Source organism: Silurus aristotelis (genome assembly GCF_946808225.1).
Source record: "Silurus aristotelis genome assembly, chromosome: 12".
NCBI lineage: Eukaryota > Metazoa > Chordata > Actinopteri > Siluriformes > Siluridae > Silurus > Silurus aristotelis.
In genome coordinates this window covers 29,509,621-29,577,608 of record NC_139585.1, presented here as the reverse complement: position 1 = coordinate 29,577,608, position 67,988 = coordinate 29,509,621, and the positions used below count along the sequence as shown (strand labels likewise).

The 67,988-nt window shown below is 39.1% G+C and overlaps 4 protein-coding genes and 2 long non-coding RNA genes across 11 annotated transcripts in view; 3 read left to right on the top strand and 3 right to left on the bottom strand.

Moving 5' to 3' along the window:
• The window catches only part of LOC310734834, a 4,247-nt gene extending 1,233 nt beyond the window's left edge, over positions 1 to 3,014 (top strand). Inside the window, exons 2-4 of the long non-coding RNA XR_014536151.1 lie at positions 912 to 976; positions 1,897 to 1,941; positions 2,066 to 3,014. This is a non-coding gene — a long non-coding RNA (uncharacterized lncRNA). The remainder of the gene's footprint in view (positions 1 to 911; positions 977 to 1,896; positions 1,942 to 2,065) is intronic.
• Positions 3,015 to 7,319: 4,305 nt separating this feature from the next.
• LOC310734835 lies at positions 7,320 to 16,615 on the top strand. Its single transcript, XR_014536152.1, has 2 exons — positions 7,320 to 7,449; positions 16,365 to 16,615. It is a non-coding gene; the product is annotated as an uncharacterized lncRNA (long non-coding RNA).
• Positions 16,616 to 18,216: 1,601 nt separating this feature from the next.
• Positions 18,217 to 41,011, bottom strand: LOC310734830 (zinc finger protein 385D-like). 2 transcript variants are annotated; one of them, XM_083557257.1, is made up of 10 exons: positions 40,771 to 41,011; positions 27,892 to 28,092; positions 26,253 to 26,324; positions 24,589 to 24,707; positions 24,348 to 24,458; positions 22,212 to 22,365; positions 21,839 to 22,117; positions 20,757 to 20,944; positions 19,784 to 19,861; positions 18,217 to 18,938 (listed from the first exon to the last, which is right to left on the bottom strand). In XM_083557257.1, exons 1-10 carry the CDS (start codon positions 40,811 to 40,813, stop codon positions 18,708 to 18,710), a joined length of 1,476 nt encoding a protein of 491 aa, XP_083413383.1. In that variant the 5' UTR covers positions 40,814 to 41,011; the 3' UTR covers positions 18,217 to 18,707. The 2 variants fall into 2 exon arrangements, with proteins under 2 accessions (XP_083413383.1, XP_083413384.1); XM_083557258.1 differs by lacking the exon at positions 26,253 to 26,324 and having other exon boundaries at positions 40,771 to 41,007.
• Positions 41,012 to 46,830: 5,819 nt separating this feature from the next.
• LOC310734832 (alanine aminotransferase 2-like) lies at positions 46,831 to 57,670 on the bottom strand. Of its 4 annotated transcripts, XM_083557263.1 has the most exons (15): positions 56,557 to 57,670; positions 56,461 to 56,509; positions 56,162 to 56,392; positions 54,648 to 55,675; positions 51,562 to 51,710; positions 51,263 to 51,352; positions 51,035 to 51,143; positions 50,493 to 50,626; positions 50,111 to 50,354; positions 49,805 to 49,884; positions 49,547 to 49,683; positions 48,417 to 48,591; positions 48,096 to 48,251; positions 47,875 to 47,987; positions 46,831 to 47,252 (listed from the first exon to the last, which is right to left on the bottom strand). In XM_083557263.1, exons 5-15 carry the CDS (start codon positions 51,697 to 51,699, stop codon positions 47,162 to 47,164), a joined length of 1,467 nt encoding a protein of 488 aa, XP_083413389.1. In that variant the 5' UTR covers positions 51,700 to 51,710; positions 54,648 to 55,675; positions 56,162 to 56,392; positions 56,461 to 56,509; positions 56,557 to 57,670; the 3' UTR covers positions 46,831 to 47,161. The 4 variants fall into 4 exon arrangements, with proteins under 4 accessions (XP_083413389.1, XP_083413387.1, XP_083413386.1 ...); XM_083557261.1 differs by lacking the exons at positions 56,162 to 56,392; positions 56,461 to 56,509 and having other exon boundaries at positions 51,562 to 51,719; positions 54,648 to 54,768; positions 56,577 to 56,833; XM_083557260.1 differs by lacking the exons at positions 54,648 to 55,675; positions 56,162 to 56,392; positions 56,461 to 56,509 and having other exon boundaries at positions 51,562 to 51,719; positions 56,577 to 56,833.
• Positions 57,671 to 60,251: 2,581 nt separating this feature from the next.
• ppp1r16a (protein phosphatase 1, regulatory subunit 16A) overlaps positions 60,252 to 67,988 on the bottom strand; it is a 20,035-nt gene continuing 12,298 nt past the window's right edge. For both annotated transcript variants that reach the window (XM_083557253.1, XM_083557252.1), the window contains 4 exons: positions 62,726 to 62,801; positions 62,360 to 62,489; positions 62,052 to 62,208; positions 60,252 to 61,334 (listed from right to left, as the gene is read on the bottom strand). In XM_083557253.1, the coding sequence (XP_083413379.1) occupies positions 60,876 to 61,334; positions 62,052 to 62,208; positions 62,360 to 62,489; positions 62,726 to 62,801 (822 nt within the window). In that variant the 3' untranslated portion in view covers positions 60,252 to 60,875. The remainder of the gene's footprint in view (positions 61,335 to 62,051; positions 62,209 to 62,359; positions 62,490 to 62,725; positions 62,802 to 67,988) is intronic.
• LOC310734829 (uncharacterized protein) lies at positions 64,028 to 67,635 on the top strand. The gene is made up of 6 exons (XM_083557256.1): positions 64,028 to 64,248; positions 64,515 to 65,486; positions 66,375 to 66,517; positions 66,603 to 66,709; positions 66,882 to 67,019; positions 67,103 to 67,635. Coding segments are annotated over exons 1-6 (1,494 nt in total). The 5' UTR covers positions 64,028 to 64,115; the 3' UTR covers positions 67,104 to 67,635.

Sequence of the window (67,988 nt, the reverse complement as noted above, 5' to 3'; positions counted from 1 at the left end):
TTCCCAAGACCTGAAATGGGAATCAAACATAAACTCGATTCTGAAAAAGGCCCAGCAGAGGATGTACTTTCTACACCAGTTAAGGAAGTGCAGTCTGCCACAGGAGCTGTTGATGCAGTTCTACACTGCGGTCATTGAATCTGTCCTGTGCTCATCAATCACCATCTGGTTTGGAGCAGCAAAAAAACAGGACAGAAACAGACTGCAGCAAACAGTTAAAACAGCAGAAAAAAAATCATTGGTGCCCCCCTGCCCACTCTCCAGGACTTGTACCATACAAGAACCAGAAACCGGGCAGAAAAAATCATTAATGACCCTTCACACCCTGGACACAACATCTTTCAGCTCCTCCCTTCTGGCAGGTCCTACAGAACTCAAAACTACCTGTTCACTAAAGGTCCTGTTCACTAAAACTGCCAGACACAGGAACAGTTTCTTTCCCCAAGCAATCAGCCTCATTAACAACTGACCATAATTATATTCCCTGCTTCATATCTATAAGTACTGCACAGAACTCTCACTCATCACATTATCTGTATATGTTGCACACACTATGGCTGCTATTTACTGTACAAAGTTTTTATAGTAAACTCTCTAATCATACCTGACACACAATACTGTCATTTGCACAACCATGCACTCTCACACTTTATGTACATTACTGATCTGTATCCCTATTTAATACCCACACTGTCTATACTGTCTCACATTGTCTGTATTGTCTTGTATTGTCTTGTATAGTCTGTTTTTGTCTTGTCATGTCTGTTTTGCATGTATAGGTTTTTATTTATTCTGTACTTTTGAGAGTAACAAACAGCTGGAACCAAATTCCTTGTGTGTGTCAACACACTTGGGCAATAAACCTGATTCTGATTCTGAAATGAAAATATTTCATCTATTCTATTTCTTAGAATCCGACTACCGTAAAACGAAATTTTTTATTTTCTACACCACCAGAGGATGGTCCAACATCAGCGTAAGTTCTCCACAACACACACACACACACACACACACACACACACACACACACACACACACACACACACACACATCATCGTAAGTTCTCCACAATACACACACACAGGTTGTCCCCGACTTATGATGGACATGGACATCTGATGATTTCACTGGATCAGTACGGGGGTTGTATAATATCATTTGTTACTGATTTAACACATTACAGTACATCATTTAGAAAAACAGAGCAATTTACAGTACTGTACTGTATAAACTGTATGTACACAAAAAATACAATAAGAGAAAACTGAACTGTCGACTGCTGGCAAGAGTAAAGCGTCTCACAAGGCAGGAGACGTGTCCGTCCCGTAGCTCTCATAATCTCAACATCTCAAACATCATGACGAGTTAACGCAATTCTTTTTCAACAGCGCTAATTTTATTAACACGCGATTAATTCAGCGTACATTTCTGTTTCACCGTTTTGTAATAATAAAATATAAATAAATGTAAAAGAGGTGAAATTAAAACCTTCAACGCAACACACATTTATTCACGATGTTTTTTCTGTACTCATATATAAAAAAAGAAACTAAATACAATTTTTTATCATTAAACATTTGTTTTTCTGAGGCGCCGAGTCTCAAATCAGCACCAAAATCCGCCATGATGCACACATCCGGCAATTAAAACCGTCCGTGTGGAAACATAACAAAAGTTCCGTTTGGGGTCCTGATTATTTAGGTCATTTAAAACACCATCATTACTTTAAAACAGTTACAAGAATATTTAGTCTTCATTCTCCATGTTGAGTTTGGTTTCATTAAAAATAAATATACATTTGCATGAAGGATCTATATGGAGTATTAAAAACTAATTTAAAAACTTAAAAATTACAAATAATGATAAGATGATAAAGATGATGTTATTGATTTGCAGGAAAAGAAGAAATGACGGCCCTGAAAGTGCAGAAAGAAATGAGAGGTGAGTATTGATGGAAATAAATTGAATATACCAAAGAAAATAAGCAATGTTTTATTAGTAGTAGTAGAAGTATAACACTAAGAAAATAAAGAATAAAACTATTATTATTAATTTTTTTTTACAGAGAAGCTCCGTCTCCAGACGTGTGGAAATTTACCGTCATCAAGATCGATATGAATAATAATATCGTAGACTATGTGCATTTAAAAAATATTTTACTTTTTCTTGAAGATAATTATCTTAAAACTCTACAAAAAATATTTTCACGAAATGATGAAAATAGCATTTTTGTAAATGTAAAAAATAAATTTTTGAAAATGCTCGATAAGAAAACAGCAGGATATATAAATACATATGAAAATAGACAACATGCATTTGTTTTTTTTAAAAGAAAGGGTGTGTCAAAGAGCGAGTTTATGATAGACATAAAAGGTCCATATTACCCAAAGCGTAAGGGAAAAGTACACAGTGAGGATTTAATTATAGAAGAAATAGAAACATTGATAAAGGAGAATGATGATGTATCAGAAATATGGATCTATACACTGAATAATCCTTGTTTAGGAAGAAAAAATCACCTTCCCTGTATGTATAATTTAATTAAGTTTTCTGAAAGACATCCTGATATAAAAATGTATATCGGATTTTCAAAATATTTTATATTTATAAGTAAAATCAATCGTTTTTGTGAACAAGCAGGGAAACAAATCACGTTTGACTCACGATTCTGTTTTACATCAAAAAATTTAGATTCAGATTCAGTAGAAACCTGTAAAGTGCAGAATGAGAAAGGAGCAGAAACATCAGCGGAGCTTCTGTCCACACCGAGAGAGAAAATAAAGGGGAGAAATGAAGATATAGATGGGATTAAATCAGAGAATGACGAAAGTGTAGGCTTGAGTGTAGAAGAAGAACTGAACCGATATGTGGTTTTAACCTTCTTAAACAAATTACAGGGCCGTTATTCCAATCTGGAGTTTTTCCATCTTCCTTTTAACCAGTGTTTGAATTCGGCTAATTTGGCTAATGAGGAATAATTGTTATGCTTCTGCAATAAAACACGCTGATGCTTATTTGTCACTTGTATTTTTTTTATTGCTTCTTTAATGTTTACCACACAATGAACTGTCAAATACACACACACACACACACACACACACACACACACACAAACACACAAACACACACACATTTCCTTTTCACTACTCTCTTAGCATTTTTCTTAGAACATAAAAAAAGCTTCTACCCATTTAGAAAATCAATCCACTACTGGTAGATATTTCAACAGGTCTCTCGCAGGGATGTCAAATCAACCTGTTGTTGTTCAGAAGAGCCAGTAGGGGCCAGTAAAATTCATGTTTTTCAGGTCCTGATTGTGGGATGTTCTTTATGCTGATTAATCAGCGCTATAAAATGCTATAGACCACCGCCTTCAAATTAGCAATGCAGTCATTCGAGTTTGATTACAATGTGACACGGCATGAGATCAGAAATGGCAGGGGCAGACATGGGAAGACAAGGACGCAAAGTAGAATCATCCCATAATCCATCTGAACCAGGACAAGAATGGTGTTTTTGCCAAAAATCAATATCAGATGGTGTATCAAAATACAAGCATGCTGGCTAGATTAGAAAGTGAGTCGTGTACTAGCCGAGAGAACACAGGATCAGTAATCAGTAACAGGATCATTGTATTCACCTCAGAGTGAAGGTATAGTGGCTTCGAAGTGAAAAGTAAAAGATCTTTCTATAAACCCATTATATTACTGGTGTCATTATTTCAAATCATTTATGATTTCTGTTTTTGAACCTATTAGTTGAGTTTCTGTTTCCAGCCAAGTGAGTGAGTTTCCTTTTCTTGTAAATGTGAACGTGCAGAAAATCTGGACACTGAACACAGTATCTTACCCGTCTTACTGAAGTTCACAATGCTCACAATAGATTGACCACACAAGCAGGCAGCACTGAAGGGGCTGTCACACTCTATGAGGCTGTGTATTTTCACGCTTGTTAGATTAGAACGGGGGTCGTGTACTACCCGAGAGAACACAGCAGGTGAATCGAGATACTCCTGAGGCAGTCACGTCCAGGTGTACTGTCACCCACGGTGCCTGGAAACGAGTAACAGACGACTGCATTCATCTGCATTCATTTGAAATTTGAACCCATGACAATGACAGAAAAATGGGCATGTATGGAAGAAATTGCTCTTATAATCGCTGGAACATCAGGTGCAACAAAAGCGACTGGAAAAATGAGATAACTGACGGTCTGAATCACAAAACACTTTACCCCTGAAAAGACAATAAGAAATTAAGAGCAGACATAAGATCCATTTCCAACTTATTGAATAGGCATTCTGGCATAACCACAAAAGTGTGAGAATATTAAAGGGATTTAACAGGTAGAGAAGGAGTAAACATGCTGTCGAAGGAAACTTGTCATGTGATGACGTTGAAATATTTTGAAGTTGTCAGAATTTCACATCATTTATAACTTCTTAAAGGATCATGTCTTTGTATCTATGAGTTGAGTTTCTGTTTCTAGCGAAGTTAATGAGTTTCCTTTTCTTGTAAATGTGATTATGCAGAACATCTAAACACTGCGTGTGGGACAAGCCGTGTATATGATCAGCTGCAGAGAAGAAGTGTGTGGAATTTAGTCCAACATATTCCATTCAATTCAATTCAATTCATTTTTATTTGTATAGCGCTTTTAACAATAAACATTGTCTCAAAGCAGCTTTACACAGATAATGCGGTGATTAAAAATGAATATGTTCTTTATGAGTAAGTTTGTCCCTGATGAGCAAGCCGGTGGCGACTGGCGACTGTGGCAAGGAAAAACTCCCCGAGATGGCATAAGGAAGAAACCTTGAGAGGAACCAGACTCAAGAGGGAACCCATCCTCATGGGTAGCGAAGTGTATTTCTGAGTCAGTGTAGGAGACTGTTGACATCAACTACAGTCCAATCCAGGCAGGCCTGGATGAAGTGGGAAGATCCACGGGGGGGAGAGGGGCAGGAACAGTGGTCACTGGAGCCTCAGGAGCATGTTTAACTCGACCGAGAGAGAGAGAGAGAGAGAGAGAGAGAGAGAGAGAGAGAGAGAGAGAGAAGAGAGAGAGAGAGAGAGAGAGAGAGAGAGAGAGAGAGAGAGAGAGAGAGAGAGAGAGAGAGAAGAGGGTGACAGGAAGAGAAGGATATGGATTATTAAGTGTACCTATTGTTGCATGAGAGTTAAAGTCACTGTGCAGTTTGGACTCCGGCAAGACTCGCTATAGCAGCATAACTAAAAGGGAGAACCAGAAGGCAACACAGACATGAGGGATCTCTGGGATAAGAGACGGCCCACCACACCACCATCAACAAACCTGAGTGAACACGTGAATGTGAGGGGACGACAGCGTACAAATATCCCAGTTCACCAAACACTCTATATCAATGTTCCCTCCAGATCTGAGCCTTTACCTGAGAAAAAATCTACTGATTAAAGGCTTGACTGAATAAATATGTTTTCAACCTCGACTTGAACACTGAGACTGTGTCTGAGTCCCGAACACTGGTTGGAAGGCTGTTCCATAACTGCGGGGCTTTATAAGAGAAAGATCTGCCCCCTGCTGTAATCTTCATTATTGGAGGAACCAACAGATAGCCTGCACCTTTTGATCTAAGTAGGCGTGGAGGATCATACTGGTACAGAAGTTCACTCAGATACGGTGGTGCGAGACCATTAAGTGCTTTATATGTCAGTAGTAGAATTTTATAATCAATGTGAGATTTGATTGGGAGCAGTGTAGATGATTAAAACAGGGCTGATGTGCTCATATTTTCTAGATCTAGTGAGGACTCTTGCTGCTGCATTCTGGACTAACTGAAGCTTATTTATGCACCTACTCGCATACCCAGACAGTAAAGCGTTACAGTAGTCTAATCTAGATGTAACAAAAGCATGAACTAGTTTTTCTGCATCCTGTAACGACATCATATTTCTAATTTTAGCAATATTTCTAAGGTGAAAGAAGGCAATCCTGGTAATATTATTCACGTGAGCCTCAAAGGAAAGACTCGAGTCAATAATCACACCAAGGTCTTTGACAGCCGTACACGCTGAAACAGAAACACCATCCAGAGATGTTAGGTAATCGGAAAGTTTGCTTCTAGCTGCATGTGGTCCTAGTAAAAGTACTTCCGTCTTATCTGAGTTTAGCAGAAGAAAGTTATCGAGCATCCACTGTCTAATGTCCTTTACACACTCCTCAACATTGTTAAGCTGATCTCTCTCATCTGGCTTTGCTGAAATATATAGCTGTGTATCATCAGCATAGCAATGGAAGCGAATCCCATGTTTATGAATAATTTCTCCAAGAGGCAGCATATATAAAGAGAAAAGCAGAGGGCCTAAGACAGATCCTTGGGGAACACCAAACTTTACCTCAGAGAGTGTGGAGAACTCACCATTAACATCAACAAACTGATAGCGATCAGTCAAATAAGACCTGAGCCAAGAGAGAGCCGTTCCCTTTATTCCAACAACGTTCTCAAGTCTAGCAAGTAGTATAGTGTGATCAATGGTGTCAAAAGCTGCACTAAGGTCGAGCAAAACAAGTAAGGAGACAAAACCCTGATCAGAGGCCAATAACAGGTCATTTACCACCTTAACTAGCGCCGTCTCTGTGCTATGATGAGGCCGAAATCCTGACTGATACATTTCAAAAATATTATTCATAAGTAGGTGTGAGCATAACTGCTGTGCTACAACCTTTTCTAAAAATTTTGGCTATGAAGGGGAGATTTGATATTGGTCTGTAGTTGGACAGCTGACATGGGTCAAGGTCAGGTTTCTTAATTAGGGGGTGGATAACTGCCAGTTTGAAGGATTTTGGTACATACCATAGATATGACAAAGATTGCAATGTGCAAACAACAGGAGTGTGACGCAGTACCTCACCCATCTTCCTGAAGTTATAATAATAAGATATATAATATAATAATAATATAATATTAACAGACTATATGGATTTTTGAAATATTTCACATTTTCTTCAAGATAATTATCCTAATACTATACAAACAAATATTTTCACTAAATGATGAAATTTGCATTTATGTAATTGAATAAAATACATTTTTGAAAATGCTCGATAAGAAAACAAGAGAAGATATAAATAAAAATTAACATAGACAACATGCATTTTATCTTTAAAAAGAAAAGGTGAGAGTATGTCTAATAGCATGTATAATATATTTGGTCCATGTTTTCGAAAGAGAGAAAAACACAGTGAGAATTTTATTATAAAAGAACTAGAAGATATAGAAAAGAAAGATTTATTAGAAATATGGATCTATACACTGAATAGTCCGTGTTTAGGAAGAAAAGAAATCACCTTCTCTGTGTATATATATATATATATATAATTTAATCGATTTTTTAAAACGATATCCTAATATAAAAATGTATATTGGATTTTCAAAATATTATATATTTATAAATAATATCAATCGTATATGTGATATAGAAGAGACTAAACCAGAGAATGATGAAAGTGTAGGTCTAAGTGAAGAGAAACAACTACAATACAACCAAAATGTGTGTTTAACCTTCTTAAAAAACTTTCAGGGCCGTAATTCCAATCTGAAGTTTTTCCATCTGAATTTGGGAAATCTGGCATTTCAGCTAATTTGGCTAATGAGGAATAATTGTTATGCTTCTGCAATAAAACACGCTGATGCTTATTTGTTACTTCTATTTTTCTTTATTGCTTCTTTAATGTTTACCACACAATGAATTGTCAAATACACACACACACACACACACACACACACACACACACACACACACACACACACACACACACACACACACACACACACACACACACTTGCAATGTCATTACTTTATCCAATATCACACTGATTTACATGAAAATCATATAAAAGCACAGAGAGGTGAACTGCTCAAATGTGATTGGCCAGAACCTGATGATTACTTCCATTGTGACATCACGTATATGACAGGTTTAACATGCTGAGTCTAATACGTTACGGTTTCTATAGTAACAGCTCACACACCGGGACGAGGACTGCGAACTCTCCGAGAATCTTCTTCTTCTTCTTTCGGCTGCTCCCATTAGGGGTCGCCACAGCGGATCATCCGTCTCCATACCACCCTGTCCTCTACATCTGCCTCTTTCACACCAACTACCTGCATGTCTTCCCTCACCACATCCATGAACCTCCTCCTTGGCCTTCCTCTTTTCCTCCTTCCTGGTGGCTCCATCTTCAGCATTTTTCTACCAATATAATTAATGTCCCTTGTCTGCACATGTCCAAACCATCTCAATCTCGCCTCCCTCACCTTGTCACCAAAACATCCTACATGTGCTGTCCCTCTAATAAACTCATTTCTAATCCTGTCCATCGTCGTCACTCCCAACGAAAACCTTAACAACTTCAGCTCTGCTACCTCCAGTTCCACCTCCTGTCTTTTACTCAATGCCACTGTCTCTAATCCATACAACATCGCAGGTCTCACCACAGTCCTATAAACTTTCCCTTTCATTCTTGCAGATAACCTACTATCACAAATCACTCCTGTCACTCTTCTCCACCCACTCCACCCTGCCTGCACTCTTTTCTTTACTTCTCTAACACACTCTCCATTACTTTGCACTGTTGACCCCAGGTACCTGAACTCCTCCACCTTCTCCACCTCTTCTCCCTACAACCGCATCACTCCACTGCCCTTCCTCTCATTCACACACATGTACTCTGTTTTACTCCTACTGACTTTCATTCCCCTTCTCTCCAGCGCATATGTCCACCTCTCCAGGCTCTTCTCCACCTGCTCTCTACTCTCACCACAAATCACAATATCATCTGCAAACATCATAGTCCAGGGAGACTCCTGTCTGACCTCGTCCGTCAACCTGTCCATCACCACTGCAAACAGGAAAGGGCTCAGGGCCAATCCTTGATGCAGTCCAACCTTCACCCTGAACCAGTCTGTCGTACCTACTGCACACTTCACTGCCGTCACACTGTTCTCATACATGTCCTGCACCACCCTCACATACTTCTCTGACACACCAGACTTCCTCATACAATACCACAACTCCGTTCTCGGTACCCTGTCGTACGCTTTCTCTAAATCCACAAATACACAATGCAGCTCCTTCTGTCCTTCTCTATACTTCTCCATCAACATCCTCAAGGCAAATAAGGCATCTGTGGTGCTCTTTCGCGGCATGAAACCATACTGTTGCTCACAGATGGTCACCTCTTCTCTCAGCCTGGCTTCCACTACTCTTTCATATAACTTCATGGTGTGACTGATCAACTTAATTTCCCTGTAGTTACTGCAGGTCTGCACATCTCCCTTATGCTTAAAGATCGGTACCAGCACACTCCTTCTCCATTCCTCAGGCATCCTCTCCCCTTCCAGAATCCTGTTAAACAATCTGGTTTAAAAACTCCACTGCCATCTCTCCTAAACATCTCCACGCTTCTACCGGTATGTCATCTGGTCCAACCGACTTTCCATTCTTCATCCTCTTAATCGCTGCTCTCACTTCCTCCTTACTAATCCTATCTACATCCTGCTTCACCAACTCCACATCCTCCAACCTTCTCTCTCTCTGATTTTCCTCATTCATCAGCTGCTCAAAATACTCCCTCCACCTTCTCAACACACTCTCCTCACTAGTCAACACGTTTCCCTCTCCATCCTTTATTGCTCTAACTTGCAGTACATCCTTCCCAGCTCGGTCCCTCTGCCTGGCCAATCGGCATAAATCTGTTTCTCCTTCCTTAGTGTCCAACCTCTTATAAAGCTCCTCATATGCCTTTTCCTTGACTTTCGCCACATCCCTTTTTACCTGCTGCCGCATCTCCTTGTACTCCTGCCTACTTTTCTCATCACTCTGTTGATCCCACTTCTGTTTTGCCAACCTCTTTCCCCTAATGCTCTCCTGCACTTCCTCATTCCACCACCACGTCTCCTTGTCTTGCTTTCTATTTCCAGATGTCACACCAAGTACTTTTCTAGCTGCCTCCCTCATCACTACTGCAGTAGTTGCCCAATCATCCGGCATCCCTTCACCACCACCAAGCCACTGTCTGACCTCTTCCCTGAACCTCACACTACACTCTTCCTCCTTCAGTTTCCACCATCTTATTCTTCTTTCAATCCTTACTTTCCTCCTCTTATTCCTTGCCTCCAAAACCATCCTACAGACCACCATCCGATGCTGTCTAGCTACACTGTCCCCCGCCAACACCTTACAGTCTCCAATCTCCTTCAGGTTGCATCTCCTACACAGAACATAATCCACCTGTGTGCACCTTCCTCTACTCTTATACGTCACCCTATGATCCTCCTTCTTCTTAAAATACATGTTCACCGCTGCCATTTCCATCCTTTTAGCAAAATCTACCACCATCTGCCCTTCCACATTCCTCTCCTTAAAACCATACCTACCCATCACCTCCTCATTACCTCTGTTCCCTTCACCTACATGCCCATTAAAGTCTGCCCCAATCACCAATCGTTCTTTACTAGGTACACCATCTACCACTTCATCTAATTCACTCCAGAATCTTTCCTTCTCCTCCATCTCACAGCCAAATCAACCTGTTGTTGCTCAAAATAGACAGTAGGGGCCAGTAAAATTCATGTTTTGCATGTACTGATTGTGGCAGGTTCTTTAGCAACCGCAGTGAGCCTTCAAACACTGATAAATACAATCAAATAACATATTTTTTGGAATTTACTCATATAAATTGTTTTAATGAAACGATTGAACTTTTAACACCGTTACAGATGCAAATATGTGAATAAAAGATGTTGCATACGAAGCTACTACACATCGATCAACTAATTACATTACATAACATTACATTACTGGTGTTTCCCCAGGATTAGGTTTAGGATATTTAGTCTCTGGTTCCCCCCATGTTAATTTTATAGTGTGAAATTGGAATCTGAAAATGTGTGCAATATTTTGAACTTAATATTTCGACATTGTCAGAATTTCACAACATCATTTATAACTTCTAAAAGGATCATGTCTTTGTATCTATGAGTTGAGTTTCTGTTTCTAGCGAAGTTAATGAGTTTCCTTTTCTTGTAAATGTGATTATGCAGAACATCTAAACACTGCGTGTGGGACAAGCCGTTTATATGATCAGCTGCAGAGAAGAAGAAGTGTGTGGAATTTAGTCCAACATACCATAGAAATGACAAAGATTACAATGTGAAAACAACAGGAATGTGACACAGTACCTCAGCCATCTTCCTGAAGTTCACAATTCTCACAATGGATTGACCCCACAAGCAGATATTATTTGATTTTGAACATAAGAGCGATTATTTTGATAAACAGTTTGGATCAGAGAATGGGGTTCAGGGTTGTAGTCAAGGAGAAGAACAACAATGTTTAGTGGATGATGTTTGACACAAGAAAGTTACATGATGCTATGCAGAAAGAATGAGCAAAGTGAACATACCTGTGTGAGATGCTGTGGTGGGGCTACATAATGCACATACAGGTAAAACCTGTTTTCCGTTAAATTACAGTAAAACATCCTCCCATTACTGACGTCACATAAGAGAAATAAACAAAACTCTCATTCCCTTAAACTCATGTAGTTCATAAATAATAATTATAATATAATATTAACAGACTATATGGATTTTTTAAATATTTCACATTTTCTTCAAGATAATTATCCTAATACTATACAAACAAATATTTTCACTAAATTATGAAATTTGCATTTATGTAATTGAATAAAATACATTTTTGAAAATGCTCGATAAGAAAACAACAGAAGATATAAATAAAAATGAACATAGACAACATGCATTTTATCTTTAAAAAGAAAAGGTGAGAGTATGTCTAATAGCATGTATAATATATTTGGTCCATGTTTTCGAAAGAGAGAAAAACACAGTGAGAATTTTATTATAAAAGAACTAGAAGATATAGAAAAGAAGGATTTATTAGAAATATGGATCTATACACTGAATAGTCCGTGTTTAGGAAGAAAAGAAATCACCATCTCTGTATATATATATATATATATATAATTTAATCGATTTTTTAAAACGATATCCTAATATAAAAATGTATATTGGATTTTCAAAATATTATATATTTATATATTTATCTGAATTTGGGAAATCTGGCATTTCAGCTAATTTGGCTAATGAGGAATAATTGTTATGCTTCTGCAATAAAACACGCTGATGCTTATTTGTTACTTCTATTTTTCTTTATTGCTTCTTTAATGTTTACCACACAATGAATGGTCACACACACACACACACACACACACACACACACACACACACACACACACACACACACACACACACACACACACACACACACACACACACACTTGCAATGTCGTTACTTTATCCAATATCACACTGATTTACATGAAAATCATATAAAAGCACAGAGAGGTGAACTGCTCAAATGTGATTGGCCAGAACCTGATGATTACTTCCATTGTGACATCACGTATATGACAGGTTTAACATGCTGAGTCTAATACCTTACCGTTTCTATAGTAACAGCTCACACACCGGGACGAGGACTGCGAACTCTCCGAGAATAAAGAGAAAAAATCTCCTCAAACTGTGAAAGTTTGGTAGTTTTGTTTGGTGTCATTCTGATTTCAGCCAAAACAACAGGAAGTAGTTCATCACATTTAGATGTTCCTGCATGCTGCATAGCTTTTGTTTGTTTGGACTTTAAGGTCCTGTTTATTTATTCTACATCACCAGAGGATTGTGGGTGATAAGCGATGTGAACATGCCAGTGCAAGCTTAAAGCCTTACACAAGTTTTAAGAGACCTTGGAAGTAAATAGAGTTCCTCTGTCTGAGTCAATAGAGAGTGGAATCCCAAATCTAGGAATAATTTCCTTTTCACTACTCTCTTAGCATTTTCCTTAGAACATAAAAAAAGCTTCCACTAATTTAGAAAATCAATCCACTACTGGTAGATATTTCAACAGATCTCTCGCAGAGATGTCAAATCAACCTGTTGTTGCTCAAAATAGACAGTAGGGGCCAGTAAAATTCATGTACTGATTGTGGCAGGTTCTTTAGCAACAGCAGGGAGCCTTCAAACACTGATAAATACAATCAAATAACATATTTTTTGGAATTCACTCATATAAACTGTTTTAATGAAACGATTGAACTTTTAACACCGTTACAGATGCAAATATGTGAATAAAAGATGTTGCATACGAAGCAACTACACATCGATCAACCCATTACATTACATTACATTACATTACTGGTGTTTCCCCAGGATTAGGTTTAGGATATTTAGTCTCTGGTTCCCCCCATGTTAATTTTATAGTGTGAAATTGGAATCTGAAAATGTGTGCAATATTTTGAACTTAATATTTCGACATTGTCAGAATTTCACAACATCATTTATAACTTCTTAAAGGATCATGTCTTTGTATCTATGAGTTGAGTTTCTGTTCCTAGCGAAATTAATGAGTTTCCTTTTCTTGTAAATGTGATCATGCAGAACATCTAAACACTGCGTGTGGGACAAGCCGTGTATATGATCAGCTGCAGAGAAGAAGAAGTGTGTGGAATTTAGTCCAACATACCATAGATATGACAAAGATTGCAATGTGAAAACAACAGGAATGTGACACAGTACCTCACCCATCTTCCTGAAGTTCACAATTCTCACAATGGATTGACCCCACAAGCAGATATTATTTGATTTTGAACATAAGAGCGATTATTTTGATAAACAGTTTGGATCAGAGAATGGGGTTCAGGGTTGTAGTCAAGGAGAAGAACAACAATGTTTAGTGGATGCTGTTTGATGCAAGAAAGTTACATGATGCTATGCAGAAAGAATGAGCAAAGTGAACATACCTGTGTGAGATGCTGTGGTGGGGCTACATAATGCACATACAGGTAAAACCTGTTTTCCATTAGATTCCAGTAAAACATCCTCCCATTACTGACGTCACACCAGAGTATAAAACGAATCTCTCACTCCCTTTAACAAATTTTTTTCATGAATTCATTTCAAGAAGAAACCTTACTAGATAAAAGTTTGATGAAAGAAAACGCAGAAGAGGGCAGGGAGGAGGGCCATGAGCCAAGACCTCTTTCTGATCCAGACGAACCTGGAGGACTAAAGGACGGCACTGAGGTTTTACTATTTACACTGTGTGTGTGTGTGTGTGTGTGTGTGTGTGTGTGTGTGTGTGTGTGTGTGTGTGTGTGTGTGTGTGTGTGTGTGTGTGTGTGTGTGTGTGCGCGTGTGTGTGCGTGTGTGTTTATGAACAAAAAAAATGTTTTTTTTAATTTAAGGTGTAAACTTTGTGTGATAATCTGTGAATTGAAACTGAAGGTTAAGACTGAAAGAAAAAAGGGAGAAAAAGAAGTGGAGGGGCAGGAAAGAGAGAGAGAGGGGGGAGACAAAGAGAGAGACAGAGTGTGAGAGAGAGAGAGAGAGAGAGAGAGAGAGAGAGAGAGAGAGAGAGAGAGAGAGAGAGAGAGATATTAATATTTTTCATTTAAGCTTCTAATGAAAAGTTTTCATCTGTTATATTTTTTAGAAACAGCAATGTTCCTCTCCTACACCACCGGAGGCAGGTCCAGCATCAGTGTAATTTCTCCACAATACACACACACACACACACACACACACACACACACACACACACACACACACACGCACAAACCTGCAGTCGTGTGGTGTACAGTCATGAGATGAATCACATCTGTTTATTATAAGTCTCATACATTCATCTAATACAACACACAGTCTGCTGAACATGTTCACAAACTTCTCTGCATGAACTTCACCACTGACCTTCACCATTAAACTTCACCACTGACCTTCACCATTAAACTTCAACATTAAACTTCACCATTAAACTTCACCACTGAACTTCAATACTGAACAGGAGTCTTACAGAAAGGTGATCAGTATGGCTTTATATAATATTATTTGTTACTGATTTATCATCATTTTGAAAAACAGAGAGCAATTTACAGTACTGTACTGTATAAACTGTACAGTATATATATATATATATATATATATCTGGATGAGAAAAATATTTCAAATTCACTAAACATTTGTTTTTCTGATGAGTCTCAAATCAGCACCAAAATCCGCCATGATGCACCCAATTAAAACCATCCGTGTGGTTAAAACACCATAATTACTTTAAAACATTTACAAGAATATTTAGCCTTTGTGCTCTATTTTAAGTTTGGTTTTAATAATAATAAACATACTTTTGCATTTAGCATCAATATTTGTCCATGTTGATTAGAGAAATAAAAACTTGAAAAGTACTAATTAAAGGTACATTTAGAAGAGATACAAATGTGTGAATAAGTTGCGATTAATCACAATTCAAATATTTTTATCAATTGACAGCCCATATATATATATATAAAGTATTATATTATGAAGAAATAATCAGTGCAACACTGCTTCCTGCTGTATTGCATTATAATGGCTAATGATAAGATGATGTTATTGATCTAGGGTTCGGGTTAGGGTCTTCCCTAGCCCTAGATGCAGGAAAAGAAGAAATGACAGCACTGAAAGTCCGGAAAATAAGAGGAAGTGAGTATTAAGATTGAAAAATTTCAGAAAATAAATACCAACATCTGATGTATTATGATTATTATTAGTAGTAAATATAGTTTTATTATTTAAAGTAATTTATTATTAGACCAATCTTACTTTGTGTGTGTGTGTGTGTGTGTGTGTGTGTGTGTGTGTGTGTGTGTGTGTGTGTGTGTGTGTTAATGTTGAAGTTCTGGCTGCCTATTTATAAAGAATAATACTGTGGGGGGGGGGGGTGTTTTTACAGAAATACTAAAAAAACAGAGAAGGCAAACGGCAAGAAAGTGTGGAATTTCATCATCATCCATAATAATAATAATATTATTATAAAAGAAGTAGATTCAGAAAATATTTTACCATTTATTGAAGAAAATGATAATTTTACTGAATATAAAATATTATCACCAGATGATGAAAATATCATTTTTGTAAATGTAGAAAATACATGTTTGAAAATGCTCAATCAGAAAAAAGCAGAATATAGAAAACAATATGAAAATAAACAATATGCATTTGCTCTTTTAAAAAGAAAGGGTGAGAGTACAATAGATTTAAAAGGCCCATATATACCAAAGCAAAAGGGTAAAAATAATAAGGAAATAAACCACAGTGAGGATTTCATTATAAAAGAACTAGAAAAAATGAAAAAGGATGATTTATTAGAAATATGGATCTATACACTGAATAATCCTTGTTTAGGAAGAAAAAATCACCTTCCCTGTATGTATAATTTAATCAAGTTTGCTAATAGACATCCTGATATAAAAATTAATATTGTATTTTCAGAATATTACAAAGGAAAACAAATCACGTTTGACTCACAATCTGGTTTTAAATTTAAAGATTTAGACATAAAAGAAACCTGTAAAGTGCAGAATGAGAAAGGAGCAGAAACATCAGCGGAGCTTCAGTCCACACCGAGAGAGAAAATAAAGGAGGGAAATGAAGATATAGATGGGATTAAATCAGAGAATGATGAAAGTGTAGGCTTAAGTGTAGAAGAAGAACTGAACCGATATGTGGTTTTTCCCTTCTTACAGGACCTTTATCCCAATGTGACGTTTTTTCAACTTCTTAATAAAGAGAATTAGAATTTTGGTAGTTCTGACTATTGAAGAAATAAATTTGACTATTGAAGAACAATTGTTATATTTTTTAGATAAAACACATGCTTATATTTGAAAGATTGATGACACATCATTCACCTTCACTGTTGATTTCTGTAAAGCTGCTTTGAGACAATGTCTGTTGTGAAAAGCGCAATAGAAATAAACTTGACTTCACTTCACTAGACCTATTTTTTACTTGTATTTTTCTTTATTGCTTTTTGAATGTTTACCACACAGTAAATTGTCCAACACACACACACACACACACACACACACACACACACACACACACACACACACACACACACACACACACACACATTTGCAATGTCATTACTTTATCCAGTGTTTTAGGATCGTTGCTGGGGTGCAGGTTTTTATGTCTGGAGAAAATTCGACACGTTTATAGGAGGAGTCAAGGTTGTAAGCGCTCCGCTATTTTTCAGTGTTGTGTTGCGTGAGCTTTTCTTCATTTATTAATCAGGAACCGTTTTTTTCCCAAATGGATGGATAGATAGCGGGATTTCACACATCGCAGATCACTGCTCTCAAAAGCAATAAACACACAATAATACACAGCCATACTTTGTAATTGTCCGTAATAAGTTGTAGATCGTCTTCATTTTCTATGCATGACTGATTCTGCATGTTTTTTACATAACGCTCTACACAAATGAACGTAGGAATCTTGCCTCGGGTGGCAAACAGGCTGGAAATTATCCCACCTAGGGTTATTATTAACATGGCTGCCATCATCACTCAGAATCGTTTACAAATGCTGCCACTGCATGTGAGGTCAGCGCCGAATCTAATTAGTGAACATAACTTTTACTCCACATTGGGGTGAGGGAGGTGTGAGCAAAAACACCATTCGAGATGTTCTGTTAAAAGAAAACAATCAGTTTGGTGTAATAACAAGCTCTAAAGAGTATTTTAAATGTTATTTTGAATTTTAGGGTGGATTTGTTTCAATTGCAGCAATTTTATCACAGCAGCATTGAACAGGAAATGTAACTTGATAGAAGCAATATGATTTAATTCACTTGGCTTTAGGTAAGGAGAAGTAAATGACAAATTGTGGTTGTCTGGTTGTGGAGTTAAAAAAAAAAGAAACAAAAAGTAAATATTAGTCAACAATACCAGTCTCCGCCAGCAGGTGGAAGTAGAATCTAAAAAAAAAAAAACACTTAGGCGGTTTTTAAAAATCCAGAATTGATTTGAAGTAAGTTACATATGAAAGGTTTATACACTTTATGACCACTATTTCCAGCCATATCTGCTTTTTTTTCTCAGTGGTCCCCTGGTGGTCTAGTGGTTAAGATGCAGCGCTCTCACCGCTGCGACCCGGGTTCGATTCCCGGTCAGGGAACCATCCCCAGCCACTCTCAGTGCCGGTCCCAAGCCCGGATAAATTGGGGAGGGTTGCGTTAGGAAGGGCATCCAGCGTAAAACATGTGCCAAATCAAACGTGCGGAGGATCCGCTGTGGCGACCCCTAACGGGAGAAGCCGAAAGAAACTATACTATCTGCTTTTTCTCCAAACTGTTCCCACGTAATTGTATAGAATTTTCTCTGAATGCGGTGCATAAAATTTTCCCTTTTGTGAACTAGGAGATCCAAACCTGTTCCAGCAGGACAATGCCCCTGTGCACAAAGCAAACTCCATGAAGATCTGCTTTCCATGCGTTGGAGTGAAAGATCTCCTGCTGTAGAGCTCCTTGTGGCTGAATGAAATCTCACAAATCTCCACAAACACACTCCAAAAGTCCTTAATTTTTTTCTTAAATGAATAATAACGTGTCTTCATTTTATTGTATGTTGTTTATTAATTTGTTATTTATTAAACATATTTTTCAGCGTCAGTTTATTTATTGTATTTATTGTATTTTATTGTATTTTTTAAGTGCTTGAAGTTTTTCTAGAACTTACACAGTTTTTATTTGTATTTTTTTAAGTAAATATTAAACCTAAATATGAAATTTTCTCTTCCTGAGCAGCTTCCGCTTAAATTCGTGTCTCTTCAGTATGGAGAGAAGACGATCGGACCATGAGTCGGCCTCAGTGGTCCGAGGGCAGGTCTAAAGAGGGTGGGGTTAAACAGAGGGGTGTGGATTATTGCAGGTAGTGGATGGGCGTGGCTTAGACAGAAAGGGCCAGTTGGCATGGCAAACAGGGAGGCAGGGGTGAGGGCTGAGGTTGGTAAGCTGGAGGTCAACGTTTTGGAGAGTTCCTTCTGAAGTGTGAGCTTGGTCTGAATATGAAATACACACACACACACACACACACACAAAATATTAAATAACATAAATCTACAGTACAGTAAATACTACTATTACTAATAATAATAATAATAATAATAATAATAATAATAATAATAATAATAATAATAATAATAATAAGTGATGATAATAATAAACTGCATTAAATTCTGTGTAATAACAGATTTGTAAAACTCTCCAAATATTCCTTATTATTTATTCTATAGAATCTCAAATAAAAAAATTATATAGAAATTTTAGTTCTTCAGATTTCTTTAATGTTCTCTTGAAATGGCACGTTTTCTTTGAATATTTCACACCAACAAAATTATATACATTTTAAAATATTTTTTACATTTCGGCAATAAAATCTTTTCAATGTTACACTGTCTATTCTGTTTAGCCCCACCCCTTTTGTAAACCCCGCCCCTCAGGGCAACTTAGTCCAACAGATTTCCACGATTTTTATTTGTATAAATAAAAAAAATATTGAAAAAAAATATATAAAATTAAATTCATTATCCAAAACGTATCCCCTGTAATCAAAAGAAAAATCTCTAGTAGTTTTGTTTTACAAAAGTATTTTCTTGTTGTTTGAATTTGTGTAATTATTTATTTAAAAACCATAAAATATGTTTTCTTTTAATTCATGAGGTTCAGGGTAAAATATAAATGCATTTAAAAAGTAAATTAATGAATAGTAATTTTGTCAAGAGAAGGTCGTCAGAAGGTTAGTAAGACGGACGTGTGTGTGTGTGTGTGTGTGTGTGTGTGTGTGTGTGTGTGTGTGTGTGTGTGTGTGTGTGTGTGTGTGTGTGTGTGTGTGATAGATTTTCACCGTGAACACTGAGTTGTTTAACTTTATTTCCTGCGATTTCCCAGTTGCTCGGCCTCTGTGTCTCCGGCTGCTTATGTGCTAAAAAGTAAAAAATGAGTAAAATTTGTAATTCAATAGTAATTTTACAGCTTTCTACTGTAAGAGTCCAGTTGTTAATGATCACATACTGAATTTTGTCGTGAAATGTACAAAATAGATCAATTTCCCAATTTCTTTAAACATTTTTGTACACATCATATTCTAAAAGTATATTTCATTCTTATAATTTATTCATTTATTTATTTATCCTCAGGAAAACCCGGTCAGGAATACGACAAAGCCAAACTTGATTCAATTCAACAATAAAGCAAATTATTTTACTAAATTTCTTTCACTAAATTCTCGGGCTGTTTGTCAATGATTGTCAGCTTCTACAAAAATCAATAACTAAATATGAAACTATTTTGCATAATAACAATCATTGATTTATAATCCATTTATCTGATCAAGAATTGAAATTCTTTTACTCAAAATTATACCTAATTTTTAATTGAGAAATCTATTGTTCAGTAGAGCTCTCGTTTAATGAAATAATAGACCTAAAAATTAGTTTTTAATTAATTAGTAATAATTAGTTTTTTATTAAAAACTAATAATTCGCGTTACTAATTCCACTTAAATTCTGCATTACACATTTATTCAGAACTCTCTTACAATTATCTCATTGATAAACTGAGCAGTTTTAGCCTAAGGGCCTTGCTCAAGGGCCCAGCAGTGGCATCTTGGTGGTGCTGGGATTTTGCTGTGATATTGAGCTCCACTCTTCTTGGAAGATGTTCTACTAGATTTTGCTAACAGTTTTGCTCCAAATATGGGTGGAAAATTCAAGTGTTGCAATAGTTTTGGCCGGACGGCGTATACACAAGGAAATGTGATTAGTGTTTTTTTTATAAATACGTTTCAGTTTAGTTTAATAATAAAATAAAGCACTAACTTGTTGGAGCTGAGCTTCTGAGTTGACGTCTACGTCGCATACGTTGCAATGATGTGATTGGTCAGAGGGGGCAGCGTTGAGGGACAGATTTTTAGGGCGGGGTATAGCACCAGATGCATCCACTTTTCTGGCCCATTTTTTCAATGGCAGAGTGCAGCGACGCCTCAACATCAGTCTGTGCTTAAAACCTACAACCATCACAGCGTCAGTCAGAGCCGAGAGTCGCATCCTCACAACGTCAGGAACATTTTTCACACGAAGAAATGTGTAAAATAAACAGCGACATGCAATAAAGTGTTTTTTTATATATATGTTTACACGCAATTTAAATTTCTGAAATTTGAATAGCAGATTTTACAAACTGTTTTTTTTATTCATATTATAATTATTTAGCACCAAAGTTTCATTCAAATGTTAATTTTTGACTTGAATCTTTTTTTTTACTAAATTTGATAGCATTTTTTTCCCCAGATTTTTAAAACGAAATTATTATCATTATTAAACTTTAATTTAAATTTGATCAAACCAAATCTGATAGCAATTTTTTTTAACCAATAATCAGTTTTTCTACTTCATTGCTAGTATTTAAACTAATCGGTTTTTTATTTATACTTTTATCAACATTGACAAATTATTTTACCCAAATTTCGAAGCTACGGTTCCTAAATTTGATTACTAGTTTTAATCAATAACTCATTTCGCAATACTATTACACTATTATTTTATGTTTTATATTATATTTTACTCATTTCCAAGCTAGTTTTTTATGGATAATTGTGTTGTTTATTGTTGTTTTTACTTGCACAGCAATTTATTTCCACGCAAATTTCGACTGTCAGTGAGTTTTACTTGATTTTACTCGATTTTCAAGCTAGGTTTTAAATGCTAACTAGTTTATATAAAACTTTAAAGCAATTTTTATGTAATTTGTTAGTTGGTATTTAACAGAAAGACTGGTTCTTTTTAATTAAAACACAAAGCTGGAAGGTTTTGACCTGGTTGCGCTGCTAGTTTGTATTAGCTAGGGTTTGTACTTAATTTGTTTAAAGTGTGATTAGCGGTGAGACTGCAGTCTACAGAACCTTTATAATGGTCCTCGAGCTGCGAGCCGGAGTTAACGGTCACTTTGCAGATGGGACACTGAAGACTCCGGCTGCAGTTCCTCCAGCTCCCGTTTCCCTTCGCTACGGGTTTAAGGTCACACGTGAGTCTCGGGTCTAATGGAAGAACGGGAGCAGGGGATTCGGAGAGGCGCTTGCTCTCACACAGCTTTTTTGAAGAAGATGTGATTGAAACAGGACTTAACGTGACTGAGATACCATCAGTTCCTACATCTTCTGGCGTTGACGCCTGTGATGGTTCTGTGGAAGGACAAAGGATAAAGCCAGATTGTATGATGGATGTCATTGCTAATTTCATGCTAGTTTTTTTTTTTTTTCACAGACACATGCAAACCTGTTCTCTCTGACACACTTTCATCCTCTGGCTTTTTTCTCCCTCTTTCCCTGCACACAGACTTTTCCAGAATCCGTTGTTTGCTCTTCAGCTTGTCTATGGCTTTAAGTTTCTGTGCGTGCTTGTGCCCTTTGTAGTGCGCCTCTGCCTGGATCTGACGACGACCACAAAAAAAAACATTACGGCTAAAAAAGTGTTAGAAACTCGAGTGACACTTTTTTCATTTGCAACAAGGAAACGAAACAAAAAGCGTTTTCATTCCCAAAACTGCAACTAGTGCATGTGGAGCATAATGTGAATTAGCTGTATTAATAATCATATCATTAGGAGGTTATTTACCAGGAGAGCATGAAAAAACTCAAGTGTGTGTGAATATTTTTGCATGAGGAAATACAGAAAGACAAAGGAGAAAAAGAACTAAAGAGAGTATGTAATATATCACACGTCCACTAGAGGGAGAAAGAAATCAGACCGAGCTGAACTTCAAGGTCGTACTGGATTCCGGTGGATCGAATCAGCTTTAATCTCTGACGATTTTAATCTCTCACAATTTTAATCTCTCGTTTAAACACTCTGTGATTGTCATAACACCGCAAAAGCCAGTCACGCTAACTGTTTCTTAATTGGTCCTTCTCTATCTTTACCTGGCTAATGACAGGGAGAGAACACCACACATCCTGCCTAATCACTGGGAAGTTGTCAAAAACAATCCCATAGAAATAATGAAATCAAATCTCATGCGTTCACACTAAGTGATACAAAGTGGTTTACAAGAACTTCCTGTTTTCTGGAAATCAGCAGGATCAAGGTTGCAAAAACCTGGAGATCTTTTAATACTTAACCACAAACCACATGTATTCTAAATGTGTATCAAATAACATGCACCTTAATACCAGCCAGCTCTATCCCATGGGACTTATCTCAGTTATACAGCTGAGCAATTGAAGGTTAAGGGCCCAGCTGTGTCAGCATGGTGGTGGTTCTGGGATTTGAACCTATGACTGTCTGATTGGAAGTCTAACATGTTTTCCAATCCACAACCCGGATTTCATCTGGTAATTGATGTTCAGTCTAGAACAGGGGTCTCCAATTTTTTCCAGAAAGGGCCAGTGTGGGTGCAGGTTTTCATTCCAACCAATCAATAGTCACACCTGATAGTCATTGTAAATGAAGATCATTAGATTTGAACAGGTACAATTTGGTGTGGACTTGCTTGGTTGGAATAAAAACCTGTACCCACACCGACCCTTTCTGGAAAAGATTGGAGACCCCTGGTTGAAAACGCCTTCCAAAACGGATACATTTGCAGTGTGGACCGGGTGTGAAAACACAGGTGAAATCATTTTTGAATAATTGCAGCGACGTTTCTAAAAGCCGGAAAGTAAACAAATGGCAGGCGGACATGTTTTCAGGCGTTTAATCACGAATGAGCGACTTTTGGGAAACGGTTATAAACGACAGTGTGGACGCGAAGCGTTTTTAGTTAAAAAACACAGTTTTTGAACTTGATCCGGATTCTTGTAGACGTAGCCTTAGGAAGAGCAGAAGGTGCTTGACAAAAGAAGACTTCCAGAACACATTCCAGAAGAGAACTGGGAGAGTTGTATTGCTGTGCAAGGGTATTTTTTAAAGGTGATCATGTGGAAACGTAGATAAATAAAGCACCTTCTTCTAAACAGTAATACACAGACTTCTTCGGGTTCTTCTCAGTTCAAACCCCTTGTTGGGTACAAACCGACACCCTGCTGTCGCTCTCCAAACACCAGCAGAGGGCGGAGGAAGTAACCAAGGTGACGTTGAACACCTCTTGGTTTCTCCTTCACGCCTGCTGAACTGCACCTGCTGCCACTTAATGCCACTTATTCTAGGATTCTGAGGACTCTGATGTTCAATTAGCTGGGGATCATTTCCGAAAGTAAATGTCAAATACTTTTCGCCGTGAACCTCAGTGTCCTCTGGTACTTGGATCTGGTTACTATTTTGTGGTGTTGTAGTAAGTTTTTCTTGCCTTATGGGGACATTTAGTTTTGTTAACGGTGCCTCATCTGTTATTTCGCTCAATTCACATACTCATACTCAAATACTTAAATATAAAAAATAAAAAAAAACACGTGTCTGTGTGTGTATTCATCTCACGGTCGAGTTGAACCGCAGGTGACAGATGTTGCAGGTGATGATTTGTTTCTTCTTTAGCGATTGTGCGATACTGAATGTGTGGCTGTTGACTGCCTTCTGGACAGGGTCCATCTTCACAAACACACACACACACACACACACACACACACACACACATGGATAGAGAGAGCATAGCTTTAGAACTACCGCACTAAAGCTGCAAGGCTTCTCACTGCCATCTAAAAAATTTTCTCACACATACCAGGCCGAAGTTGGAGAAGAGGTTCAGGGGTGATGAGATGTTTGCTCTCAGAGGCAGAAAGTGCTTAAGGTCCTGAACAGGAAGTGATGTCAACAAAGCACCACCCTGGACTGGACTTCCTGTAGAGACAGGAAACAGTGATTTTGACATCAGAAAAGTCTCATGATTTTGAATATATTTTCTTCACATTGGATTTAATTCTATATCTTTAATTCAACTCTACCACATTTCTCTCTCCTTCTTTCTCTCTCGCTCTATCTCTCTCTGTCTGTCTCTAATTGCTCTTTTCCTTCTCTTTCACATTAGCTCCTCGATGTTTCATTTATGCACGTCACTGAAAGATCTACAGACAGGCAACAAATGAAAGGAGGAACTTGAAGAGACGAGTGGGTGATGAACAGATGAGTGGAGGAGAATAATGAATGCTTCTGGACAGGTGTACAGCATGATAGAAGAACATAATTAACATCCTACAGTGATTAGTGTCTCATAAACAAGGTTACAGCAAAAAGCTGCCATATGATCAACAACTTACATTACACTGGATGGATGGATGGATGGATGGATGGATGGATGGATGGATGGATGGATGGATGGATGGATGAAAATAATGGATGGATTAGATCAAATAGAATGATGAATGGAAGCAAAAGATAGCTGCATTCATGCCTAGCCGAAAAGACACATACATGGATGGATGAAAGTGTTTGGAAAGAGATGCATACTAGATGAAATAATAAATAAACTGATAAATGAACAGAATGGTGGATTGAAGGAATGATGCAAAAATATGACGCATAAATAGTTGGAAAAATAGTTGCATGGATGTAAAGATGAAATGATTTGATGGATGGATGGATGGATGGATGGATGGATGGATGGATGGATGGAAGAAACATATGGATGAATACATAGATGTAAAAGATGTCTGGATAGACAAATGAATGGATGGATGAGTAGAAGTAAATAAATAAATTGACTTTTCAAGGTTTTTTTTCCCCATAGTCTCAGTCTTGCTGTTCCCCCTTGTGGTAGAAAGGATGAACTGTAGCTGCCCTGGCAGATTTTAGCAGGAAATTATGCAAGTAACCAGCAGGGGGGGGTTTGCATTGCAATTGCCTTTTCCTGACAATTTTGCTTTAAAATTTGTTTTAGTTTTTTACGAAAAAGTTTAAAATTATAGAGTAGCCTCAAATACACCCTCCTCCCTCAGCCGACGTGGCTGCAGTTTAATGCAAGCCACTACAAGTATGGCATGATACAGTGCAACTGAAAAGTGTGAGGCTTTTTATGGTGTTTGAAAGACACGTGCATGTGCCTTCAGGTTCTCTCTAACAAACTCGGTAATATAACAGTATCAAGATTCCCTTTGACCAAACAAATCTATAAATGTCCAGATTTTCCACTTGATTTTCATTGAAAAAATTCTCCCTGAGCATGAAAACAGTTTTACACACTCTCAGCATTCGGACAATAGGTTTCTACAAACATTCAGCTGAAATATTTTGTAAAACTCTCTGAAGGTGTTCATCAGAAGTTGTAGGTTTCTTTATGATCCAGTTCATCCCAGAGCAGATCAGTAGGATTTAGGTGCCGTGACTGGGCAGGTCTTTCCATGAGCGATATCACCCAAGATGTCTGTCTATAATAGAACTCGAACTTACGCTTCATCGTCTTGTTGTACGGTGAAGTCGGTTCCAGTGAGCCGCAGTCCAGACGGAATTGCATGGTGTGAGCTGGAAGTATGAAATGGGAGACATGTTGGTTTAGGATTTCTTTCACTTTCCAGAACCTTTCCAACCTTTCCAAAACCATTAAACTGCCACCTCCATGTGTGACTGTGGGGGGTTGAGGGAGTCTGATCACATCATCTCTCCTGACAAAAATGTCCCATTTGGGCTTCCTTCTGTTCATTGACTGTCCAAGGAAATGTGTTTTACCCAGTTTGTGGCAGAAGGAACATGAGTGTGCCTCAAAACTGTAGATGGATGGGTGGTTGGATGAATGAGGGTTGGTTGGGGATTTATGGATATATTTTATATATATATAGATGGATGGACGTATAAAACTAAAAGAATAGAAAAAAGAGATGGATGAAAAGAAAGATTGAATGACAGATGGAAAAAGTCACACTGGGTGGGCTGGGCAAACATTCTCTCATCCTGTCATTCAACACTAGCCAGTTGTGAGCATCTGTGGCCTCATGTATGTGGAAGAGGCAGACAGTGATTTCCTTTAGGTGTGTTACGCTGCCAGCTGGCAGCACAGGTGAACCACAACGAATACACGTAAAATAGAATGAATTCTATGTAAGCTGCGAGCGAACCAGCCTGCGGATCCGATGGCAAATCCGATGCCTGTTTTTTTTTTTCGGATTGTTTCCCCTGAATAAATGGGATTGGTTTTGGACACGTGCCAGAGCAGCTGCACTATGCAGTAATGGAGACTGTCCTGTACGGTGCGGGGTGAAAATAAAACGCCACTACTAAAGCTTTCAAAAGCCCATGGATGTCTATTTTAACACACTGAGGCCATTCAGTTGTGTGAACAAAAAGCGACAAAAACATTCCATTTCCTCACTGGCTCCAAACACCACCATGTTCAATGAAAACCTGTGGCTAAGTCCATTTTATGTTTGTGTTGTGTGTGTGTGTGTGTGTGTGTGGGTGTGCTAACGTAATTCATATATGCTTACGCTTCTAAAAAATGTTATGTGTATGATCATGTCAAACAGTTAAAAAGACTTTGAAAAGCCACATTATAAATATTTGCATATTATGCAAATGATATGCAAAATGCTTTCATGTACAGTGAGAAGCTCAGTGAGGTCACAGAGGTGCATAATCACATTAGCATAATCAAACGGGCTGTTGTTTGACAGGACACACTCGACACACTAACACACTCATTACAGAGGCAGACATTATTCTATTACTTTAAAAAATAAAAATTTTCCATACGGACAGATTTGAGCCATTAGAGCAAAACTACAGGAAAAGTCTCAAACAGTGCAGTACACACGGGAATACACGAAAACACACACTTTTACATTATATAATTGACTATTTCGCAACTAAAAGGTAGTAATTAACATCTTTCCGTCTGCACTTTATGTTCTATGTGTGAACTATTGACCGATGTTCCTCAATGAAGTATGAATGATGGATTAATGAATAAATTGATGATGCATAGAGAAACAAAGATGGTAGTATGGATGATTTGGAATTTGTATCTCAGTGCTTCTTATTCACCTGAAATATAAAGCAGCAACGCAAAAACCAGGATTTTAGTTCTTTTTTTCACCTGTGATTTTTCGGGCTCCTGCGCCGGTTTTGGCCCGGTTGGCTTGCCGTAGTCGCCGTTGGTGAGTTTTGCCGTTGTAGTGGATCTGAGCCTGAGTGCTGGAGTTCAGCTGGATATTGCACACTTCGCACATCGTTAGCGTTCGCCGCTTCCGCTTCCGTTTCACCTCCGACATATCGAAGTCCAGCAGACCCCTCATACCTAAGAATGTCAAAAGGTTTAGGGTGAAACGTTGATGTGTTCACAAGAGTCCATAAGAGTTTAAACATGAAAGGGGCTTATAAGATGATCAAATCTCTACGGACCAAAATCCTAGGCCTCATCCGGGTCGATATTTATTCCATCGAAGTCTTACCACGAAGGCATTCACTTACTGTTTTTTTTTTCCTGGCATGGTTTACTGCTATTGGTGATTGAAGTTCTGCTCCTGACATCAGTCTATGTAATCGTGTGATGACATCACAGCACAGGTGGTGTCACTCAACACAGCCAAATGAGCAGCTGTTTTCTTAGAAATCAGCGTAGCAGGGAATGCACCTTACGTGAGATACTCGACATAGATGTTGGCGCCAGGATTTCTGAGCAGACATAAAATCTTGGAAAATAGCACGAAGGTGAATCGACCCAAATAATACAGTGAGCAATATGAGATTAGGATACAGGATAGGCAATGCAGGTCATTCCTGAAGGTAATGCAAATGTCTAAAATGTCTTTATATGCTGTAATATTAGCCTTCACTGGAAATAAGGTGTCCAAATCCTAAAAATTGCCACCATCAGGTCAGTTGTTACCCTTTTTGGCACCCTAGCTAAGATTCCTATTGAACATGGCTCCGCCCTCCCACCATACAAATCATTTGCAACCTTCCATATAGAACAGACCTAGGCAAACTACGGCCCGCGGGCCACATCCGGCCCTTTGTACGGTACTGTCCGGCCCGCGTGAGGCCAATCATAAATTACAGGGATGCACCGAAAATTCGGCCACCGAAAATTTTCGGCCGAAATGCCTAAATCACCGAAACAACACGGCAGAAATACAATTATAATGACGCAATAAAAAGCGCAGCAGCACGCGGTTATCTGGATAAGAGCAACATGTCTGCGGTGTGCAGAGAGCGATTTGCAAAACATGCAATGCTAAAATTTCAAGAGGGGGTGTATCTGCAAATAGTTTCTCCAAGTCGGGTTTAATTTATCACCTGAAATCCAAACATCCCGATTGCCTTCTAAATATGAGAAGAACGCGGCGAAGAAAAGTAGTCAATCCGAGCATGCGCATGAGTCTGTAGTGGACGTTTTTGAAAAGGCAGGAAAGTTTTCCAGTGATGGTGCCAAGGCAAAAGGCATAACACAAAAAATGATGGAATTTATTGCTTTAGATCAGTGGTCTCCAGTGGATCAGTGATCTCCAGTGGATCGACGGGTTGATCTTTGAAACATTCCCCGTGGATCCCGAAAATAATAATAATTATAATATAATATTATTTATTACACGGTTTTTCTTAATGCTGTAGATTAGAACCTTCCATTCACTTGAATGGGCTTCCAAACGTTCGGCAGTCAATTATTTTCATTTAACAGACCGTTGCTAATAATAACTGACCGCTGCCTGTCTGTCAATACTATGAATGGTAACAAATAAATAACAATAATTTATAATAAATAAAATACTTTTGTAATTGATTTATTCTTTGAATTGCAATGCATTGATTTTAGTGAGGTTAGTACTTATTTATAGCCATAAATGCAATGGTTCTAAAAATTGACAATCTTTTCTTTTGGTGTTTCGGTTTTGGCCTTGGTTTCCTCATTTTTGGTTTTTGGTTTCGGCCAAGAATTTTCATTTCGGTGCATCCCTAAAATATTATCGTTCGTGTGGCCCTCTGACACAATTCAGGTTCCTCATGTGGCCCCTTGTAAAAATTATTCGCCCACCCCTGATATAGAAGGTTATAACCATTTAATAATCATTGCAAAATTGCTCACTGGCGACCCCTACTGGTGCGCACTAGGCAACCCCATAATTTGTCTATGCACAGTCGTGCATTCTAATTAAAGCTCCTGATATCCATCAAACCCAGATTCATCAGACTCTCAATAATTAAATGCAGAGAACATGTTTACACTTCCAGAGCTTCAGTGAAGTAACCTTACATCACTCCAGCCCACACTAAACTTGTGCACCTGCTAGGCCATGAAACCGCAATTCATGAGACACCTGATGCATAATTTCTGTTGTTCAGAAGGCAGTTTGGAACTCATGTATGATGCAGGGCATGAAGGACAGGTCATTTTTCAGCCCTCTGTGAGTCTACATGTTCTACTGCATCCATGCTAAGCTGTTGTTTCAACAACATGGTTCCGTTTTACTTTATTATTTAGTTTAATGCAGATCTTGCAGGGCTGAAAGTTCACAAAATTATATTTTTAATTGAATATTATGTATTTTATTGTTAGATGATCTCCAACACTAAGTACAGTTCTGCCTGCTCTTTTCCTTTTCTGGCAACCTAATCAAACCGCAATGTTCTGCTTGTACATTAGCGGTGAAAGGTTTTGGGGGACTTGACATGGTAATGGACTTGGTGTCAGACTTCATAATGTCCTTCTCAGAACTGTGATTACCTGCATCACCTCTCCACGCAATAATAACTGTCTATTTAGGACCTTTATTTAAACCTGAAGAGAACTCATGATGTCCAAGAACTTATGGTGTCTTTTGTAGAAGCGTATAATGTATTAAACAGTGGCCATAAGAATTAGGTCCCCCGACTTTTCCACACATGCACACATTGATCTTTTCTAAACTTTTACCACAAATTTTGAGGCACACAATTGTTTCGGACGTCTTTGGATGCTGTGGCATGGAATTTATTTATTTTTTTTCACTTGAACTAGGAGACCTGAACCTGTTCACAAATCCATCTCCATGAAGATCTGCTGGAGTGGAAGATCCTGAGCAGATCAGGATCAAACCTTATTAAGGTATGTCGATATTAATTTTATAATCATTGCCTTTAAAGTGAAGAAGGGTTTCACTTGTAAGTCAGTTAGATTCATAGTGTGTGTGTATATGTGTGTGTGTGTGTGTGTGTGTGTGTGTGTGTGTGTGTGTGTGTGTGTGTGTGTGTGTGTGTGTGTGTGTGTGTGTGTGTGTGAGGGATGTCCCCATTGCCCAAATCCAACACACAGGTCCTTTATGTGTATTTGACAAAGGTCACTCACTAATAAACCCTTAGTGTGTGTGTGTGTGTGTGTGTGTGTGTGTGTGTGTGTGTGTGTGTGTGTGTGTCTCTGTCAACATGTGTTGACTGATCTATTCCAGCCAATACAGTTCAGAATATCCCACTCAACACACACACACACACACACACACACACACACACACACACACACACACACCACATAAAAGATGGATGCATACATGTGAAAGTCACAGCTGCTCATCTTGACGTATTTAATGCCACCACTTGTGCCGTAATGCAACTTCAGGCGCAGATTGCGAAAAGTTTCCGAAGAATCTCCAAAGTGGAGACTTAAACGGGAATCACAAAGAATCAAACAGTGCCATGTTCAATCTTCCAGAAAATCTAGAACTTATCAACAATTAAAAGAACCCTTGAGAACTTTTTCCCAGGAGTTTCTTTAAACGCATGCAATATTGTTTGATAACTGCTAAAAACAGACCCACTTCCTGCTGGTGTTCTAAGAATTTCAGACACCAATGCATCCTAAAAATAGCAGTCTGTGTGTGTGGTGTGTGTGTGTGTGTGTGTGTGTGTGTGTGTGTGTGTGTGTGTGTGTGTGTGTGTGTGTGTGTGTGTGTGTGTGTGTAAAATCCACACATGTTCTAGTTAAAATACCACCACAGAACTAGGTGCTGAACTCTCGTCTGCACTGTCAGGATTAAGTGCTACGAGCGAAATGAGATACACAGGGCTGATAAAGTGTCTCACTCTGACAGGACTGATAAAGTGTCTCACTCTGACAGGACTGATAAAGTGTCTCACTTTGACAGGACTGATAAAGTGTCTTACTCTGACAGGACTGATAAAGGATCTCACTCTGACAAGACTGATAAAGTGTCTCACTTTGACAAGACTGATAAAGTGTCTCACTCTGACAGGACTGATAAGTGTCTCACTCTGACAGGACTGATAAAGTGTCTCACTCTGACAGGACTGATAAAGGATCTCACTCTGACAAGACTGATAAAGTGTCTCACTCTGACAGGACTGATAAAGGATCTTACTCTGACAAGACTGATAAAGTGTCTCACTTTGACAAGACTGATAAAGTGTCTCACTCTGACAGGACTGATAAAGTATCTCACTCTGACAGGACTGATAAAGTGTCTCACTCTGACAAGACTAATAAAGTGTCTCACACTGACAGGAGTGATAAAGTGTCTCACTCAGACAGGACTGATAAAGTGTCTCACACTGACAGGACTGATAATGTGTCTCACTCTGACAGGACTCATATTGTGTCTCACTCCAACAGGATTGATAAACTGTCAGACAGACTCATATTGTGTCTCACTCCGACAGGACTGATAAAGCGTCTCACTCCGACAGGACTGATAAAGTGTCTCACACTGACAGGACTGATAATGTGTCTTACTCTGACAGGACTGATAAAGTGTCTCACTCTGACAGGACTGATCATGTGTCTCACTCTGACAGGACTGATAAAGTGTCTCACACTGACAGGACTGATAATGTGTCTCACTCTGACAGGACTGAGAGTAATCTACTTTTTGTAGAGTGGACAAGCTGAAAGGTCACTATTTTAGGATGCAAACTATCTTTATCAAGAATGATCAGATGATATTTGGTAAACGCTACAGAGATACTGCTGTACTGCTAATACTGAGAGGTGTTTAGTGTTGCAGTTGGTACAGATGTAAGTCATACAGAAGTGCATATTATTTAGTGGTGGAAGTTCACACAGCATGTAGTTGCGTTAAAGTAGAGATTCACTCAGTAAAATATGATTCCAGTAACAGTAAAAGTGTCCCTTTAAACTTTCACAGGTATAAAATTAGAAATGTTTTTGCCTTTAAATGTACTTAAGTATCCAAAGTACTATGATTTATTATGCCTATCATTTTTATCACAAGACTCAGTTTATGTAAAAAAAACTCTGTGACTCTCAGCACTGATCTATTAATAGAATGATATTAATGAGTCAAACATTAATTGATTTCTATTACAATTATCATGAGCCCAAAAGTTATTTTCAACCAAGGTGTTGTGACAAATTGAAGACTGAAATTTATTCCATCATTTATTCCTCTCTAAATGTTCTGCTTGCTGTTGAAGTGCTGCTGAACTCTACAGTATGTTGGTGCCACAAATTTAAAATGATTGACCAGTTTTTATCCGCTCAAACAATATTTGAGTTTGAAATGTAGTGGTTATAATAAAAGTCTCCCCAAATGGAAATACTTCAGTAAAGTACAGATACGTGAAAAAACTACTAAACGACGTACATTTACTTCCTTACTGTCCACCACTAATATAATTGTCATATTATTTGGTATTTTTGGATGCTACCATGGTCATACACCAATGAGCCATATCATTAAATCCGCCGTCTAATATTGCGTAGTTCCTGTAACGGCTGGAATGCTGGTATTTGACACCAAGATATTAGCATCAAATCCTTAAAGTCCTGTAAGTTGTGATGTGGAGCCTCCATGGATCGAACTTATTTGTCCAACAGTCTTGTTCCTCAAAACATTCCTGAATAATGTGTTCCAATGTGGATTTGCACTAAGCGTTATCCTGATACTGATACTGAGAATAATGATGCTATGAACTGCTGTCTACAACAGTGTTTAGGAAGGTGACATCAACGTAACATCCAAATAAATGCCAGGAGCCAAAGTGATTTATTAGACCAGGCTTCCACAGCTTGCACTGTTATAGTGTACAGGGGCCAGCATAGGCTCTTGGACCCACCTATGAAGCTGTCATTCAGCGCCAACGTCAACTTTATCAGCAGTTTATGCTTTAAGAGCTCTTCTGTAGGATCAGACCAGACGGAAGAGCTTTTTACTCCTACTCAAAGACCCTTGAGTGCTCATGACCCTGTCAACACTTCACCGACTGACCTTACATTAACCACCATACACCACTGCAGAGTAGGAAAAACACAAAAGACCCTCTAACACAGTTTTCTAGTCTGTTTTCGAGAAGAATTTTCTCACAATCTCACAATTTACAAGTGCCAGTGTAACAAGATAATCTTTGCTATTCTCCTAAGCTGTCAGTTATATAAACGCTATGGCCGACCAGAATATGCTGCAGAATATTTGATTACAATACAAAAAAAGGCAGAAATGTCTGTGAAAACTATCTAAAGAGCCGTGTTATTTAGCTAGCTAATCTAGGAAAGTTTTTTTACTTGTCAGATACACATTATAGCCCTGTGAAGCTAAGGCTAGCACTCCTAAAGCATTAGGAGACTTGCTTTTAACACATGACAGTGCCAAGGCTTGAACCCTAAACCTTTGGATCTTTAACTTCCAGCTTTAAACCACCGAAGCCTTAAATAAACTGTAATCACTTTACAAGAACCCAAACTTGAATCACACTTTAAACCAGCAAGTGTAAGCATTATCGTATTGTTGTAGCCACACTGCATTTAGTTTATTTTTAAATAGAAGTAAAGATACTTAGTGAATTCTTGTATAACAATGGAGCCCTGATTAGTTCATGAACGATTCATTCTTTTTGGACGAGTCTTTAATGTGACTCAGAAGAACGAGTCGTCACAAAGAGTCGTTATACAGATATATATATATATATATATATATATATATATATATATATATATATATATATATATATATATATATATATATACAGATTTTATATATATATATATATATATATATATATATATATATATATATATATATATATATATATATATACACACAAATATATATTATTGGAACTATAGCCAGAGTTGGTGTATGTAGACGTGTTGGTGATCTGCTTATTGAAAATGTAACATTATATATTATTTCTCATCAAATGAACTAAATGACTCAAAAGATTCGTTCATTTCCTTCATCAAAATCCAATACTGCCCCTGCTGGGCACTTGAGCAATAACAGATGGATAAGAGACTATATTAAAAATATTAAATTTAAGATACACTAAAACAAATATAGTAATATATCATTTTATTTACTTGTTGGTTTAATGCTATATGCACAACAATTCCTGACATAGAAATCACCCAACTTGATAGTCTATGCAGACCTGGGATTTACCACTGATTTATAGTACATTCATAAATCAGCCGTAACCCCGCAGTGTGGCTGTTGTTTTAGAACTGTTTTCCAGAGCCTGAGTGGCATCTACACCTCATTTGGCATCTATACCTGAGGATGTGTGAAAAGCAGCCATGAAGAGAATGCAACACACTGTCACTATTTATACTAAATGTGTTTTCATTGGGCTTTACCACATCGTATGGGTGTATACCGTGTTCTCTGAAGCAACAACTGCGATGGACTGAGAGCAAACTATCTGTTTGTGTGTCCTTGAAAGGCTAAGCAGCTAAACTCTAAATGACAAGCCATCTGGTACATCACCTCATCACTCACTTCAAAGTGTGCTCCTGTGTGTGTGTGTGTGTGTGTGTGTGTGTGAGTGGTTAAGAATTCTGCGAACCGTGTTCATGGAAATGCTCGGAAGCATCACTCTGTAAAAATAGTGTGTATTTTTCCATACGGCTTTCTGAATGTGCTTTTTTGATTGGTGGTTTGAGACTCAAGAAGTAACAGTACAGTACAGCAACAGATACAGTAATGGCAATGAGGAAACGCGAATAAAATGGACAGGAAACTAAACTAAATCCTCATTACCTCAAGTCCTTATCGAGAGCTGATTTCCAGATCAGGTCAACTGATGATCTGAGCAGAACATGGTAATATTTTATTGCAGGTCTATCGTTAGAGGTTCTTCATCCACATAAACACCGAATCTTTAAGAATGTACATCTACAGGATTTGGCAGACTCCATTATCCAGAAATACTTATAAATGTGCTTTAAAGTCTTCAACACTAAATAGTTTCTGATAATAGTTCATTTGGACTAATAATCTTAAAATATATATATATATTAGCAATTTTAATAGGAGTAATTCTAATTAATGTATTAAAGTAGGGCTTTTGATGTCGCTTGAAAACTGCTAGTGATTCAGTTGCTGGGGCACTATTTCACTGTGAGAACCAGAAAAGTCTTTTGAAGATTGTCCTTACTCTATGAGGGATCAGAGAAGCAGTGGTAGAAGATAAAGAGGTCAGATGAGTAGAGGATGAGTCTATTTAAAACATTTCAGATTCTTACTGTTTATGATATCAACATTTCTCAAATTTGTGTTTTTATTTATAAAATATACTCGGGTGAAGGTAACATTCCAGAGCAATTTACAGGGTATTTTAAAGTAAATTCACAGGTTCACAGTTACTTAACTCGTCAATGTGCAGATTTTCATTTCCCAAAAATTCTTACTTGTAGAGGTCAATACTCTATACGGTTTAGGGGTATTAAATTATGGAATAATTTCTCTCATTTAAACAGAAAGAAAAATGTTCTTTTTTAAAAAGTTATAAAAGATGTATAAAGAATTATTTTATTGCTGCTTTGTAATTATGCTTTTGTTTATTGATTTTTTAATTAACTTTATGTACTCTATATAGTTTTTGAAGTATATTATTATTATTTTGTTTATTTTCTTCTTTTTAATTTTATTTTTAGTTTATTTTTGTTGTTGCTGTTTAGGTGGAGGCTTAAAATAAGCCCTTTGGGTTTTTTGCCTCTCCTTGCACAATATTTGGATTGTATTCTTGCATATTGTATATTGTTTATATTTGTGCAAATAAATAAATAAAAAAAGAGAAAAAGGATGGGAGGATCAGAGGAGAAATGGTAGAGGATTGGGAGATCAGAGGAGTAGAGGAAGTGAATGGAGGGATCAGTGGAGTAGAGGAAGAGGGTGGAGGAATCAGGAGTAGAGGAAGCGGATGGAGGGATCAGTGGAGTAGATAAAGAGGATGGAGCGATTAGTGGAGTAGATGAAGAGGATAAAGGGATCAATTGAGTGGAGGAAGCGGATTGAGGGTTTAGTGGAGTAGAGCAAGAGGATGGAGGGATCAGTGGAGTAGATAAAGAGGATGGAGGGATCAGTGGAGCAGAGGAAGAGGATGGAGGGATCAGAGGAGTAGAGAAAGAGGATGGAGGGATCAGTGGAGCAGAGGAAGAGGATGGAGGGATCAGTGGAGTAGAGAAAGAGGATAGAGAGATCCGTGGAGTAGAGGAAGAAGAAGGTTGAAAACGAGTTGTGCAGCTGTGTTTTACTGAGATCTTACCAGCATTTTAATCCTAAAACAAGTCTAATTTACCACATATGCAGCACAGAAGATGTCACTGTATGTAAATCAGGATTTTACTCCTTGATGTTGGTAAGGAAACATTTTCAACCCGATTCTGTGATGATTGTGGTGGATGTCAGAAAACACACATTGATTTCAGTTCATGTCCTCGGAAGTTAAAGTGCGACAACACAACATGAATAAGATTGATTTTCTTTAAAACAATCAACCTCAATTTTATTTCATGTGTTCGGTGAACCAGCGATGACTTAAAGCCTCATTCCAATTATACGTAATCAGTCTCTTCACTGCAGTCCTGGGAATCTCAGTCATCCATCAGTACGTGATGAACAAAAACATTGTCGAAAGCCGCACTGTTCTTGTATTGTTTTTGGTACATACGTAAGCATTTATCATAAAGTTATGTCTGTTGGAAAAGGAAAGATAATATGAAGAAGTCACACAAAATGTTTAGGTAAATGACTTTTGGTAGAATAATTGAATAATTTGGAATTTTACCCCACAGTATATTTTTTTTCTCGCTACCCCTCAATTAATAAATTCATACTAATACTTTCCTCCATTTTTTCTTGTGTTTTTTTCCTCAATGTATTTGTCATCCATCTGCTCTTGTGTTTCAATCTCGGTGTTCTTCTATATATTTGGAAAAAGCATCTGCACAGTCATTTATTAGCTGATGATTAGCGACAGCTGGACAATAACCGTCAAGTCCACACATTTTATATTATTATACATTACTTTTCACAAGTCACATGACATATTTACGTTTACATTGAATGCCCTGTATAACAATTCCGGTGCACCAAAGATATAAACCCAGAGTTATCTCTCTTTAAACTTAGCCAATTTTCATTTCACTTGAAAGCCATCTGTAACCATGGCAACACATCTTAACCTTCTGACATCTGACACCCCCCCCCCCCCCAAACTACATTTATACACTTCTGCCTCAGTCTCACGCCATCAGCTTTCTCCAGAGTGGATTTGCATGTAATTGGCTGTAATCCTGTGTGTGACTGGTGTAATTGATAGTTTTGCACAGTACTTTGAGGGGGAGGATGTGTGTGTGTGTGTGTGTGTGTGTGTGTGTGTGTGTGTGTGTGTGTGTGTGTGTGTGTGTGTGTGTGTGTGTGTGCGTGCGTGCGTGCGTGCGTGTGTGTGTGTGTGTCAGATAAATTGCTGTAATGTGCTTTAATACTTGATAGGCAAAGAAAATAGACAAAGAGTTAGCTGGGTTTTTCAATAAAACAAAAAATGACTAGGTTAAAATATACCAGACGGTTGATTAGACTGAAATACTAGTGTATTGACAAATAGAGTATAATTAGATGTTGACTAGTCAGATAGTTGTCATTGCTAATTGTCAGAATTGTGGCGGACTGCGATCTGTTGTGTGTGTTGTGTTTGTGTAATGTTACCCAAGGACTCACTGTAGAGAAAGCAGGCAGCATGAAGACCAAACTGGAAGCCATGGCTAAAAAAAGTAGGTAATGAGAGATTGTGTATTTCTGTGTTTATGCCAACAGAAGGCATCTGTTAGATGCCTTCGTTCAACAACAGCAGGTCGCTCAAGAGCTGGCAGCCTGTCATGGAGGACAACCTAAAACACTGTGCGGGAAAAAGCACAAGACCTGTGGTTGGCCAATGCAAGCCCATGCAAAGCATGGCACCCATATAACAGCAGATAACATTAAAGCCTACTTGGACCTGGGCTTGAGGGGTGCCTATCAAACTTTCCTGGTTCAGGAAAACAACAGCGAGGAAAATGAGCGTGTGTTCGGTCTCCAAATGTTAATGGAAGGTAGATATTTAAACATAGCCATACAAAATGCATTCAAGGGGTCAGCTGCTACTGTGGGCGCTCTTTCCCTCAGCGTACATACTTTGTATCCAACCTGTAAAGATCCACCATTCTCAGATAGGCTTGAGTATCTCTGGCAGTTAATCTTGCACACTGAAGCCAAATTCTTAAAGAGTAGGTGCCAGGGATACATAAAACATTGAGGGTGAGAGACATATGACATATGTTAGCCGTGTTTCTCTTTATTCAAGTGTCCACAGGCATTTAGGACAGCTGAGTGTATCCAAAGAAGCTTGGAAAGAAGCTGTTCTCCTACTGCAAGAGTAAAGACGATGTCTCAAAGGTACAGCGTGATCAGAAACAGGTGAGTCCACCTGCAGTTCTACTTAAAGGATGGAATGCTAAATGGTGGACCGATGATAGGGCCTTTAAACAGTTGGGGGAAAAAAAGAAGGCCCAATTACCCACAAAGTAATTTGACCCTTTGATTCTGTGCTGACCTCCACTGGCTGATCTCCACTGAGTTTCACCTCTACTCCAAGCACAACCCTAACACTGGAAAGAACGCCTTTACTCTCACCCACAGAGAACCATTTCTTGGAATGTAGAGTTTGTGGAAACTGCTTTTAAATAAACAAAACTAAAACCGAGACACTTACTATATTGCCTTTTGTTGCTCTTTACAGACTATGCCGAGTTTCAACTTGGGGTTATAAAGGGCACAATCCTCTGAGTCACCACTTGTTTTAACACCATGTGTTATTCCCCTGTAATGCCTCTATGCCATTGGGTAAAATATGCCCTCGCACCCCAGAACTGTAATGCTGGGTCTTTCTTACTGGTACCACTAACCTGGAGTAATGGTTCAGCACCATGGCCAGTGACTCAATCAGTACATAAGTACATAACACAGAACTACAACATCTCAGTAGTTGGATGGTTGAATTGATGGATATACGCTAGAATATAAAATTAATCAAATAATCGATAGTTTTAGAGAACACAGTTTAATTGAATACATGCGGTTGAGGGATTGTTAAGTGCAAAGACTTTGGTTGGGTCCAAAGTTTGGCCCTACAGCCAAAGGTCACGTGTCGTTTGTCTATTAAAATGTACACTAGCTGGATGAAGTCTGCACATTCTGTTAATAGCATTGCAGTATTTTAAGTATTTTGAGTTGCATTTTTCAAAGCTTAATGTGGACTTTCTGCAATACAAGAACTTTGTAGCACTTTCTATGGAAATGATCACGCATTAGAACAGGTGCATTAATACAAACCCTCTGTAGACATTAAATACATTTTAATTACTAATAATTTCCCTATAAAATTCAATCAGGGCAATGATTTAGATCTAATTGCTCTAATTGATGTGAAATTTAATGCAGAATTTAGAGGTACATTCTCCAGCAAACTCCAACACTCAAAAATATTATTATTATATATTAATGCATTTAAACCTTAATTGTGACATTTTCGGCCTCTAAAATTAATATAAAAAAATCAGTTGAAATAATTAAACGTTTTTATTTCAAGAAAGTTCATTTTCATGTTCAGTATTTAACCAAATGCAGGGAGATACAGAGCAGTTTTCGAATCGGTTATATTCCGAAAATTCGCATGCTGATGTTACAGGTGTGAAATACAGGGGTTCTCTTACCTGTTTGGCTCGAGCGCTCCGTTTTCTCATCCGGACGGGACATTTAGACGATTTAACCGTACACCATTCAGACCCGCGTGCGTGCACGTGTGTGTTGCCGTGAGTCCGTCCTGTCCCGACCGGTGATTCTGTAGAAATGAGCTCGCGCGCTCTCTGGGATTCCCTCCTGCAGCTGGGTCTCGCGTTCACGTCACCGAGCTCGCACACGCGCGCGCGTTCCCCCAGTGTGTCCTGCCGTGCGTTTGTGTGGTCATCCATTCTCAGAGTAATCAACACTGCTTGTTGTGTTACAGAGCACGCACACACACACACACACACACACACACACTTGCTGGCTAAAACAGTCATGAAAAAGTCTAGAGGAAGCCTCATGGATAATGATAACACATGGTTATGGTTATTATCCATGATGATGCAATAAAATGCAACAAAACAAACAACAATGGTCAAAACATTGCAAATTATTGAATATTAAAGTTCATATACAATCAAATTAAACCACAACTAAAGAATTGTTGTTTTTTTAAAGGATTACCAGAAGATTTTTTCTCAAAAAAATGGCAGCAAGGTTTAGTTTTATAAAAAGAAAGACTTCTAAAACAATGTTTTTTGGACAGATGAGACCAAAGAGAAAATGTTTGGCTATAATGCACAGTGTGAAAACCAAACACTGATCTGTGCATGTGCTCTTCTGTAAAACCAAAGTACAACTACAATTCTGATGTCAAATGTAAATACAAACAGAATGTACAGATCGCAAAACTCAAAACAAAACAAAACATGTCAAATGTTTAAACTGAGAAAATGAACCATGTTCTTTAGGTGGTCATTATAAATTTGATGGTTACAACATGTGTCAAACAAGTCAGGACATCTTTGTGTTAGATGTTATTTGTGTACATCTAAGAACTGAGGAGACCAGTTGCTGGCCTATTTGTGTTTGATTCTGGCTGCTCAACAGTCCTGGGTCTTTTTTGTCGTATTTTTCGTTTCATGATGCAAATGAATGTTTTCAGTTGGTAAAAAAGTCTGGACAGCAAGCAGGCCATTTTAACACTCAGGCTCTTCTCCTACAATGTTGTAATGAACTTAAATTTGTTTGCGAAGCTTACTTTATAGATGACATGACAATTGTGACGAAAAATGGACACTAGTGGAAAAGCTGTTTTTGATGAAATCCAAGATGGTGGAGAATCTGAATAGGTAGAAATTTCTGGCTTTGAGATTTTGGATGCACAGTTTAAAAGTTATGATCAAGAAAATAAAATGGGGTCCAAATTTGACTAGATGGTTTCTTACACCCTTCACAATCAGCAAAGCCAGATTTTATGTTATTTTTTGTTTTTTGGGATGTATCAGACAGTTTAGCCAGAGTAAGACAAAGAAGAAGAAGCAGCTACGAGGTATGAGATTATAATAAGTGTATTATTGAAAGATGGCGTGTAGTGGTGCTGCTCTGCACAGTACACATTAAAACTCAGAACTTTTTGGTTGGTGGAATTTAAGACGGCGATAACAGGATTGTTACATTTATTACCAAAACACAGCAGCACTTGTCAGTTACCTCAGTAGGGCACACAAATACAACCATGACATTTGGGTAAAGTGAATTTAGGGGTCATACTGGGTATCAAGTCTGACAGATCAGGCAACATCTGTATGTTTGGAAGTTTGTAGTTTACATTTCGTAAGTAAATACATCAAGGTGGCCAATAGTGAGAAGGGTACTTGTTACAAGGAAACTGACATAACTAAATGGACACACACACACACACACACACACACACACGCCAAGTAAAAAAAATAGTTGGCATGCTCATTAAAAATATTTTGGCTGCCACCAGCGGTCAACTATTCTGTGTCTCATATCATGGTAAATGTCACCTTCTGGGGTCCTCAATATTTCAAACCCATAACAAATGTCATCTGTGGTGTCATAACGGTTGTGACATAGTTTTGATTTCAGTACAAACAGAAAACATGTACAATAAACAAATCCTGGATACTTACACTGATTAGTGTGCGGTTTGGTATGTGTTTACATCTGGTCCCCATAAAACCTGCTCAGATCGCTGTGTCATCAGCTCTAATGGCTTGTCTTAGTCAGCTAGCTTTTAAAGATGTACGAGAAAAATCAAGAAAGGTCTTCAGGGCAGAAGAAGTTTGTTCTTTGTTGTTTCTTCATCTGCATTTATATCTTCGCAAGCAGAAAATTCCTGGGGCTTTAACCAAATCTGGGCTTTTAATCGAATTTGGAAGCTCTGGAGTTGGATGTGATTGATGGATATCTGATCTCAAGATCATAATAAACATTGGAGTGGTGGTGTAGTGTGTTATGATGCCACCTAATAAACATCATTTCTGCACCACCCTGTATAATACATGTTCTGTGTTTGGAGGAGAATCTCAACCAATCACAAGATCAATGAGATGAAAATGTTGCGATGTGTTAAACCAGAAAGAACATCTGGGCTGGTTTATTCTAACAAAATCATGGATTGCTTGCATAGAAAATACATTTCATGAGATTCCATGATTCGAGTATCAAACCTAGTGGTTGTCATCTCAAACGGATTGTAACATTGCCTAGACATGAGGAAACGAATTGGGAATCCTGATTGGGACACATTCCAATGAGAACAGAACAGTAAAAAAAAAGTAAAAAGAACTCAAGCTAATATTTGTATGTCACCCGAGGGCCCGTGCTATTTATTATTTTTCTTTTACATCGTCGCGTGATTTGCGATTCGGTTTACGCGCCACAGCTGTGAGACGCTTCTTTGAAATCTTTCCATTCTGAGCACTTTACATGGACTAAAATTAGCACACGGCGGCTGTGGCTGAAGAGGAACCAGTGTTAAAGGTGTGGGGTAAAATGAGACGTAGCCTGCTTAGCGATTGTCCCTTCAGACGAACTCGGAGGTGTAACAAAAATGGGGAACAGCTGAAGGAGGAAGGTTCCAAACTCACTAGGGAGGGTACGCACAGCCCGGTTATGTCCTAAATCTGTTTCTGACACTGTGTAAGCTTCACAGCGTAGACAACATTCTGGTAAGTTCACATTTACTTAAATTAAACACAACATTTTGGTGAAGTGTCTTTGTTGGCACCGAAACCCTTCACACTGTTTCGCTTCATTTCTCTGCGCTTCAGCCTCTCGAGCCTGGCAAAAGACTGGCGTCCTAATCAACTTCCACTTACCTGGTTACCATGGCAACCCGCTTTGAAGTCAGCGTAGTGATTTGAGTCATTTAAAGGAAATGTGTGAGTGTTTGTGTGTCTGAAGCTGTTATGTCTCTCTTTATCAGTGTCTCTATCCTTCTTGTCCTCTCTCTATTTCTCTCTCTTTCCATCGCTCTCTCTCACACACAAAACTTTCTCCAGACTTTACATTCTGGTTAAATTTAGCATCCACCATCTACCACACTCTGAATAATTTCCACCCCGTTTTCACTCTGACCACTTTCCAATTTTGCTTCATTGTTCGTGGTCCAATCTGCCCAAGCTGATTTGCCTGAACCACTCAGAAGTGTGCAATATCTACATTACACTTGACCTGAGCAGCAGAAATTAAATATTTGAAGGCATGAACATGTAGAACATCCATGTGTGAAAATTATTTCATGCTCCCTGAACCACTCTTTCACAATTTGAATAATCTGGTTATTCAGTATATTCAGGTTGTCAGCTGAATTTGTTCTTTGGTCACATAACGTTGCTGAACCGAGACTCACAGCACTGCCCCCACAGGCTTGTACAGTGGGCACTGGGCATGATAGGTTCATCAGTTCATACGCCTCTCTTCTTACCCTGCTGCACCCATCACTCTGGTACAGGGTTAATCTGGATTCATCAGACCACATGACCTTTTTCCATTGCTCCAGAGTCCAATCTTTATGCTTCCCAGCAAATTGAAGCCTTGTTTCCCCCGATTAGCCTCACTGATAAGTGGTTTTCTTATCTTACACAGTGGTTTAGTCCCAATCCCTTGAGTTCCCGTCACAGTTTGCGTATGGAAATGCTCTTAATTTCACTATTAAACAAGAGCCTTGAGTTAATGTTGTTTTTGGACGATTTGATTTCACCAAAGTGATCACCGATCACGATCATTCGAGATATTTTCCAACCATAGATGATGGTTCCCCACTATCCTTTAAGTTTTTAATAATACGCTGAACAGTGCTTAACCCAATTGTAGTTGATTTAGCAAACTCCTTATATGTATTCTTTTCTGGATGCATACCATAATTTGACCCTTCTGAAACATCTTTTCCGCTACTACCGGACGTGTCTTCTGACATGGTTGTTTAAAAAACTTGTTGCCAGCTGAAACATAATCATCGTATCTGTAATTATCCAATTGAAAAAGCTATTTGGGAAGTACTGCCTCCTACAGGTGAATTTCGTAACAGCAGCTTATGAAATATGAAACCAGAGGGTTAATTATGTGCATCATAGCGGATTTAGGTGCTGATCGTTCAAACAGAAATGCGTGCTGCATTAATCTCACGTTAATGCTGGTAACCAGAGTAACTACTTAGTCCCGTGGCACCCCCCTTTGTTTGGGAGTGAAACTACAATATATTAGTAGCCTTTAATTCTCTATGCGGGAATGAGTCTTTAACCAGGGATCTGCGTCTCCTAGAGGCTCTATGGCGGTACTGCAGGGGATCCGCAGAGTAATGTTTGAATCACATTTTTTTTTTGTTCAAAACATCAAATATTTAATAAAAAAAGGATAATTATTACATGAAAGTTTAAGTAAACTTAAAGCTGATATTCCTGTGTATTATAATCCACCTGATAGCAAAAGAAAAACAAAAAAATTTATGATTTTTTTAATTGCATTAGACATCATGTCTATCTTATTTAAAACAATTTTGCCACTCTCTATGTAAATAAATAAATAAAAACAAATATTTTATGTAACCCTTTCTTGTTGCTGTGTATCTTCTAAATGCATGTAACTGAAAAATTATTGTACGACTAAAATTTATATGGTAGACTCTTATTTAATCTTTTTAACATTCAAATTATATATATATATATATATATATATATATATATATATATATATATATATATATATATATATATATATATATAACAAAGCAAAATTACACATAATTAAGTTTTTTGGAATATTTTAAAACATTCAGGTTATGTGTAATTCTGCTTTGTGTGATACAGACATGAGTACACAGCGCCCCCTAGTGTTTGTAAAGGATCGATGATGTGAATCCTGAATTTACTCAGTTGCCGAAGATGATACAGTCTTTGTCTAGCTTTCTGCACCTGAGATCGTGTGTGGGCAGACCAACACAGGTTCTCAAAGATGTGTTCTCCAAGGTATATGAAGCTGCTTGAAGTAGTTCCGAGACTTTCTTTGCCAGAAGATTAAGTGGAGAAAAAAAAAATCTCCATGTTCAGTCTGTCAGATTCTAAGGTTGATGACCAATTAGGAGGTGGGCCATTGTCTTCTCAGGTGTGAAGGTCATTAAGGTTCATGGAGATTAATGACCTTCACACCTGAGAAGACAATGGCCCACCTCCTAATTGGTCATCAACCTTAGAATCTTCTGAAAAGGAGTCTAGAATGTGTATTTTGGATCTCGGTGTTCTTAGAAATAAATACAAAACTAAACTATATGTTGAAGCAGCAGAGATGGGATTCAAACCTACATCCCCCAAAGAAACTGGAGCCTGATCGCTGACCAGGTACAAGTTTTTGACCACCTGCCACCTTTTGCTGCTACAACAGTCGTGACCCCTCAAACATAAACAGCATGAACTTCTTCAGCAGTTTGAGCTACAGGAGGTCGTGTGTTGAATCGGACCACACGGACCAGCCTTCACTCAACATGTGCATCAATGATCCTTGTCCCCACTGTTCATTCCTTGGGGCACCTTTGATAGACACTGACCACTGCAGACCAGGAACATCTACAAGAGCTGCAGTTTTGGAGACGCTCTGACCCAGTCATCTAGACGTCACAATTCGTCACTTAAATCCTTACGCCCATATTTAAATAGCATGGACAAAAACCACAAGCAATGAGGTAGAAATTAAAAATTGTCATTTTATACTCAAGCTGAATTCTGTATGATGGAGCAATAGGACATGCTCACATGATCGTTATATAGCGCAGAAATTAACATCACAACACATTTTCTTTAATGAAATAGAAATAAAACACTTTATTTAATCTCAAATACTTCTGAATTCAGCTCTTCTCGAGCACTCTATTGCACAAACTCGTAATCAATCACATGAAAAATAACGTCACTGATTTCTATTACGCAGGTTTTCGCCGGTGCTCTGAAAAATACAGAGCTGAAATAGTGCCTTCACTTTTTCCTCATGGATAACTGCGTCCTCCTTGCGTGAGGTTTAAGAATACTGCTGTGTGAAACGCAGATGAAAATCCTTTATCTTCTCCAAAACAACTTCCAGCTTGTGAATTGGAGGAAGAATCGTCATCCTGAACGTGAACAGAGGGAAAGTTGAAGATGAAACATTGCTAACTCTGCAAACAAACAGCTAATCTAAATATTTAATTAACGCCACTAATCGAATGCTAGTTTAATTTTGCTAACTCTGCAACCTAAATGCACATCTAACACAATCATAACAGACATGATCAAGTCTAACATACCGGCTAGTGCTGCTATTTAAATTAAAATATGACCTAACGCATTTAGCTAGCTAACATTTCCATAAAAATGCTAATCTATGCTAATGTTTAGCTAGCAAAACACTGCTAACTGGAAGCTTATTTTTTATACATATAATAAGACTCCAATCAAACCTCAATATTCAGCTTGTTAATATTACTAACCGGATGCTAATTGAATCAGAATATTTCGATGTTTGACACTGCTAGCAAAACATTCACATGATAATTGATACTGATTCGTGGTTGCTAATCAAGGCGAAGTATTTGACTGTATTCCTATTGTAATATAAGTCTGTGTTAGCAAACACATTGGAGTATGTAAATAAACAGTTATTTAGACAATTACTATTAGGATATTAGGTAAAATATGTAAATAAAAAAAGGATGAAAATTAGCCATTTTAATTCCTATTCATTGCTGTACAGACCTGAAATGGTATGTTCCGTCTTTCTGACCAAACCCACTTCCTGGTACGAGGCAGATGCCCATCTCCTCAAGCAGTTTAATGCAGTAGAACATGTCCGGTGCCTGACCGTTCTCCTGCACATAGCCACAAACAGCAACATCTTCACCTCACATGGTTCTTTAATGATAATTAGCTACTAAACACAAAAGTTTAAACCATTCTCTGACAAATGGCGGACATACCTGAGCTGCAGAAACAGCTTTAGGTGGGATGTGGATGCGAGGGAACGTGTACATGGCTCCCTGAACTGGATTACACCTGATCCCTGGCACCTGATTAAGAATCTGTTGCGTCATGCAAGCTTTCTTCGCTAATTCTGCCAGAGTGTGCGTGCGCTCCTGAACACGAAACAAGAAACACTGTGGTTTTAACTTTCACATCTTTTCGTTCCAAACCAAAATGGTTGACGCACAGTCACTATGTTTACTTCCGGACTGCAAAATGAAAAAAAAACTGTTCTAGCTTTCAGTTTAGCATGTTTACATTAAAAAGAAAACTGTTACCTTAACGAAAGTGTGGTATGAGGGTTCGTGAGGTTCAGGAGGATTCACCACCAGGTCCATTAGCGCCTGTCCAGTTACAGGGGGACACAGGCGCACTGAGACAAGCTTCGTCAGCTGAACTTTAACCTCGGGATCCAAATTCAACACCTCCATATAGCCACCTCGAAACCCACACCTTTGGAAATGCAATACAAACATCTAATTAGTCTTTCTAGTCTCATGATCATGCCATATTTTTTACTTCTATCAGGTACATAGCGGGTGAATTGCGTTTTGAAATGCATTACACTGCTTAATTTTATTAAATAAGCTAGGCCGCTAACAAGCTAGCTAATGTTGATTGATTCATGGCTAGATATGTATTTAATCCCACTAGCTAAACAAATACCAGTTTGCTATCAGTGCTGACTAACACTGGGTGAGCTTTAGGGGTTCCCCAGGGCTGTGTATTGTCTCCTCTTCTATAGTCCCGTTTCACATATAACTGTATCATAACTAGTATATAACTAGTACCATGGTATGAGGACAATAACCTGGAACTCAACACTAAGAAGACGAAAGAGATCATCGTGGATAATAGACGAGCCGACAGTCATGCTCACGCTCCCATTCACATCAACAAAGCTGCTGTTGAGCGTGTACCCAGCTTTAAGTTCCTTGGAGTCCACATCTCTGAGGATCTAACCTGGTCTCTGAACTCTTTTATCCTGATCAGGAAGGCACAACAGCACCTGTTTGTGCAACCAGCGTTCGCTGTAGAACATTTTTTAAGAATGGTGACAGTGCTGGACAAAGGGAATTTTGGCGGCATCACCAGTTAGGCCGTCATGATTGTGTCCCGTCTGCTAGTTCCGAATAAACGGGTTCAGCCTTAAAAAATAGGTCTCCAGGTGGCCCACACACCAAATAATATTAAGATCTGTTCAAACTGCCATGGTGAGGAGCCCTTGTCACTCTGTTGAGACGTTTCTTCAAAATTACGCACCCACGATGTAATCGTTTATGCTCACATTACACCCAGAAGCCATTTTGCTAGCAAGCTAATTGACTAAACTGTTGCAGTGATGTCTTATTGAGTGGCATTTACTCAAGCTGTGCTCGAGCAGTGCCGCTAACTCTTACACACTTACTCTCCCATGTAGCACTTGGAGGTGGAATGAAACGAGGCCAGTTCCACTCGGCTCGAGTACTCGGGCCCCATTTCAAAAAGCACCTTCTTAAACGAGTGAAATTCACAGCCGTCTGCATACACGTTGTCCTGATAGACCTGGACTCGTCACAGAAACCCAGGAAAAAGAAGCAAAGCAGTGTCAAAGAAGGAGAAAGAACGAAACGATAAAAGTAATAAGAACAAAAGAAACTGCAGCTGGAGATATTTTCAGACTCACCTCGTCCGCCATTAGAAAGAGATTTTCCTCGGCGGCAAATCGGATCACATCCTCGATGCACTGACGGCTCTGCACCTGACCTAGCAACAAAAACATGAGTCTTAAAACCCACCGCCGAATTCTCCACTCTGATTGGACAGGGGGTGTCGACCAGCCAGCCAGTGATGGGACGTTGATTTACTTTTCAACATTTATGGAAGGAGTCTCCAGTGTGAGAAAGTTTAACGCTGTTCCAGAATGTTCATGACTAAGGGGTTAGTCGAGACTATATTTGTGTAATGAGTTTGCTTTTTTTTTTTTTTTTACCGGTTGGATTTCCAGGGTTGATGATACACAGGACTCGGGGTGCGCAGTGTTTCCTCGCCTGCGTCAGCGCACGCTTCAGCTCTCCGATGTCCAAACTCCAGCATGCTTCCTCATCCAGGTAATAATTAATCTGCACAGCACCGAGTTCGGCCAGAGCGGCAGAGTACAGTGGGTACTGAGGGATGGAGATCATCACTCCGGTCCGAGAAGATCCTTCACCTGAGATCAGCATCTTCAGCATTGTCTGGGGCAGGGGGGTGAGAGACATAGGATAAAGCTGAGGAACCGCTGGTGATGTGTGTGTGTGTGTGTGTGTGTGTGTGTGTGTGTGTGTGTGTGTGTGTGTGTGTGTGTGTGTGTGTGTTTCCGTGTGTGTGCATACCACAATGCCATCACTGGCTCCAGTGGTAAGGTAGATGTTTTCCGGATCGCTTCTGATACCTCCGTCTCTTCTCTCGATGTATCGAGCCACATCCTGTCGAACAAGCTCGATCCCCTGACTGCTGCTGTAAGATCCTGAGGGGCAGAGAGGTTCAGCCAAACATTAAAACCTCAACAGGTTCAGAATACCCTTAATGCACTGTGGGATGAGCAGACGAAGTGTCCGGTCACATGTTTTGACCAGGAAAGTTATAAACCTTGATTTCCTCACACTTTCCTTCCACATTACGAAGAACAATCAGATGTCATTGCGATTCTGATGTTCTTGACTTGAGTCTACAAACTGCCCACAGACTCTCAGCAGCTAGCTTGTTAGCTAATGTGCTATACAACAGTAGCTAGTATACTACTTCTAGCTTGTATATCTCTTCAGTTATTGCAAATGAAGTGGAAATGACTTTCAAAAAGTGTTTGTTATTGTTTCTAGCATGCTAACTAACAAGCAGTTAGTAAAGGAGAGCAGTAACATTAGCAAGGTTGTACCCAGACTTCCGCCGGAGCAGGCATGAAGGATCCGCTGAGCTCGACTTTTCACATCCTCTGGAAATCTGTTATCATCCAGAAGATCCGGATACAAGCAGACTGCCAGTACCTAGAATACATACACACCATCATCAGCATTAGTCATTTATTTAGGTAGTTTTTAGCAGTTTAGCATATAAAAAGTAGCATCAATACAATCATTAGTGAGCTCTGCTTTTGGATACTGACTTGTCTGAAAAAAGTGATGGGTTTCTGGCCCATGGCATGGCAATCCCCGATATTCGCCCTAATCACTTCAGTGAAGGGCTTCTTCACTCCCTACATGAGAGGAGAAACATTTGAAATGTCATTAGACACAAGGTATTTACGATGTACACCACATAAACACCATCAGCAGTCTACTGGGGCTGTGTCTCAAACTACACATCCTGTTCACTATATACTCCAAACACACAACCAGATCACTCCACTGTGGGCATGTCTCATACCACACACTCCAGCAAATCCTACATAAACACCTTTCCTACCTGCTGAAGTTCCACTTCGATCTGTGCAGCTCTCTGCACTATGGGCCCGCGCACTGCGTACTCCACCTTCTTCACGTTCGGGTTCATGGTGTCCATTGTTAAAACCTTCTTACCGGGAACAGCAACATGATCCGCCATTGTTCCTCCAGCTGAAGTTCCTTGGATAGGAAATAAGAGTATGAAGAAATACCATTGCCGATAAACACACTAAATTTTGGAAGTTTTTGTGTGTGAATCATCTTATGTTTAAATATAACAAATGTATTTAGTTGGAATTGCCTAAATTTGCACTCTAAACATAATAATTTCATTCAAATTCATGTTACTGTCAAACATAAATTGTCTTGAGGAGGCCACGCATTATCATCCATGTACCTTCTGGTCATTCAATTTTTATTTTCTAAACTGAATAAGAAAAAAATTTAAATGGACCTTTATTTTAATTTTTTTTTTTTTAAATAAACTCTGGAATTATGAAGCATGGAAAAGCAAATCAAAGGGAAACTAAAACAGAAAACAAAAAAAACAAAAAAAAAAAAAAAAAAAACGCATCAAAACCAGGCGATAGCTGGACCCTCAAACCTGCCAATCAGAATGCCCTCGAAATCTTACCTTAATAGGATTTTAGAAATGGTGCCAAAATATCACAAATAAATAAAAAACAAATATAAATAACAGAGGACCGAGTATAGAGTACATAATTATGGGGAAACCAAGAGGGGTTTTTTATTGCAAGAAATGCAATAACATTTTATGCTGAACGTTGCTATATAGACTGTATAAGCTCCGCCCACTTCTGATCTCACTACTGTGATGTATCGCTTCTGCAGTTTTGCAATAATGCATTAAAAAAACAAACAAACAAAAAACAAACCAAGAATATTTCTGTTTTAGTTTCCCTTTGTTTTCATTTTCAGATTCTCTTTAAAAAACAACAACAAAAAAGAAAGAAAATGACCGGAAAGTACACGGAAAGTGAACTGCAGAAGCAATACGTCACTGCAGTTTTGAAAAAGTAGGAGGAGCTTTGCGCTAGTTGCGCTGCTTAATGGACAGCTAATGTTTTTATTATTATTATTATTATTATTATTATTATTATTATTATTATTATTATTAGGTATGAGCGATTTACCTAGATTTCTTTGCAATCTAATGAAAATTGTTCTAATAGTTTTCATGGTTTTCATGGTGCGGACTAAACACAATCCTGGGCCGTCAACTTCCTGAATCTGATGACGTCACAAAGCCTATTTACACCCAATCCGCACTTTAATTTCCACCTTAAGCGTCTCCTCCTATAGAAATTAATGATGAACCGGGGTTTCGCGACCTCTAGGGGGTCTGCGGCGGTACTGCAGGGGATCCGGTAATTCACGTTGAATCACAAATAACTTTCTGAATAAATAAATAAATAAATAAATAAATAAATAAATAAATAAATAAATAAACATTAATTAAAACACCAAACTTAAAAAAAATAAAATAAACTATTATAATTATTATTATATTTATATCAGTGGCTGTGTTTGACACATTTTGTATCGGGGATTAAATTCAATTAATTACTTAATGTGGGCTAAAATGATATTAAAAGAACAAATTAAGTGCATACCTCATTTATTAAGCATTAACATGGTTAATGTTTTTAAGACATTGCTTATGTGTTGCATGTACAAATTGAAAAGGGGACCTTATTTAAAAAAAAAAAAGATTTTTGTTAAATATTGTAGATATTGATACATTCATTCATTAATTTTCTTCCGCTTATCCGTAATTCGGGTCGCGGGGGCAGCAGTCTAAGCAGACCCCCGCCTTCGACTGCTGCCCAATCCTCACAGCACCGTCCCTTACGGTCCCTCCTGCAGGTGGTGAGCCCACGGGAAGGCGGCCCCACGTCACTCCGACATCACGGACCTTGGTATTTCCCTCGTAAGGGACCCCTGGAGCATAGAGGGTTAAGGGCCTTGCTCAAGGGCCCAAGAGTGGCAGCTTGGCGATACAAGGGCTTGAACCCCAGACCTTCCGATCGGCAACCCAGCGCCTTAACCGCTGGAGCCACCACTCCCCTGATATTGATACAAAAATGTAAAATAGCCCCTACCTAGTAAAAGAAATCAGTGTGCATTGGGTAGCGCAACAACCACTATAGAATAAGCTCCGCCCACTTCCGCTCTGCTGTATTGGCTTGGCTGGGACGTATCGCTTCTGTGGTTCTGTGATTAGACCTCCAAAAATCAAGCTTTCTTTTCCATTGACTTTTTAAAAATGACTTGTTTTGTAGTTTGTTTCTCTAATATTAGAAGGAAAATAAAAATAACAGCCCTTTTTTATAAATTTTTTTTTATTCTTTTCAAAATAAAATGACCAGAAGAATCAATTCTACTATTTTTCTTTTCCTTTCTATTTCTCACATGATCTGGACATCATAAAAGTTGTTTCAATGTTGTCGCTATGCATCTAGAACATTCCTCGCGATCAGTAATGCACTTTCCGTGTATTCCGCATAAGAAAATGTTCCGAAGAGAGTTTACGAGAAAATGAAGTCATAACGAATAAACGTTATAATGCATGGCCTCTTAGGGCTTCTGTATAAAATACACTCCATGGCAGAAAAATATTGCGACATCAGATTTTCTATATGTAGTTCCTGTTCACACCCAGTAGGGGGCACACGATTGTTGAATGAAAATAGGAGACCCAAACTTGCTGCCCTGTTCACAAAACCAGCTCAATGAAGATCTTGTTTACATGCGCTGCAAAAGAGCTCAACCCTATTAAACACATTTGGAATGAAGGTGAACACTGACTGCCCCCCAAACCTCCTCACCTTCTCACCTACATCAGTACCTGACTTTAATACCAGCTGAATAAGAAAAAAAAAGTCTCCACCCCTCGAAATTCTAGTGGAACATCTTCCTGAAAGAGTGGAGGTTATTATAACAGCGAATAGGCGACTGAATGTGGGAGGGGATGTTCAAAAAAAGCACATAGATCTTCTGGTCAGGTGTCTACAAACCTTTGTCTGTATATTGTATACACCATAATTCTACTCCTGTGTGCACAAGAACCCAAAAATCCATTCCTACCTTATGGACAACCAAAACAACCCCCAAGTGGCAGGATGATCAGTTTGCAAGAAAGTCCTTTATTTGGTGGAAAACCATTTATCTATGCAAGACAGATGTTCCTCGTGATGACAGCCAGGTCCTGAAAGGGGAAAAAATAGTGCAGGAAAATCCCAGACATGCCCAAGACCCCTGAAGACATGACATGTTAAGCTTCAGTGACTTTTGGCAGCAAATGGAAGCACATGCTGCAGGGGCTATTTTTAAAATCCACCAGAACACATTGTGCACCTCAAGTGTAGAGTTTCTCTGGACTGCACGCATTCGTGTCCGGAGAAAACATGATCCCCGACCTGCTGGAGCTTCTGAAGATCAACTGAAATCCCGTAGGGAGAAAGAGCTCGAGTTTGGAGATCATGTGATCCTATTAAACCAATTAGCACACGCTATCGATCAATCAGCTAATACACTTGCGAAATCCACATGATGGATCCTTCACCACAATACTGTTTCTGATTGTTCAGCGACGTTGAGTAGATACAGAACACCGCTGGGACGAGTCTCATCACAGAGTAACAGTCGCACAGTAAATAAAGCTGTGACATTTTGGATGTTTTTCCTTCGCAGAGTAAAACGGCAAGTTACAGACAAAGAAAAGGGGATGGAAATTGTACCACAATTACACTTACGAATAAAAGTACGGCGTGACTGCGCTCACAACTAAAACTACGGCGTCATTACACTTACAAACAAACTACGCCCTGGTTGCGCTCACGACTAAAACTACAGCGTGATCACACATGACTAAAACTACAGCGTGATCACACAGGACTAAAACTACAGCGTGATCACACAGGACTAAAACTACAGCGTGATCACACAGGACTAAAACTACAGCGTGATCACACATGACTAAAACTACTGCGATTACATTCTACTGAAACTACACTGTAAATACTCACGACTAAAACTATTGTGCGAATATGCTTATGACAAACTGCACCATGATAAAGCTTACGACTTAAATTACAGCATGATTACACTCACGACTAAAACTACAGAATGATCACGCTCAGGACTAAAACTACAGCATGATTACACTCACGACTAAAACTACAGCATGATCACGCTCAGGACTAAAACTACAGCATGATTACACTCACGACTAAAACTACAGCATGATCACGTTCAGGACTAAAACTACAGCATGATCACGCTCAGGACTAAAACTACAGCATGATTACACTCCGCTGAAACTACACTGTAAATACTCAGGACTAAAACTACAGCATGATTGCACTCAGGACTAAAACTACAGCATGATTGCACTCAGGACTAAAACTACAGCATGATTGCACTCAGGACTAAAACTACAGCATGATTACACTCCGCTGAAACTACACTGTAAATACTCAGGACTAAAACTACAGCATGATTGCACTCAGGACTAAAACTACAGCATGATTGCACTCAGGACTAAAACTACAGCATGATTACACCCAGGACTAAAACTACAGCATGATTGCACTCAGGACTAAAACTACAGCATGATTGCACTCAGGACTAAAACTACAGCATGATTGCACCCAGGACTAAAACTACAGCATGATTACACCCAGGACTAAAACTACAGCATGATTACACTCAGGACTAAAACTACAGCATGATTACACTCAGGACTAAAACTACAGCATGATTACACTCAGGACTAAAACTACAGCATAAATATTTACGACTAAAACTACAGCAGAATTACATGAATAAAACTACAACGTGAATACGTTTACAACTAAAACTACACTAATTTCACTTATATAAATATATATATATTCACAACTAAAATATTCCCACAATTATTGTACACCATACATTGATTTGAAGTTCTCACACACACACACACACACACACACACACACACACACACACACACACACACACATACATACTCACTTTAGACACTATAGATAAACACACCCAAAGTCACTGAAAGTCAGATCCTCGTCACATGGAACAGACAACCTGCAGCTGGGAGGAACAACCTTTTACCTTTGTGACCTCAAAAAGTCCAGAAAGACATGAGAAGCTCCTCCCACCTCGACCCGCCCTCCAAACTGCCCCATCACTCTCACTGAGGTCGAAGGTCAGAGAAACTGTAAAAGACACTGTGGAAGTAGTTACAGAGCCAGCTGAGAATCTGAGGAAGTGTGTGTGTGTGTGTGTGTGTAAGTGTGTGTAAGTGTGTGTGTGTGTGTGTGTGTGTGTAATATAAATTCAGGTACAGAACTTCTTCAGTGTGATAAAGAACAATCCTTAAAATAAATAAATAAATAAATAAATAAATAAATAAATAAATAAATAAATAAATAGAAAAATTAATACAATAATTGTAAAGCAATTAAAACTTAATCAACACAAACGACTGATTAGAATAAAAAAAAATTGTGAAAATAAAAATCTCATTCTTTTGATTTTAAGTGATTTTTTTATTCTTCATATTTTTTTTTCACCTTCATCAGTGTGGAAATCCCGGCTCTGGATTATCTTTTTTTTTTTTTTTTCTTTCAACGTATACAAGCAAAACAAAAGGATATAATTATATATATATTCTCGTCTTAAGTCCATCCGAACAGGTTTCCACGTCGACTTAAAATAAGGACAGTTTGAATAATGAGAAAAAAAAAGTAAATAAAATCAAAATCGAGAAAAAAACATTTGAAAGAATGCAACAGGCGCACGTGTCAGTTATACCATATATATATATTTAAACCGCAAATATTTCTGTCATCATTTACGCTCGAGAAGACAATTCTTTATTTTTAATTTTTTTTACAATGTGGTCATTTAAAAAAAAAAAAAAGAAAAAAAAAAGAGGAAAATCACAAATAATATTAAAGTGAGAACTGTTATAGCATGACATTTAAATACAGCATCCAAAAAAACAATTGTTTTGTGCAACGTAAATATCAAACAGCAGACACTTGGTCAGTTAATTCACTTTTTTCTTTCTTAATAAGATTCTGAATGAAGAATATCTTTAGCCGTGAAAATGGCTTCAATATAAACGGATTTCTAATAAAAAAAAAATAATAATAATCAATCTATAGTGATCAAGAAAACGGAATCAACTCACAATCAAAAAATCTTATGCTGCACGTGTTTTACGCACAACCTGGAAAAAAAAGAAAAGAAAAGATATATATATGTATATATTTAAAAAAAAACAGCAGTTAAAGGCAGCAGGACGCACCAAAAAAGAAAAAAAAAAAGAAAAAAAAAAAGAAAGGAGGAAACGAATGTTAACCCGGACGTAAAAAATTCATACGTCTTTCTCGCACTTCCTCCTCAGCGCTCCAGTGCATCATCGAATAAATAAATAAATAAATCTCTATTTTTTTATTTTCATACACAAATCTTCCAGGTTTTTTTTATTTAATTTCTGTATTTATTTAAAATCATACGTGGCAGAACCGAATCTAATTAATTGCCAAAAAAAAAAAAGGAGTAGCTAGTCGTCACGCTAGCTAGCTACATGGGGGGGGGGGGGGCGTGGCGGGTTGCACTGACCATTTCCTTTTTCCGCATTTCTGACGTCTGAAAACATGAAACGGTTACGATTTTGACGTGGACTTGTATTTACGAGGTAGGCTGCACTGTTTGCTAGCTAGCTGGCTAAAATGATCATGGGTGCGTTTTTCATGTTAGCGGTAACTTGCTGAACGTTTTGGGTTGTTTTGGTGTTGTAGCTACTCGTGTAGCTACGCATGTTCGTCTTCGCTTGGTGACCAATCGTAATCGACGCAAGCTCCCGTACCAGGAAATTTTACTGGCAGGAAAACGTTATAGAGAATTACCACAAAATAGAGCTGGAGGATATTAGAATAGAAATATAGATGTGATGAATAAACGTATGGTAGCAAAAAATACACATTTGTTCCTTTATCTGGAATGTTTGCGACAGGAAGCTTTTCCGCAGTTGCGAGAACACCGTGAGATATTTTTTCAGAAACATGAATAATGCGTACGAAGCGATTCTGGCGCCCCCTGGCTTGTTCCCAGGATTCCTTCAGGAGATTCAATTATACCATCTGAAAGCTTTGAAGAGCACGACGAGGGCTGAAATAACCGTCCACTTCATCGTGTCCTCAAATCTGTCCGATAGAAATCTATTCTATGAATCATTTCGTCCACCGAATCAAAATTATTGCTTTTGAAGAAATGTATAGAAACTCGTTCATTATGAAATGTAAAGACGAGCGGTTTCGAAATGCGAGATTATGAGAACAGTTATTTGATTGCAGTTCTGGACATGGAAATCCGGATTTTTATCCACAAGCGATCGTGTGTTTCATTTCTTTTTCTCTCTCATGAGTCGTGTTTGTTTGGGAGTCTGCTTCGTTCTACCGCTTCTTTAGATGTGCTGAGTATCACATTTTCCTAATCACTGCCCAAACACTAATCACCAGAGGGAGAGCTAAATAACTGCAGCTGAAGGGACAAAAGCAGGGAGCTGAGTGGGTGTGGCTAAACATCTGGCTCAAGGAAGATGAGTGGGTGGGGATTAGAACTAAAAGTAAGGCGCTTAGTGGGTGTGGCTAATGAGTGGGTGGGGATAAAGAACCAAAAGCAGGGCGCTGAGTGGGTGTGGCTAAACATCTGTCTCCAAGATGATGAGTGGGTGGGGATAAGGAACCAAATACAGGGAGGCTGAGTGGGTGTGGCTAAACTTCTGTCTCCAGGAAGATGAGTGGGTGGGGATAAGGAACTAAAAAAATGGAGGCTGAGTGGTTGTGGCTAAACATCTGGCTCCAGGAGGATGAGTGGGTGGGGATAAACCGAAAGCAGGGAGATGAGTGGGTGTGGCTAAACATCCGGCTCCAGGAAGATGAGTGGGTGGGGATAAACCAAAAGCAGGGAGATGAGTGGGTGTGGCTAAACATCCGGCTCCAGGAGGATGAGTGGGTGGGGATAAACCGAAAGCAGGGAGATGAGTGGGTGAGGCTAAACATCCGGCTCCAGGAGGATGAGTGGGTGGGGATTAACCGAAAGCAGGGAGATGAGTGGGTGAGGCTAAACATCCGGCTCCAGGGTGATGAGTGGGTGGGGATTAACCGAAAGCAGGGAGATGAGTGGGTGTGGCTAAACATCCGGCTCCAGGGTGATGAGTGGGTGGGGATTAACCGAAAGCAGGGAGATGAGTGGGTGTGGCTAAACATCCGGCTCCAGGGTGATGAGTGGGTGGGGATAAACCGAAAGCAGGGAGATGAGTGGGTAAATGAGTGATAAAATGTATATATATATATTTTTTTAATTGTGTGGGAGGAAATTTATTCGCAATGGCAAAGATCACATGATACGTAAACGTGATAATCAGCACAATAACAAGCATAAAATCCTTCTTACAAACACCAATAATCCGTGTTTACACGCTGGAAAAGTCGCTTCTGTGGCCAAAAAGTGACTCCGGGAAGTCGGCCGGCGTTTCCGCGAGTGGGAAAAATGCAGCTTCTAAAAAAATATCGTTTACAAAAATATTTGGATCGTAAATCTTTCAGCTTATTTCTCAAATCTTCATTATTTTATCCTCCGCTAAATAGAAAAAAAATCTAACAAAACGTGAGGATTTGATTTTTAAATCATCATTTAAGTGCAATAGATGAAGTACAACACTGGAGTCTGCACCCTTCCTCCTGCGATATATGGACCCGAGGGAACCAATTTGGATTTGGCTCTTTACACCCTACACACGTTCACCATTTAATAATAAGAATAATAATAATAAAATAGCGCCCCCTTCAGGAGCACCAGGGAGCCATTAAGACTGAGAATTAATAACGACGACTCAAACGCACGTGTTGAGGGAATGTTTATGGAAGGTCAAGTAATAAAGTGCTCGAGCTCGGGCGTCTCTCTCCTCCGACAGGAAGTCATGATGATGAGGACAGGAAGTGTAATTATCTTACAGTGACGGCCCGCTGGCTGGAGTGTCCAGGACAGAAAAAAAAAAAAGAATAAAAAAAACACATTTTTTATTGCTGGAACACTTTCTTTTTTGCCCTCTGTTCTTTCCAGTGAAGCTGTGTGTGTGTGTGTGTGTGTGTGTGTGTGTGTGTGTGTGTGTGTTCCCTGTATGAGTCTGCACCTAAGATAGTTCCAATTGCCTAATATGCTCTTTGGAGAGAACCAACAGTGTGTGTGTGTGTGTGTGTGTGTGTGTGTGTGTGTGTGTGTGTGCACGTGCGTGAGAGCTCCCTACATAAGTCCGCAGCACGGCTCTTTCTGATTGGCCGGCTCTTCTTCCTCTGGTGCCTTCAGCTTGAGAAGCGGTGGATCTCCGCTCGCCGGTGTGAAGTACACCGGCTGCGCCGATTGCTCGGCAGGCCCCGCCTCTTCCTGTGTGGGAGGAAGCAGGGGCGGAGCCGGAGCCTGCCGTTTCTGAAGCTTCGCAGCAGCCCTCTGTCGCTTCAGCTCCGCTAGCGTCTGGTGCGATTTGTCCCGCGTCATGCTGTCCGTGTCCCCGGGGTCGGCGTTTGCCCCCGCGGGAGGAGTCAGCTGGTAGGAACGTCCGCCGCCGCGCGGCTCTACGGGAACCAGGGACGGAGAGGGCATTAAGGTGCTGCCGTTTCCCAGGATAGAGTCGCGCTCACCGTTTTCTAATCCCCCGTCGTTATCCGGATTAAGCGAATCCTCCGGCCTGCTAGGGGGCGCAGTCTACATCGGGGGAACAAGCAATCATGTTATATTGGGAAGAAGCTGCTTGATATGTAAAACATTTACACACACACACACACACACACACACACACACACACACACACACACAAATACATGTGTAATTTCAGTGTAAATATCTCAATCTGGCAACCGTTTTACAAAGAGCACGTTATGTCCCATAACAGTTTTTTTTCTTCCTTTTAAAGCGAAGTCCTGATTTCATCATCGTTTAGAGGAATCATGAAAATCACGCCGAGATGAATTACGATTCCACGGGAGTGATGACGCGGGAGGTTCAAACCAAACGCATTTTAGATGAACCTGAACCGGATCTATAAATATACACCTTCCACAGCTGAAGCACAAAATCTGCGTTACAATTGTTTTTAGGTTATTTGGTGAAGGAAACGCATTATAAACGGGTGAAAAGCGCTCTATATGAGTGTTTGAACAATGGCGACAGCTCTCACTGGCGCCACCTGTGGCGGAGGAGAAAAGGAGGCATTTTATCCGACTTCATTATATTTCGAGATCGTTATATATTTTATTAAAATAATCCTGGAGTGTGTTTGGGGCAAATTTCTAAACTGGCCACACAGCCGTGTGTGTGTGTGTGTGTGTGTGTGTGTGTGTGTGTGTTTATAGCATACCTTTGGTAGACAAAGTTATTTTGGTACACCCAACATTTTTTTTTTGTTTTTTTTTTCTTCCTCACCATGTGTTTCAGTTCGGCGTCTGTCTGTCTGTCCTCGTCCTCGTCCTCCGTCTGTCCGTCCTGTCTTCCCCGGTCCTGCCACACCATGGCCTCCTTATGGTGTTCTCTCCTGTACAGGCTACTGCGCTCATTCACACTCGTCCTCCTCACCACCTTACTGCTCTCACACACACACACACACACACACACACACACCGTGTTTCCTGTTCAGTGCAAAATATAAGCGTAAAATATTCGATTTTGCATTCTCTTTTTCACCCTCTCTCTGCCACACACACACACACACACACACACACACACACACTGACCCCCGGCTGCTGGCGCTGGACGCTCGTCTCTGCAGTGAGCCCTTGTGCTTGTCCTGGTTCTTCATGATGGCATCATGTTTGTGTTTCAGCTCCAGGAGCTTCGCCCTCACCTCCTCGTCCATACACACATCTACACAACACACACAGGGATTCAGCCAAACACTGCATACACACCGTGTGTGAGCACGAGGAGTACGAATATGGATAGTGGGGCTTGTGCATTCTAATATGATGCACTGAAGATTAACCCCAATGCACAAAACACACTGTTTATACCTTAAATACTGAATCAGTGCAGGAAAACAAATCACATCTCGTTATTGGACCCAAATGAATCTCGCTGTTATAAAGGTGTGTGTTACTCACCCAGAGGACTTTCATCCAGCAGAGACTTTGCATTTAGATCCGCGCCATGAGCCACCAAAAGCTCCACCATTTGCATCTGCACACACACACACAAACACACACACACACAATCATGTCATGTACATCAGCTCGGTCAGAACCTTGAAATGTACTGCCTGCGACATTAAAGGGTAACATTAAAAGTAGCAATTCCTGGACAAAAACGTTTAATGGATACTAAAATTGGCATAAAAAAAAAAAAGAATGGGGAAAACACACACTCACACACACACACACTCACACACACACACACACACACACACACACACACACACACACACACACACACACACACACACACACACACACACACACACACAGGATATGCTGTTATAGGAAAATAACCAACCCAATAAATTAAATTAATAAACCCCCCCTATTTTTCTTCAAGTTAAACGAAACAGAAACACACACACACCCACACACACACACCCACACACACACACCCTAACAAATTCCCTAGAAATCGACTAATAAGCGCATCATAACTCTCATTTCTTTCTAAATTTCACCCATCAGAACGCGCACTACAGCCGCCGACCAATCAGAAGCTTCGCTTTCACGCTCACGTGCGCATTTGAGACCTGAATACAAACGATTTTTCGTTTTCTTGTTTCGTTTCTTCTCTTCCTTCCTTCCTCTTTTAGAGCCTTTAATCTAGAATTTTCTTGTTTTGGATTTATTGAATAATTACGGAAAAACAAAACAAAAAAAAAAAACAACAAAGAAAAAGGAGCCAATCGTAAGAACAAGCTCTCGAATTTGGAAGAAAGGAGAAGTGAAGGTGGCCGTAATGGAGATTCAGCATAACTTCCAGATTACACAATTGGTGCTATGGAGCAATTTTACAAAGAAAAGAAGGAACGAAAAGGGACATTAGGAGCAAATCAAACTGGACGAGAGAGCGAGAGAGCGAGAGAGAGAGAGAGAGAGAGTCTCTTTACGAACGTCACGTCGGAAAAAAAGGCTGTCGCACATGCGTACTTTTATTAAAATACATAAATAAACAACTAAAAATCCAACTATGATGCACAAGTTATTCCCCCGAAATGATGCAAAAGAAAAGTATATTTTTTTTCGGTTTCGGTTCACTTTTGATTTGTGCAAACTCATCAAAAACCCACAGCCATGACTTCTCCATTCAGTCTCATAAATGTGATGTTCCCAGATATCCTACTGACTGACAGCATTTAGCTCACACACACACACACACACACACACACACACACACACACACACACACACACACACACACACACACACACACACACACACACACACACACACACACACACACACACACACACACACACACACCCTCCCGCAGAAGCCTCGCTGCATTAGGAGCAGAATGGAGATGAGCCACGTCAAGGTTCGGAATTCACATGTGGTTTCGTATAACAAGTTCGAGTCCGGCGAAGACGACGATGACGACCGGGAGGAGCACGACCGGGCCAAGAGCGACGCCAGCAACATCAACTGGGGTACGGTACAAACACGAACGAGACATGCTGCATTTTATTTCTTCTGTTAACATTAAGATCAAGTTAGAAAAATGTGTCGATTTTTGACGCTGATGAGACGCCACTCTGTTAGAAGATCAGTCTGGTCACATGACCAGCTGAAAAAGCTGTTAATTATAGTGAAAGATTAAATGTATACCTAATAAAGTACACTGATACATGAGGAGCGTCTGGCTGAATAAAGTCGACCCAAATAAAACGCCTCTCTTCTTGTTGTTGTTTCGAAGGAGACACTTCAGGAAGCAGACACTACAGAATTGCAGCAGTGTGTTTGACCCTGCTGTGTCTTCTCCTCGTTTCTGCCGTCTCGGTGCTGTGGTTCAAGTTGAACAACCTGGCTGCCAAAAACAATGATTTACAGACTCTGTACCTACACCTCGGTCTTCAGAAGGAACAGCTTCAGAACAGCAATCAAAACCTGACTGTTGAAAGGAACCAACTACAGATGACAAACAGTGACCTGAACAGGGACAGGGAGAAGTTACAGAGCAGCTACAAAATCCTGACAGTCGAGAAAGAACAGTTGCAGAGCAGCTACAAAAACCTGACAGTCGAGAACGAACGGTTGCAGAGCAGCTACAAAAACCTGACCGTCGAGAACGAACAGTTGCAGAGCAGCTTCAAAAACCTGCCCGTCGAAAACGAACAGTTGCAGAGCAGCTACAAAAACCTGACAGTCGAGAACGAACAGTTGCAGAGCAGCTTTAAAAACCTGACAGTCGAGAACGAACAGTTGCAGAGCAGCTTCAAAAACCTGACCGTCGAGAACGAACAGTTGCAGAGCAGCAACAAAAACCTGACCGTCGAGAACGAACAGTTGCAGAGCAGCAACAAAAACCTGACCGTCGAGAACGAACAGTTGCAGAGCAGCTTCAAAAACCTGACCGTCGAGAACAAACAGTTGCAGAGCAGCTTCAAAAACCTGACTGCTGAGAAAGAAGAGTTGCAGAACAGCTACAAAAACGTGACAGTTGAGAAAGACTGGCTGCTGACCAGCTACAACAACGTAACTGTCGAGCGAGACTGGTTACAGATCAGCCTCAACAACCTCACTGTGGTAAGGGACCAGGACGAGAAGATAAGCCAAAAACTGGCCGATGACATGGAGAAACTGCAGACGAACTACAGAAACATGGAAACCCAGAAAAAACAGTTACAGAAGGAGAGAGATGACATGAGGAACAAGTTTGAGGAGTTGGGTAAGCAAAAGTGATGAACATAACTTATTTATTCGAGCTTGATTTATTCATTTGTATAATGTGGGGATGTGGCAAAGGACTTTGGATCAGAAGATTGTGAGTTCAAATCCCAGCACAATCGAGCCCCCACTACTGGGCCCTTGAGCAAGGCCCTTAACAGCTCAGCGTAAATAAATGAAATGAAATCAGAGCCTTTTTTAAATCATGAGGCCCAGTGGTGGACATGCTGAGGGGTCTGATAACCTGGAAGAAACCCTTCCAAGTCTGGCAGATCAGGAAAGTAGGCAGAGCAGACCTTATCTTAGAGTCTGAAAATGTTCTGTAGTTTCAGAACAGATTGTTTGCCTTGAATTTCCTCAGAAGGTCTTCTGCTGCTGTCCCCTTTTAAACTGCTCGACCATCCCCTTGGTTTTGGAGAGTTATAACAAGAGTGTGATGTTATTCTGGCCCCATGCTACTGGTTTCTCCACCTTGTTGGTCTTGTTGTTGGAAATGGGGCTCATAGTCATTGTGCCATCGGCAAACTTTACGGTAGAAGCAAAGCTCTGACACACAAAGTAGAAGAGGTGATTCGAGACAAACTCATGATGACCAGAGTGATTGTGTTCATGGTAAACTGGACCAGACTCTACTCTGGGTCTGCTTGTGAAGACGTTGTTGACCCAGGCAAAGATTGGGACCAAAGCACCGAAACACTGAGCTTAGTGTTCCTTCCCTGTGACCCTCCAGACCGTGAGAGATGTCATCCTTTGTAGAAACTGAGAGGAGGTGAACTGGAGTGGATCACTTATCCTTCACATTCAAAACGGCTTAGATGGTTTATCAGGGATCGTGGTGGAAGTTAGAAAGGATATGGATATAGACTGTAACTTCTCTCCTTCTTATCAGCTAAACAGTCCAGACTGGGATGGGTCTACTTCAACTCCAAAATGTACTTCACCTCTACTGAGAAGAAATCCTGGAATGAAGCGAGACAGGAATGCAAAAAGAAAGGAGCAGATCTGGTGATCATCAAGACCAAAGAGAAACAGGTCGGGGCGTGAACGTGTAAGAGAAATAGTACACTTGGTCCTTTTTTATTTTTCACCTTTTCATGTTGTGTTTTTATCTTCCCAGGAATTCCTTTTAGAGCAGGTGGGCAACGATAAGGCTTGGATTGGTTTAACTGACAAAAACACAGAGGGGACATGGAAATGGGTGGATGATACGCTAATGAACACTGGGTAAGACTGCCATATTCAATTCTCTGTCAAAACAATTAATCCCAGACTATCTGACCTTCGTCTGAAACGATGGGTGTCGTTAATCCAAAAAATATTCCAGCTCAGAAAAACATCGGGTTTATTTTGCTTTGCTCATGAAATTCAGACTCTGCTTTCATGTCTCTTTAATTAGATTCTGGTCTCCGGGTGAACCCAACGATTCTGGTAACGAGGACTGTGCTGAGATATGGGGCTTTGCGGGGAAGGAAGGCTGGAATGATGGAAAGTGTACCAGTAAAAGCAAATGGATCTGTGAGAAACCTTCTCTGTGGTAAGTGGAGAAAAGGAATAAAAAGGTTTAGTGATGATCCAACGATGCAACACTAACTCAGTCTCTCCGTGTTGAATTTACAGATTACACTCCAACAGCGCCCTCTACTGTCCGGGTTAAAAAACAAAAACAAAACTGCCCCGAGTACTACATCCACTTCAAAAATAATACCGTAGCCACCAGGGTACTGCAACGTCGTATCTCGACTGAAATCTGGTTTGGAAAAAAGGGATCATCTTTCTCATTAAACGTTTGCTAGCTACGTTAGTGTACTCAAGTAGCATTCAACACTCATATATTTTAATCTTTCATTGGTCATTCTGGAGTTTTTGATGTCACAGAATGCTAGATAAGGTTTTTGGTTAACGGCTCTAATTGATTAGCGATTGAACTCCTTCTTCAGAGCCGTGAACAGTGAACAGGATTACAGTTTATTTAATACCGATTTAATTTTTTCATTTCTATTTTTTTTTATAATTCTTAATTTTTCCTTTTAAAGATGTGAAAGTTTTTGTTATTTGTTATTATTATTATTATTATTATTATTATTATTTCTTGCTTATACCTGGAAATAAATTGAAATAATATGTAAAACATGATTAAAAATTGTTTAACAAGTGTGTTATGCTGTTGAGAATTCACATTTGGAAAAGCCATAACGTTTTTTTTTTGTGGTCACAAGATATTTTATTTAGGGGTGTGATGTTGATTAAAAAAAAAATAAAATAAATAAAAATTAAATAAATAATTAAATAAATATATATATATACATACACACACACCCCCGATATCTTTATTTTATCGATAAACAATAATTATACGATATTTTGCCGTGTGTTATTATGCTGGTATTTTAATTTGCTGGCGATCCATTCTCACCATTCTCGTGAAGAAACATTAAACATGCGCAGAAACGTTGCTCCATATTATTGACAGCAAAGAATCGTTTAATTTGCAGTATGACTGTGA

Bases quoted from the DNA above. Each gene is read 5' to 3' on its own strand.
- LOC310734830 (XM_083557257.1), bottom strand. From the start codon at position 40,813: ATGTCCCGTCCGGATGAGAAAACGGAGCGCTCGAGCCAAACAG. The intron at 24,459-24,588 runs GTATGTGTGAGA...GTGTTTGTGAAG, and splicing joins TCTTCTCCAACTTCGGCCTG to ATGGACCCTGTCCAGAAGGC. The intron at 22,118-22,211 runs GTTTGCATGTGT...GTCCTTCCACAG, and splicing joins AAGTGTGTCAGAGAGAACAG to AACCATCACAGGCGTCAACG.
- LOC310734832 (XM_083557263.1), bottom strand. From the start codon at position 51,699: ATGGCGGATCATGTTGCTGTTCCCGGTAAGAAGGTTTTAACAATGGAC. The intron at 51,353-51,561 runs GTAGGAAAGGTG...CCTCTCATGTAG, and splicing joins TCGAAGTGGAACTTCAGCAG to GGAGTGAAGAAGCCCTTCAC. The intron at 49,684-49,804 runs GTGAGTCTGAAA...TGACGAGTCCAG, and splicing joins TCTTTCTAATGGCGGACGAG to GTCTATCAGGACAACGTGTA.
- LOC310734829 (XM_083557256.1), top strand. From the start codon at position 64,116: ATGGAGATGAGCCACGTCAAGGTTCGGAATTCACATGTGGTTTCGTAT. The intron at 64,249-64,514 runs GTACGGTACAAA...GTTGTTTCGAAG, and splicing joins CGCCAGCAACATCAACTGGG to GAGACACTTCAGGAAGCAGA. The intron at 65,487-66,374 runs GTAAGCAAAAGT...CCTTCTTATCAG, and splicing joins GAACAAGTTTGAGGAGTTGG to CTAAACAGTCCAGACTGGGA.